This window comes from Eschrichtius robustus, chromosome 13 (assembly GCF_028021215.1).
Source record: "Eschrichtius robustus isolate mEscRob2 chromosome 13, mEscRob2.pri, whole genome shotgun sequence".
Classification (NCBI taxonomy): domain Eukaryota; kingdom Metazoa; phylum Chordata; class Mammalia; order Artiodactyla; family Eschrichtiidae; genus Eschrichtius; species Eschrichtius robustus.
The window spans coordinates 77,256,126-77,328,214 of record NC_090836.1 but is presented as its reverse complement, the minus strand read 5'-3'; the positions used below and the strand labels follow the sequence as shown (position 1 = coordinate 77,328,214).

Here is a 72,089-nt window from a genome sequence, read left to right as displayed (position 1 = left end):
GACTTCAGGAAAAACATCTGGAACACTGTGAGAGATACCAGGCCACCTACAACTCACAAAGCTTTTTCTGAGGTCTAGGAAATGATAAATAAAGCTTATGAGACCAGCTGTTCATGAATGCTGTTATTCTGATTAAGACCCTTTTCATAACATCTGGACTGATAGATGGATTTTTTCCTCTGGTATATCTTCCTAGCTTCAGCAACTCTCATTGATAAATATACTAGAAATCTATTTACCTAAGATGAGTGATGATAGAGTTCGTAGTTTCTGAAAGGGAAAGTTAGTGCAGAAAGCTCAGCTACTCATGAGTGGGCTGTAGAACACAGCTGGGATATAAAAGTTGCTGTCACATTCACAAAGCCTACATTTTCTCAGATATCTAGGGTCCACTTTAAACTCCTTTCTGAGAAAGAATGCCTTTGGCCCTAGTGGGCAAGAACTGGAAATCAGGTAATAATGTAAACACAGTCTTTTCATAGGTTGCTAGAACTCCTTGACCTTGGTCCTTTTTGACTCTGAGAATAGCAAATTGATTTGAAGTTGTTTTGGCTTATTTTTTCACATGGGCAAGCATGTATTTTTTCCCAGTTTTACTGAGATATAATTACAACTATTATTACAAATACTATAAATAATAACATTATCTTCAAGGTGTACAATTAACCCTTGAACAACACCAGTCTGAACTGTGCAGGTCCACTTATACACGTATTTTTTTCAATAAACACATGTAGTGATACGCAGTTAATGGAATCCATGGGTGCAGATCCACAGATACAGGGGACTGACTGGGACTTGAGCATCCATGGATTTTTGGCATCTGTGGGAAGTCCTGGAACCAATCTGCAATGGATACCGAGGGACGACTATACAACGTAATAATTTGGTGTTTACACACACATACTATACATATAGTGGTGAAACGATCACCACAATAAGTTTAGTTAACATCCTTCAGTTTATATCCTTTCACTGGGTTTTCTTTCAGTAGTAATAATAACAATAACAATAGCAATACTTTGCATTGATATGACAGCTTTTGGTTGACAAGTGTATTCACTGATAGAATCTCATTGCTGTTTTACGACCAACAGTGGAATTTGTTTATATTCTGAAAGAGACAAGGTATAAGTAATTTTAAAAGGCTTTGACAGAGAAATGAAATTAAACATAGGCCTAAATCCATTAGCTAGGGGACAAGGCGTGGCATTGCTAACAGACTGGGGAAGAAAAAGATCTTTTTTCCTGCTCCATATTCTTATTGGTATCTCCTCTACCTCTTCACTGGCTTACTCCCTCATTCCCTCTTTATCCATTCCCTCCCTGTTATGGCCTGAATGTCTGTGACATTCCAAAATTCACCTGCTGAAACCCTATCCCCCAATATGATGGTATTAGAAAGTGGGGCATTTTTCCCCAAGATCAGGAAAAAACAAAAAAGACTAATCTTACCACTTCTATTAAACATTGTACAGAAAGTGCTAGATAATGCAGTAGACAGGAAACATAAATGAAAAGAATGAAGATTAGAAGATGTAAAACCATCTTCGTTTGAAAATGACATGAATATAGCCATAAAAATACTAAGATAACAATAAAAGATACCTACTAAAATTAATGTCAGTTTAGCAAGATCACAGAATGCAAGGTTAATATACAAGAATCAGGTTTGTTTTAGCTTATCAGCAGCAAAAACCTGGAATTTTTAAAATTTTGTTTCTCTTAGAATTATAAAATGCATGTTTGAAAACTTATGAATAAATTTAACAGGAGACATGTAAGACATATACATAAAAAACTATAAAATATCCCTTATAGAAATCAAAGGATAGCTAGTGGGAAGCAGCCGCATAGCAGAGGGAGATCAGCTCGGTGCTTTGTGACCAGCTAGAGGGGTGGGATAGGGAGGGTGGGAGGGAGGGAGATGCAAGAGGGAAGAGATATGGGAACATATGTATATGTATAGCTGATTCACTTTGTTATAAAGCAGAAACTAACCCACCATTGTAAAGCAATTATACTCCAATAAAGATATTTTTTAAAAAAAGAAATCAAAGGAGACCTTAACAATGGAGACATATAGAGTGTTCATCATTTGACAATTCATTATTGTAAGATAATTGACCTATAGATTCATCACAATTTCAATCATAATTCTAATAAGACTTTATATCTAAATTGACAAGCTGATTCTAAAGTTTACATGAAAATGCAAACAACTGAGTAGATACAAAGCTCTTTTTCCAAGAAAAACATTTATCATTTACACTTTTAAAAAAGTTCTGTGAAGATAGTGTGGCACTAGCCAAGGGAGAGATATAAAAATCAATTGAACAAAAGAGAGGTGAGCCCAGAAATGAGCCCATACATATACAGTCAAGTGATTTTCAATGACAGTGACAAGGCAATTGAAACGGGACAGAAAGGCACTTTAACAAATGGTCCTGGAACAACTAGATATTGGTATGAAAAACAATTCAAATTGACCATTACCTTATACTCTACCTAAAAATTAAAATTAACTCAAAAGGGATCATAAATATAATGTAAAAATTAAAACTATAAAATTTCTAGAAGAAAACATAGGAGAAAGTCTTTGTGAACTTGAGGTAAGCAAAGATTTCCTAGATATGATACATAAAACATGAACCGTAATAAAAAAAAGTTTATAAGTTGGACTTTAATAAAATTAAAATTTTGTACTCTTCAAAAGACATTTTAAGAAAAATAAAGAATGCTACAGACTGAGAGATAACAATTCCAATACATATATTTAACAAAGAACTTTTATCCAGAGTGTGTGTGTGTGTGTGTATGTATACACACATAAACTTAACTTCGGTAAGACCAAACAACCTTCAAAAAATGGACAAACTTTTGAACAGACATTTCATGAAAGAAAATATGTAAATAACCCAAAAAATATATGGTAAGATCAACGATGTACAACATGTACAGACCACGTAGTCCTCAGGGAAATGCTGTTTAAAAGCTCATGATGACTATTGTTAATAATACTGTTTTGAATACTGGAAATTTGCTAAGAGAGTAGATTTCAGATGCTTTTACCACAAAGAAAAGAAAATGGTGACTCTAAGAAGATACATTAGTTAGCTTGACTGTAGTAATCATTTGACTATTTATATGTCTATCTAATCATCATGTTGTACACTTTTAATATATATATATATAATTTTTATTTAAAAAACAGAAAATAAAACAAACAAAACACAATAAGATGCTACCCTGTACCTATGACAATGGCTAAAAGTAAAAAGACTTCTAATACAGACTCTTCAGTGAGCAACTGGAATGGTCATATTTGGTTGGTGACAAGGTATAATTATCCTACCAAAAAAATACTGGTTCTTTGTCAGTCAGAGTAAGGAAACCAACACTACTATTTTTTTGGGGGCGGGTTGTTCTTATTAAGACATAATTGATATATAACATTGTTTACGTTTAAGGTGTAAAATGTATTGGTTTGGTAGTTCTTTAACTGAAGTATAGTTGACTTACAGTACATGTAGTTATCAGGTTACAACATAGTAATTTGATACTTTTACAGATTATACTCCACACAAAGTTATTATAAAATATTGGTTATATTCTCTGTGCTGTATATTACATCCTTGTGTCTTTTTTATTTTATAGCTCGTAGTTTGTACCTCTTAATCCCCTTCACCTATCTTGCCCTTCCCCCATTCCTCTTACTACTGGTAACCACTAGTTTGTTCACTGTATCTGTGAATCTGTTTCTTTTTTTTTTTAATATTCATTCATTTGTCTTACCTTTCAGGTTCCACATATAAGTGTTAACATACAGTGTTTGTCTTTCTCTGTTGGCCTTATTTCACTAAGCATAATATCCTCCAGGTCCATCCATGTTGTTGCAAGTGACAATTTTTAATTCTTTTTTTATGGCTGAGTAATATTCCATCACACACACACACACACACACACACACACACACACACATGTCTTCTTTATTTATTCATTTGTTGATAGACGCTTAGATTTCTTCCATATCTTAGCTATTGTAAATAATGGCACTATGAACACTGAGGTGCATAAATCTTTTCAAATTAGTGTTTTCATTTTCTTTGAATATATATACAAGAGTAGAATTGCTAGATCATATGGTAGTTCTATTTTTAATTTTTTGAGGACCCTCCATACTGTTTTCCATAGTCGCTATACCAATTTACTTCCCACCAACGGTGTACAAGTTTCCCATTTCTTCACATCCTTGCCAACACTTCTTATTTGTTATCTTTTTGATGATAGCCATTCTGATAGGTGTGAAGTGATATCTCATCGTGGTTTTGATTTGTATTTGCCTGATGATTAGTGATGCTGAGCATATTTTCATGTGTTTGATGGCCATCTGTATGTCTTTGGAAAAATGTCTTTTCAGATCCTTTGCTCATTTTTTAATTGGGCTGTGTTTTTTTTTATATGAGTGGTATGAGTTATTTATATATCTTGGATATTAACGCCTTATCAGACATATCATTTGCAAATATTTTTTCCCATTCCGTAGGTAACCTTTTAATTTTGTTGACAGTTTCCTTCACTGTGCAAAAGCTTTTAAGTGTGATCAGATCTCATTTCTTTATTTTTGCTCTTGTTTCCTTTGCCTGAGGAGACAGATCTAAAACAATATTGCTGAGACCATTGTCAAAGAGCCAACACTACTATTTATCTAGAGTCAATTTCTGAAAGAACAAGAGCTTTTATATTCTTTAATCTTATGCCTTAATTAATACTTTTTTGCACTAATTTTGGGATTGGAGTTTCAATAAGTTACATGCAAAATGGATAAAAATGGTATTCCATGTGCAACAGTGTAAGTTTGGAAATAGGCAATTCATTTTTGTAACATCTTATACAGGCTTTTTGTTTTTATGTTTCTTGGCAGAGCCACAGAAATGATGCACTTTTGGTTTTCTATGTTATTTTTGAAACTTTCCTCTTTTCATTGTATCTGGAAAGATAAGATGACCAGGTGATGGAACCAGGAATTTCCTCCTTAGCTCAGCAAATTCACAGTCTAAAAATCATTGTAAAAGACCAGAATGCTGCACACCACTTAGTTTCCTTGCTTAATATATAAAAGGATTATTTTTTAAAAGCCGAAAGAGAGAAAAAGACAAGAAGAAGAATCTGAAGTGTTTGTGGATGTGCAAAATGCCAGCCTGAGTAGAGATCACTCAAGGATGAGAAAACATTGTTAAAACAGCTAGAACTTTAGGAAAATATTCTGCAACATACAATAAAAAGGAGAACTGAACTGGCGTTGGGGGTGGGGAATCACTGCTTTGAAAATCATTTATCTAGAAAACAGAAATTTTGAAAAGTTCTAAATAAATATTGAAAAAGTAGCATTTATGAAATAAGAGATACTGAGATAGAGGGAAAGAGAGATCTGGGTGATAGGCAGAGTTTAAAGAAATGAAAATACATTATGAGAAAAAAAAGATCGTTTCAGAAACAGTAAAGAGGTAAATCAACACTGCAGAGAGAAGGCAAAGGAAAAAGACAAAGGTGTGAATAGTTCAATGTGATGACAAATAAAAACAGAAGGAGAAAACCGTCCCATGGGTAATTGTTGTTCTTTAAAACGAAACTAATTCAAACTGTGCAAAACAAATAATCAAAGGCAAAATTGGAGAAACATTCTGAGTTGAAGACTGGAATCTGGAGCTTACAAGGGGGCTCAAGAAGTATTAATGGAAAGAAAACAGTCTTAATGAAACCTGGTAATGTACTTGGATATCAAAAATGAACATAACACCAACCACAAAAACATCACACAGGTATAATGTGGGACAAACAATAAATAAAAGAGTCTATCCACAGGAGGAAAATAATTACACCTGCCTTGGACTTCTCTACAGCACTAAACTCCAGAAGAACATGGAGCAAACTTTTCAGTATTTTGACAGAAAGTTTTGTGACTATGTCCACGCACTCTTTTGTGTTATTTCCCTAAGACCTGGCTTGTAGTAAGCAATTAATAAATATTTGTTAATTGAATTCAGAAGCAATATCAGAAAAACAAACAACCCAATACAAAAATGGGCAGAAAACCTAAATAGACATCTCTCCAAAGAAGATATACAGATTACCAACAAACACATGAAAGAATGCTCAACATCATTAATTGTTAGAGAAACTCAAATCAAGACTACAATGAGATATCATCTCACACCGGTCAGAATGGCCAACATCAAAAAATCTACAAACAATAAATGCTGGAGAGGGTGTGGAGAAAAGGGAAACCTCTTGCACTGTTGGTGGGAATGTAAATTAATACAGCCACTATGGAGAACATTATGGAGGTTCCTTAAAACACTAATAATAGAACTACCATACGACCCAGCAATCCCACTACTGGGCATATACCCTGAGAAAACCATAATTCAAAAAAAGTCATGGGCTTCCCTGGTGGCACAGTGGTTGAGAATCTGCCTGCCAATGCAGGGGACACGGGTTCGAGCCCTGGTCTGGGTAGATCCCACATGCCGTGGAGCAACTAGGCCCGTGAGCCACAACTACTGAGCCTGCGCGTCTGGAGCCTGTGCTCCGCAACAAGAGAGGCCGCGATAGTAAGAGGCCCGTGCACCGTGATGAAGAGTGGCCCCCGCTTGCTGCAACTAGAGAAAGCCCTTGCACAGAATCGAAGACCCAACACAGCCAAAAATAAATAAATAAATAAATAAATTAAAAAAAAAAGAGTCATGTACCACAGTGTTCATTGCAGCTCTATTTACGATAGCCAGGACATGGAAGCAACCTAAGTGTCCATCAACAGATGAATGGATAAAGAAGATGTGCACATAAATACAATGGAGAATTATTCAGCCATAAAAAGAAATGAAATTGAGTTATTTGTAGTGAGGTGGATGGACCTAGAGTCTGTCATACAGAGTGAAGTAAGTCAGAAAGAGAAAAACAAATACTGTATGCTAACACATATATATGGAATCTAAAAAAAAAAAAAAATGGTCTTGAAGAACCTAAGGGCAAGGCGGAAATAAAGACGCAGACCTAGTAGAGAATGGACTTGAGGATATGGGGAGGGGGAAGGGTGAGGACAAAGAGAGAGAGTGGCATGGACATATATACACTACCAAATGTAAACTAGACAGCTAGTGGGAAGCAGCCACATAGCACAGGGAGATCAGCTCGGTACTTTGTGACCACCTAGAGGGGTGGGATAGGGAGGGTGGGAGGGAGGGAGATGCAAGAGGGAAGAGATATGGGAACATATGTATATGTATAGCTGATTCACTTTGTTATAAAGCAGAAACTAAGCCACCATTGTAAAGCAATTATACTCCAATAAAGATGTTAAAAAAAAAATCTATAAGTGTAAGTTTTAGAAAGCCAAAAAAAAAACAAAAAAAGAAACAAGGAATAGTAGAGAAAGCCTTTTCAAATCACTAGTGTACTGTAATAAACCCACTGAATTTTAAACAAGGAGTATGAGTTTTACTTATTAAGTAGTAATTAGTGCACCTGTTTTTCAACTAATCGTTATTAATATTCTTAGGTTTTTGTTGTCCAAAAGAATGCAATATGATTTTCATTCCCTTCTTGTTATTGAAATAAACAAACGTTTCTTGCCAGTATGCTACAGTCATTGATTAGTTCACCCAAAATCTGGGAAGTTTTTTGATAATCCATCAGTAAATACTACTAACATAACATCCAAAGTATATCCTCAATAAGTCCCCTTTTCATCAACTCTGCTATCAACCAATTCAACACCATCATCTCTCACCTGGGATGTAAATTATTCGGAGTGATTTTCCTGCTTCCACTCGCCCTCTCTCTCTACCCCACTCCTACACAACCCCACATCACAATCTATAAGGCTTTACACAAACACTTCCTTGTCCAAACCTCTGCACTTAACTCTCACCTGTAGCATGCTAATTTGGTCCTACCTCAGGACATTTATATTTGCTCTTTCCTCTGTCTGGAACACTTTGATCTGTGCTCAAATTCCATTTCCATGACCACCATTTATAAAACAGCATATATTCTCATCATTTTCCATCCTTTTACCTTATTTTATTTTTCATAGTACTTAAACTATTTTTGGACAGTGTCTTGTTTACTTATTATCTTTTCCCCAAAAAAACTCCTTGAGAGCAGGGACTTGTCCATCTTATCCACTGCTATCTGTCAAGAACAAAGGCTAATTCTAAACACACAGTTGGACATTCCATATATCTTGAGTGAATGAATGAAGGACTAAATGAATGAATGAATGTCGGAGCAAAGGAGACCATTTGGTTAGACTCTATACTCACACTCACAGCCAGCTACTCAGAAGGTTTGAAAGTATTATTCAAAACTGCAAACTAGCTGCTTTTATTTACCTTCTTTTTCTTAATTTTGAGTGTTCAGGGTGAAAGAGTTAATAGAGATATTTTATAACAGGGGTTCTGCCAGAAGAACCTGAGGGAGTAACTTGGATTCTAGAAGGCGGAGGCAGGGGATAGGTTCAAGGTGACACAAGATTAGCACATTTAGTAAAGTCTTCATTAGTCCTTGTATCTGCCTTATGAAACAGGTGTGTGCCGGTAGCATTTGTGATGCTGAAAATTCACTTCTTTTTAACAATGTTACTTCCATTTAGCCATAAGTTTCCAAAGAATAATTGACTGGAGAGAGAGAGAGAAGAAGGAGGAGGAGGAGAAGAGGGAGAATTAGTAGTAGTAGAAGGACAAGGAAGAGGAGGAGGAGAAGGAGAAGAAGAAGAAAGGAAAGGAAGGAAGGAAGGAAGGAAAGAAGGAAGGTGAGAAGAGAAGAGAAGAAGAAAAGAGAAAAGAAAAGTTCCATTTCAACAGCTGGATCAAATTAGAAAACCAAATGAAATTCTATGGGTTGGCCTCTGAAACCAGAAAACTGCAGTTGTGGTAAAACACCACATTATTTTCAGCAAGCAAAATGAGGGAAAATCACATCTGTTGTACTGGGTTCTATAAATGTTGGTGAGTTAGACCGATTCCTTAGGGGACAGTCCTCAGGAATTCTGATCGTTACTGATGAAACGGAAAATTAGAGTTAATGAAGTTTAAAAACAGTCACCTAAAAGATTCCTTTTTGCAAACTGAGCCAGGGTTTTTTTGAGGTTGGCTTGTGTTTACATGAAGCATAATGTCTGAAAAGCCTCCTTTGGTCATCAGACGGTACATTTATTTAAAACTATTTTTTTGGGGTGAGGCAATACTTTCTGAGTACCCAGAGTACTTTCTTCAAAACAAATATGGGCATAAAATGAGGGAAGATGTTCTTGACAAAATGTATCATAATATTTTTCACATTATTTATAATTAAAATGTGAATAAATTCATAACATATATAATTAAAATTTTTATTTTATCTTTTCTCAAATTTGAAATACAAAGTATAATTTCATTTCAGAAAACTATTATAATTGTCAAAGTATAAAAATTAAATGAAAAGTTTTCAAGCTTTTATCCAAAATGCCCACATACGTTTGAGAGTCAAACTCTTCACTTTATTTCTGGTTGGGGTAAGAATACATAAATAAGATCATAATTACAAAAAAAAAAAACCCATAAAATAATGAATTCTGTATCTGCATTTAGGAATTATTAATTATTAGGAATTGCTTCTTAGTAAGATGATTATTTTGATATTAAGTTGTGTAAAATTATGAGACTAGAGATAAAGATATCTTTAGTTCAAGGAGATAATTGTGTCAACGATTTCACTTTAATATTTCATTGTTAGGTATGCATGCTGATGCAAGAGCATACAGCTCTATATCAGTGCAAAGAGAGATTATGAAATTATATATTGCACTTTTACTGATTTATTTGAATAAAAATGTTTCCTCTTTATTACATAATATGGGTATAATTTTAGTAATGTATTATATTTCATTACATGAGTTTACCATATAATCACTTACACATGCTTTTTTCTCCTCTAATTTAGAATTTCGTCCAACTTTCTATTACTCTAAAATAATACATAATGTTGAAAAAATTATGTAAGGTTGAAAAACTTATTGTCCTGATTATAAATCACTTAATATTTTGATATTTAGATATGGGGATTACTGGATCAACGGCTTTGAACATTTCATTACATTTTGCCAATGAAAAAAATTTTCTTAATTAATATTATTTCATAGATCTAAAATGGTAACTGATTTTCTCTGCTTACTATTACTTTTGTTGTTGCTTTTTTACCTAGTTATACTTTACTAACTTCATTATAATGATAAAGATTGTAAAGTCCAAAGAAGTTAAAAAACTGCCCCGGGGAGAAAAAAACCAGCAAATTAGTGAAAGAACTAACCCTACCACCTGTACACAAGTTCTGTATTCTTTATCATTTACACGCAAACTTAGTGTTGATGGCATGTTTTAAATTGGCAATGAGAGACTGTTAAATCTGTGAGACTCATAGTATGAATATTTCTGAAGCACAAATTGGTTGAGAAGTGAAAGCTTAAAGACTCTACTGTGAGGCAAAAGGAACAAACTTAAATGCTTTCATGACACAGCCTAAGAAGTGTGGGGAGATTCGGATATCTCCCAGACTTTTAGAAGACCTCACATAATCCCGGAACTACCTCCATTATGGTTTAATTCTTAAAAGATATTCATCAGACTCCGAATCGAATTCAGAATCCTTTGGCATATACAATATTTTAGCTGTGAGTAGATTAAACCATGATCTTCATGTATTTGTTCATTCATTCAACAAATATTTAAACTCCTACTCTGTGCAGAACTTTGTGATAGATGCTGGAGATTTTACAGTGAAAACAACAACATAAAAAGCAAGTATGATCTCACTCCATTGAGGAATACACACATACACGCACAGAGTAAGCAGAAAAATAATAAAAGGCAAATTGTAATAGGTGCTATTGAAGCGGAGCAGGACCCTATGGTCCTTGTCTGCAGAAAAACTTTAATAAGTTTAATCAGAGAAGTGAGAAAATGCAGAACAGAAGCAAAGGAAAGCAGTCAAACAAGACCAAATATTAATAGTTTAGTCATTAAGCGTAGTCGAGGACTTTTAGTTCCTCCTCAAGGGCTATAGATAATATTCTGAGCCATGTCCTGTGAGCTGTCTTATAGATACTAAAACCCCCACCAGGAGGAAGAAGTTAACTACATGATGACCAGACTATAGCCATGACATAAGCTGCCACAATTCCGAGAGCTGGCCTCAAAAAATGGGAACAAATAGATCCTGGAACTGAAGATTAACTGTACTTAAAACAATCAAGATGACACTGATCTGAACACCGCATGACCAACTTCAAGATGACTGTCAGAGCTGACTGTGCCGTTTCTGCATGTAGACCTTCCCTCTGCCTACAAAAGCTCTTGCCTACTGATTGTCAGTGGGGGAGTTGGCCTTTGGACAGGAGTCCGCCCTCCCCCATGGTTGCTGGCCTCCAAAGTAAAGCAAATTTTCCTTTCCATCAACTTTGCCTCTTTATTGGCTTTAGAACAACGAGCAGCCAGATCCCACTTTCGATAACATTATGACAGAAACAAAAGAGTAACTGAGACAGACAGCCTGCTGAGAGAAAAGCCCTAGGGCTTACATGTACCATGTACAGTGGAAGAATCCGAATTGAGTTGGGGGTGGTCGTGAGGGGTGGTGAGAGAATGAGTATCCAAAAGGAAATGGAAAACATGAGACAGTATCTCCTCTTTCAGGGATGGTGGAGCTGAGAAGTCAAGGAATTTGGAGGCAGATGTCCTGTTTCTGAGGCCTGATTTTCTTCATCTTTAACACAGACTTAATAATTTGTATTTCACTGAGTTTTAACAGGGATCAGTTCAAATAATATACATGAAAGGGCTCTCTATATTGTAAATAACTAAAACGTTAATGATCTTTATTACCTTTGTCAAGAATGGTAAACGGTGAATTTCTCTAGATATCACTACCATGAAAGACTCTTTTAAGAAATAAGGAATTAAAATAAACTGCTCATGGAGCTCTGCATATACAACAAGATGTATTTAGAGAGACCTGATTAGATCTGGTGTTTTAGAGTGACTGTCTTCAAACACATAATAATGTCTTGGACATATTTCACCACTTCAATTGGAAAGATTCCTATATTAGTGGAAGAGGGAGACCTTGGAATTTCATTTAGGAAGAAAGTAACATTTGGAATTGAGGAAGGGAAGCAGAGGGCTCAGATTCAACCACATGTTAGCCCTATTTGAAAAATACTTACTTTGCCTTTCTTTTCTTTTTCTAAGGAATGCTCTCCAAATATATACTATAACAGTATTCCTTAAGAAGAATCATATATAAAAGCTAATTAAATTGAAGTAGTGAATCTAAAACTAATGGTACACTCCCTTCCTTTGTTTACTTTCTTGTTCTATTTAGTCTTCTTCTGTGTGGAAACCATAATAACTAAATGTATATACAGTAAGTCCCCTACATACCAATGAGTTCCATTCTGAGAACTCGTTTGTAAGTCCAATTTGTAAGTCCAACAAAGTTAGCCTAGGTACCCAACTAACACAATTGGCTATACAGTACTATACTGTAATATTATAATATTTTTCACACAAATAATACATAAAAAACAAACAAAAAATAAAGAAAACATTTTTAATATTACAGTACAGTACCTTGAAAAGTACAGTAGTACAGTACAACAGCTGGCATACAGGGGCATACAGGGACATCTTTGAAAGTTCACAACTTGAAGGTCCGTATGTAGGGGAATTACTGAACATGTTTTTATATATATATATACATTACATATATACATATATACATTTACTTTACATTATATATATTTATAAATGTAAAATAACATAATTATAAAATATGTAAATATATATTAATATATATTCACATTATGTATATATTTACATTATATATAAAACAATAGCAGGTGTTGCGTTTATCTCAAAGTGATCATAGGAGCAGTAAAGGGAAATGTAACTGGGAAGTAGGCAGGAAAATGGGGAAGGAGGGAGTCGGCGTTAGGAAGGATCCTGATAAAATTCATGGACAAAATGATATTAGAAAGTTGGTACTCATATTGGGATTAGTATTTTCAGTGGTTGTGATCCATGATCCAGAACAACCACATAGCTGTTTTTCTCTTAGATACTCATCTTTTTCTTTTTTTCCAAAGTGGCAAAGTGAGATATGACTCATTTAGGGATTCTACTCTGAGTCATGACCATGGTGATCACAGAAATAAATGGAGACTTGTGAGCACTCACACCCTCCTTTCTGAGACTGGTTGCCCAGACTAGTATACAACAACACTTCTGGGAAGAACAACCCACATGCCCACAAGGAAATGTCTCAGTGTACTTTTTAAGTTACTCCCAAGTCTGTTCCCAGAAAGGACATTAAGCAGAACAGGAATAAATTTATTATAATTTTATTTTCCCTTGATTCCAAGGGAATATTAAATACACAATTTGGCAATGTATAACAGCTGAATCACGCTACTAAAAGTCATATCTCAACTCACCTTTCTAGCTGGATAATAAAAGCTAAAAAATAAAAAGTCTAATGGTCTAATGTTAGAGTATAAATTAGGAGATACTATGTGATGTGGCTATAATTGATTTTTTTAAAATTATGATCAAACATATTAGAAGTCATAGATCTAAAGAGCACAACTTTCTTCTAATCAAACATCCTTGGAGATTTAATTTAAATGAACCCATAGTTCCCCAAAATGTTTTAGAAACTATTGTAGGCAAAATAGTGGCTTCTCAAAGATGTACACATCCTCATTCCCAGAAGTTGTGAACATATTACATTCCATGGCAATGAGGATTTAAGGTAGTTGACAGAAATAAGAACACTACTCATTTGACCTTAAAATAGAAGATTGCCCTTGTTTATCTGGGTGGGCCTCATGGAATCACAGGGTCCTTAAAAGTGGAAGAAGGAGTCAGAAAAGTTAATGTCAGAGTGATATAACATGATGTGACTGTGATGTGATGTGAGAAAGACACAACTGACCATTGCCGGCTTTGAAGATGGTGGACTTAAGAGACAAAAGAAAGTGATGTCTCTAGAAGCTGGAAAAGGCAAGGAAATGAATTCTCTCTTAGAGCCCCCCCAAAAAATGTAGTCCTGCTGACACCTTGATTTTAACCCAGTGAAACTCATTTTGGATTTCTGAGCTTCAGAACTGAAAGATAATATATTTGTGCTGTTTTAAGGCACAGAGTGTGTGATCATTTATTAGAGCAGCAACAGGAAAACTGATCCTGAAACTCATGTAAGTCTCTTCTTGACCTCCCTCACTCTACTCTGGCCTTGGTTCTATTACTGCAGTGATTGCAGACCACCACCCAAGCAGAGATTTATTTGGGAGTCATAGCCAAACATCAGGAAGTTACTCAAAGCCAGCCAGAGATGGTGAGAGATGAGCATCATAGAGGATTGATGGGTACACAATCCACCCCAGAGATAAGAGGCTACAAACTCAGGAGCCAAAATCTGCAGTGCAGGAGTTCATCAGTGAAGATACCAAGGAACAACAGAACCACCATACCAATCCTAGTAGCTGCTTCTTCCCTTCATCAGCCCCTGTCACCAGGAAGATATATTAAGTTCCACACCCAGATTCCATCCTGTAGAAGATAATGTTGAGGGAGTTAAACTCTGGAAGGCTAAAGGGACAATCTAAATTGAAAGAGACTATTTGAATAGATAGAGACTAACAAAATGTTAACTACTAAGCTCAGATTTCCTACCACCTAGTGTTGGTGTAAGGGAGATTAAACAAAAAATAAAATAAGTATTGTAATTTTCTTTGTCCATCTGAATACAGTGCATTAATTTTCAATCAACATAAAATGAATAAATATTCCACGACTAACTAGCTTCTAGATTTGCCAGAGCCCATGTCTGGACCAATAAAAATATTCCTGAAGACCCTGAGTCTTTTAACATCTTCTCTCCTCAAATTTGCATTATTAATAGACTGAATAGATAGTCATGAAGAAAGCTATGATGAAGTCTTCGCTTCCCCTATGGGTCTTTCTGATTAACTAATCCTGAATTTCCTCCATTGGAGTCACACGTTTTTCACTTAAAAAAAAAAAAAAAAGGCAGAGACACTCTCTCCATAAGACAACTGATAAGGCACAGGAATTACGAAGGGGCTGTTTAATTAGCACAGGGGACTATAAGAAATCAGGCTTTTGGAATCTAAGGTCCTGAGGAGAAGATCATTTCAATGGTACAAAGTACAAATAGTACAATCAGAATTTTTATAACTGTCTTACACTTATTGTACAATAGTACAAAATAGTACAAATGCCTGATATTAGCCTAAGGCCTCCAAACTTAGGGTGATGGTATCTTCCACTATACAGAGAAGCAAACATAGAGAAATGAGGAGAATCCAAACCTTGGATAGTCTACTACATAGAGAAGCAAAAATAGAGGAATGAATAGAACATAACTTACTTTCATCTGATTATCGTAATCACTTTCGGTGTTTGTTAAAAATGTAAATGTCATAGTCACACACATTCGATTGGGATCTCCAAGAGACATTTCTTGGGAATCTGTATTTTTTTTTAAAAACGTTCCTTGGATGATTTCAATCAACAATCAACTTTGGAAATCATTAATTTATTTCAAAATTTGAGTTATGGCCAAATCTAACTAGAGAAGCCAAAAAACATGATTTTTTTTTTTAATACAGAAATATTTAAATCAACAAATCATTGGCAAGATTACTGTAATGGATCTGCCCCATTTTCTTCTTGGAAACTTTAGAAAGACTTTTATTAACATGGTAATTTCATTGCTGTGCAAAGGAAGAAATTGGGCGTCAGTTGGAATATAATAGGTTTGGGTGAGTATCTAAAGATATATATTCTGCAGACGGGAAGCTTAGAAGTACACTAGAGTTTTCAATATTGAAGTAATTATCCTAAAAAACTTTGTGGTTTATGAATAAGTCAACTACAACTTATATTTTAAAACCCCAGAGCTATTTTCTAAAATTCTCTTCTGAATCTTAGGGGAAACCATATAGCCCTGGAAAATGTGTATCATCTGAAAGTCTATTAACTACTTAATCTTACAGGTCAACCATTTCCTTGCACATGTAATAGAGGAAGGATATTTGGAATGAAGGGTAGATATTAAATTTCAGGACCAAAGCTTTCAACACTAAAATAATGAGTACTTATACCATTTGCTGTTAGAAGTCAATTTGTTTTTGGTGGAACATGTTTTATAATGAGTCAATATTATGTCATTTTCAAAACATGACTTTGGCAGTAAAAATACACTTCAGGATTATTTAAGTTTTCAAAAACTTTGTAGTCATACAATATGCCTACTGGACTCCTAGGAAAGTGTTCATTTTTAAAAAGGTTAAGACAAAAATATTTTTAATCTTTTATGCTCTTTGTGCATAGTTAAACCCTTGTTTAATTTAGCTCCTTGGAAAACGATATGTTCTGAACCATCATAGAGTTAATCAGAAGAAAAAGGAATTTATTTTTAACTTTTAGTGTATATACAGACCTTTTATTCATGAATTCCATCATGGGAAAGCAGTGGATTCCCAAAAGTATAGGCTTCTTCCACCCTTTGTACCTTTTAAAAGCTTTCCCTCTGTCCGGAATTATGTGAACTATTCTCCCCTTGGCTAACCCCAGCTCACCCTTCACTGTAAAGGTTCATCTTGATTTTCACTTCCCAATGTAAAATCTTCTTCAGTCAATCAGGCTTGGTTCTGCTGCTACTCCTCTCTCTTATTCTTCCCTCTGTAGAAGCATTTGCCACACAGCATCATAACTGCATGCTTATTTGCATCTTTTCTACCTTGACTCTGTGCTTCGTGAGGACAGGGGGCTGGTCTCTAGTGCAATATGGTGCCTAAGTCTTTATAGGCATTTATGTGTGGACCAATAAATGAATAATTTGGTTTTCCCTCAAGAGGCAAATCAGAATTTTTCTAACTGTCTTACACTCATTGTATAGGTTTGCATTGATTTTAATTTGAATTGCATATTGAAGAGTAGCTCCATAAGATTTTTTTTCAGTGCTTACAGTCTTTAAAGTTCTTAATTAAGTTCCAGCTACAGACATTAGAAGGAAACATTTTTATGCAGTTAACTCATTCTTTGATTATACTGAAATTATATGTACTAAGTTCTATCCATTTCCATTGCCACCTCTGTAGTTCAAGTCACCATCTTCAATTCTTGTCTGGGCTAATGCTGCTGTGTCCAATTTGGCCTTTCGGCTTCCTCTTGTCATTCAATTACCTACAATTATTAGCATCCCAAAGCACTTGAATGAAAATCTAAAGTGTATAGTATGGACTGTGATGACCTACATAACCTGGTCATCATTACATGCCCAACTGCAATTTCCATGCCCCTAAACTACCCAGCTTTTATATTGACCTCTCATTAAGAAATTCTGAAATCTCTGCACTGAACACTCTTTGCTCCACTTCTTCACATTTTCCTACCCAATTTAAATATTTGTTTATCCAACAGGCAGGCTTTCTCTGCTTTCCAATGCTTGTAGTCTCTTTCATTACATCTTATTAGTTTACCTTATAATACTTTTGATAAGTTATATTTTTAATTTGTTTTTGCATGTTTAATGTAAATATTAGTATAAATATTAATAATTTGTCTATTTTTATATGTTTTAGCTTACCAAAATAAACCACTGTATGCTTACAATGTTCTAAGTAATGTATTAACTCATTTAATCCTTTTACCATCGCCCATGATGGTGGTAATTAATTCTATTCTACAAAAGGGGAAAAGGAGATTTAAAGGGTTTAAATACATAGAGTTTATATACATAGAGTTAGTTGCAAAGCAGACAACAGAAGAGACAGAAGCAAAGATTCCCATCTCAGGGAATTTGCTGCTCCTACACAATGCACTACCTTCCATGTCACTCCTTTCATACATGCTGGAAGTGGTGGACCTCCATAACAGTAATAATAGCTAACAATCATTGAGTGTTTACTGTCTGCAAGAAATTTTTCTAAAAGTTTTACATGCATAACTCATTTAAGGTCATGAGTAAAGCTTTGCAAAATAGGCACCATGACCTTTCCAATTTTAAAGATAAGCAAACTGAGGCGAAGTGAATTGCTCAAAATGAATCAGCAGATATGTTATAAAACACTCTTAAATGCTAGAACGTATTGGGGAAACACACACACAGAGATTAATAAGGGATAGAAGAAGGCAGAATGCCTGATGTCATCACTTTTTTATACTTAGTTGTCATAATCTTGATGTATTTTAAAAAATTTTTGTATTTGAAATGATTATTACACTTCTTCCTATTTCACTCCACTTAAATCCAATTAATATGTATAATCATGATACACATTATATTAGACATATATAAACCGTAACATCTGGCAGACATGCTTCACATACAGTGGCTTGTATCTGTCTTGTGAGCTTTAAAGGATATGTCAGAGAAATTTCTAGGTTGAAACTTTGAACTTAAAAAAAACTATAATGTCATGAGCACATTCCTTGTGCTTTACCTACTTTCATGAAAAATAAAGGGAAGTTAAATACTTGCTTATCATGTACAACAAAATCGAAATCCATATCAGCATTGTAAATGATAGTATTTTTGTATCTTCTGGGTTCGGTTGGTTCAGTAATAGAGACAAGATAATCTGGAGAAAACTAGACCTGAAAAAAAGATTAAAAATAAACTATTTAAAATTCTCCAGTGGTTAGAGTGGAATCATATTCCACCATGATTCTGTCATGGCATGGAGTTTTCAAAAGTTAATTAATTTACTGTACAGATTCAGTTAAAAGCTAGATATTCACAGTTACAAAAAACCACTTAGATAAATGCTAAGACAACCTATCCTTGGATGTCAAAATACAGTATTGTAAAGATGTCAACTTCTCCTCGGCTGAGTTATAAAAATCAGTGTGACCTCTTTCAAATCCAACACTATTGTTTTTGCTATAAAAATGTAAATGAGAATCCATCTGAAAAAATAGACAAGTTGAGAACAACAAGGAATATTCTTGAAAAGTATTTCATTCACTCAACAAACTTATATGGAGGATCTGGGCCAACCCTAAGGGACCAGTAAAGTCATCATTCTTGTGGAAATGATAGTTATAAAATACACTGCTAAAAAATCAACAAACAACCTAAGATAATTCCAGAGTGTGGTAAATGCAACAAATGATGATATGTTAAAACAATAGACAATAAGTGAAGGCAAGTCCCTGACCCCCTCAGTTTGGGTGGTAGAAAGCCTGTCTGAGGCAGCTGAGACCTAAGTGATGAGCAGCCCACAAGGAAAAGGTCTCAGGCAGTAGTTCTCAAAGTGTGGATCATGAACCTCAAGACTTGCAGAGAGTTCACAGTGTAAAAATTATTTTTATAATAACATTAAGATGTTGACAGTTACAGAAAGATAGACAAGATGAAAAGGCAGAGGGCTATGTACCAGATGAAGGAACAAGATAAAACCCCAGAAAAACAACTAAATGAAGTGGAGATAGGCAACCTTCCAGAAAAAGAATTCAGAATAATGATAGTGAAGATGATCCAGGACCTCGGAATAAGAATGGAGGCAAAGATTGAGAAGATGCAAGAAATGATTAACAAAGACCTAGAAGAATTAAAGAACAAACAAACAGAGATGACCAATACAATAACTGAAATGAAAACTACACTAGAAGGAATCAATAGCAGAATAACTGAGGCAGAAGAACGGATAAGTGACCTGGAAGACAGAATGGTGGAATTCACTGCTATGGAACAGACTAAAGAAAAAAGAATGAAAAGAAATGAAGACAGCCTAAGAGACCTCTGGGACAACATTAAACGCAACAACATTCACGTTATAGAGGTCCCAGAAGGAGAAGAGAGAGAGAAAGGACCAGAGAAAATATTTGAAGAGATTATAGTCAAAAACTTCCCTAACATGGGAAAGGAAATAGCCACCCAAGTCCAGGAAGCGCAGAGAGTCCCATACAGGATAAACCCAAGGAGAAACACACCGAGACACATAGTAATCAAACTGGCAAAAATTAAAGGCGAAGAAAAATTATTGAAAGCAGCAAGAGAAAAACAACAAATAACATACAAGGGAACTCCCATAAGGTTAACAGCTGATTTCCCAGCAGAAACTCTACAAGCCAGAAGGGAGTGGCATGATATACTTAAAGTGATGAAAGGGAAGAACCTACAACCAAGATTACTCTACCCGGCAAGGATCTCATTCAGATTCGATGGAGAAATCAAAAGCTTTACAGACAAGCAAAAGCTAAGAGAATTCAGCACCACCAAACCAGCTCTACAACAAATGCTAAAGGAACTTCTCTAAGTGGGAAACACAAGAGAAGAAAAGGACCTACAAAAACAAACCCAAAACAATTAAGAAAATGGTCATAGGAACATACATGTCGATAATTACCTTAAACGTGAATGGATTAAATGCTCCAACCAAAACACACAGGCTTGCTGAATGGATACAAAAACAAGACCCATCTATATGCTGTCTACAAGAGACCCACTTCAGACCTAGGGACACATACAGACTGAAAGTGAGGGGATGGAAAAAGATATTCCATGCAAATGGAAATCAAAAGAAAGCTGGAGTAGCTATACTCATATCAGATAAAATAGATTTTGAAATAAAGAATGTTACAAGAGACAAGGAAGGACACTATATAATGATCAAGGGATCAATCCAAGAAGAAGATATAACAATTATAAATATATATGCACCCAACATAGGAGCACCTCAATACATAAGGCAACTGCTAACAGCTATAAAAGAGGAAATTGACAGTAACAGAATAATAGTGGGGGACTTTAACACCTCACTTACACCAATGGACAGATCATCCAAAATGAAAATAAATAAGGAAACAAAAGCTTTAAATGACACAATAGACCAGATAGATTTAATTGATATTTATAGGACATTCCATCCAAAAACAGCAGATTACACGTTCTTCTCAAGTGCGCACGGAACATTCTCCAGGATAGATCACATCTTGGGTCACAAATCAAGCCTCAGTAAATTTAAGAAAATTGAAATCATATCAAGCATCTTTTCTGACCACAACACTCTGAGATTAGAAATGAATTAGACGGAAAAAAACATAAAAAACACAAACACATGGAGGCTAAACAATACGTTACTAAATAACCAAGAGATCACTGAAGAAATCAAAGAGGAAATCAAAAAATACCTAGAGACAAATGACAATGAAAACACGACAATCCAAAACCTACGGGATGCAGCGAAAGCAGTTCTAAGAGGGAATTTTATAGCTATAAAAGCCTACCTCAAGAAACAAGAAAAATCTCAATAAACAATCTCAACTTACACCTAAAGAAACTAGAGAAAGAAGAACAAACAAAACCCAAAGTTAGCAGAAGGAAAGAAATCATAAAGATCAGAGCAGAAATAAATGAAATAGAAACAAAGAAAACAATAGCAAAGATCAATAAAACTAAAAGCTGGTTCTTTGAGAAGATAAACAAATTGATAAACCATTAACCAGACTCATCAAGAAAAAGAAGGAGAGGACTCAAATCAATAAAATTAGAAATGAAAAAGGAGAAGTTACAACAGACACCGCAGAAATACAAAGCATCCTAGGAGATTACTACAAACAACTCTATGCCAATAAAATGGACAACCTGGAAAAAATGGACAAATTCTGAGAAAGGTATAACCTTCCAAGACTGAACCACGAAGAAATAGAAAATATGATCAGACCGATCACAAGTAATGAAATTGAAACTGTGATTAAAAATCTTCCAACAAACACAAGTCCAGGACCAAATGGCTTCACAGGTGAATTCTATCAGACATTTAGAGGAGGGCTAACAACTAGCCTTCTCAAACTCTTCCAAAGTACAGCAGAGGGAGGAACACTCCCAAACTTCATTCTATGAGGCCACCATCACCCTGATACCAAAACCAGACAGAGATGTCACAAAAAAAGAAAGTTACAGGCCAATATCACTGATGAACATAGATGCCAAAATCCTCAACAAAATACTAGCAAACAGAATCGAACAACACATTAAAAGGATCATACACCATGATCAAGTGGGATTTATCCCAGGGATGCAAGGATTCTTCAATATATGCAAATCAATCAATGTGATACACCATATTAACAAATTGAAGAATAAAAACCATATGATCATCTCAATAGATGCAGAAAAAGCTTTTGACAAAATTCAACACCCATTTATGATAAAAACTCTTGAGAATGTGGGCATAGAGGGAACCTACCTCAACATAATAAAGGCCATATACGACAAACCCACAGCAAACATCATTCTCAATGGTGAAAAACTGAAAACATTTCCTCTAAGATCAGGAACGAGACAAGGATGTCCACTCTCAGCACTATTATTCAACATAGTTTTAGAAGTCCTAGCCACGGCAATCAGAGAAGAAAAAGAAATAAAAGGAATACAAATTGGAAAAGAAGAAGTAAAACTGTCACTGTTTGCATGTGACATGATACTATACATAGAGAATCCTAAAGATGCCACCAGAAAACTACTAGAGCTAATCAATGAATTTGGTAAAGTTGCAGGATACAAAATTAATGCAAAGAAATCTCTTGCATTCCTATACACTAATGATGAAAAATCTGAAAGAGAAATTATGGAAACACTCCCGTTTACCATTGCAGCAAAAAGAATAAAATACCTAGGGATAAACCTACCTAGGGAGACAAAAGACTTGTATGCAGAAAACTATAAGACACTAATGAAAGAAATTAAAGATGATACCAACAGATGGAGAGATATACCATGTTCTTGGATTGGATGAATCAATATTGTGAAAATGACTATACTACCCAAAGCAATCTACGGATTCAATGCAATCCCTATCAAATTACCAATGGCATTTTTTACGGAACTAGAACAAATCATCTTAAAATTTGTATGGAGACACAATAGACCCCGAATAGCCAAAACCGTCTTGAGGGAAAAAAACGGAGCTGGAGGAATCAGACTCCCTGACTTCAGACTCTACTACAAAGCTACAGTAATCAAGAAAATATGGTACTGGCACAAAAACAGAAACATAGATCAATGGAACAAGATAGAAAGCTCAGAGATAAACCCACATACATATGGTCAACTAATCTATGACAAAGGAGGCAAAGATATACAATGGCGAAAAGACAGTCTCTTCAATAAGTGATGATGGGAAAACTGGACAGATACATGTAAAAAAATGAAATTAGAACACTCCCTAACACCATACACAAAAATAAACTCAACATGGATTTGACACCTAAATGTAAGAGTGGACACTATAAAACTCTTAGAGGAAAACATAGGAAGAACACTCTTTGACATAAATCACAGCAAGATCTTTTTCGATCCACCTCCTAGAGTAATGGAGATAAAAACAAAAATAAACAAATGGGACCTAATGAAACTTCAAAGCTTTTGCACAGCAAAGGAAACCATAAACAAGACAAAACGACAACCCTCAGAATGGGAGAAAATATTTGCAAATGAATCAATGGACAAAGGATTAATCTCCAAAATATATAAACAGTTCATGGAGCTCAATATTAAAGAAACAAACAACCCAATCCAAAAATGGGCAGAAGACCTAAATAGACATTTCTCCAAAGAAGACATACAGATGGCCAAGAAGCCCATGAAAAGCTGCTCAACATCACTAATTATTAGAGAAATGCAAATCAAAACTACAGTGAAGTATCACCTCACACCAGTTAGAATGGGCATCATCAGAAAATCTACAAACAACAAATGCTGGAGAGGGTGTGGAGAAAAGGGAACCCTCTTGCACTGTTGGTAGGAATGTAAATTGATACAGCCACTATGGAGAACAGTATGGAGGTTCCTTAAAAAACTAAATATAGAATTACCATATGACCCAGCAATCCCACTACTGGGCATATACCCAGAGAAAACCATAATTCAAAAAGACACATGCACCCCAATGTTCCTTGCAGCACTATTTACAGTAGCCAGGTCATGGAAGCAACCTAAATGCCCATCGACAGACAAATGGATAAAGAAGATGTGGTACATATATACAATGGAATATTACTCAGCCATAAAAAGGAACGAAATTGAGTCATTTGTTGGGACGTGGATGGATCTAGACACTGTCATACAGAGTGAAGTAAGTCAGAAAGAGAAAAACAAATATCGTATATTAACGCATGTATGTGGAACCTAGGAAAATGGTACAGATGAGCCGGTTTGCAGGGCAGAAGTTGAGACACAGATGTAGAGAACAAACCTATGGACACCAAGGGGGGAAAACCGCGGTGGGGTGGGGATGGTGGTGTGCTGAATTGGGAGATTGGGATTGACATGTATACACTGATGTGTATAAAATTGATGACTAATAAGAACCTGCAATATAAAAAAACAAACAAACAAACAAAAACAACTAATACTAAACTTTCTTTGGGTTATTTGTATGGAAATATGTTAATATAAATGTTTCAGACATTACATGATAAAAAATGTAAAAAGAAATACATATATATATATATATACATCCATATGTAAGGACTCTGCAGATGAAAGATAGTTCTATGGCTCATAAGAAATGCTAAAATTAAGAATGGTAAAAAGATTGATGTGAGGGGAGAAAATAAACTTCAAATCCACTCCTTTATTGTCTAATTTGAAAACATAAGCCACCTACTAAAATGGCATTTTCATTTAAAATGTGTCTATTGAGATAAGCAGAACAGACAGATTAGGTACAACCAATGTGAAGAATAAAATTCCATTGCACGTGACAGTGCTTTGCAAATTATAAGAGAAAGCAAGTGTTCGTTGTAATATTAAAAAATAACAACTACATTATGGTACCTCAATATAATAGAATTTAATGCAGTTAATTAAAATGACAGTAGAGAATAATATTTAATAATATATATAGAAAAGTATCCACAACTTACTGTTATGTGAAAAAGATTATAAAACTATAAGCGTAATGTTGTAATATTTTTGTGAAAACCGATGTCTGTTGGTTTGTGTGTGTACATAGTCACACCCTAAGAAAAGCACCAAAAGACAGTTATCTCTGGGCTAGAATATATATTTTTATTTTTCCCCTCTAAGTATTCTCCAAATGGCTAAAATTCTTATTTTCTTATTTTCCTCTGCATTTTCTAAATATGCCAAAACACACAACTTTTATGTCACATATAATAAGAAGAGAGCTGAGTTTGAAACCTCAATGTATAGAATGATAAAAACAGAACTTTCTCCTCTATTAGCAGGGAATTGTCATTATAGCTCATCCTATTCTATGCTCTGGGATGACTTCACTTTCATAGATGCACAGTTGTATCTCACTGCATACACAGAGCTCTGGGGAACATGGCATGCCATCCAACCACCACAAAGGGAAAACAATATTGCAGTTCATTTGGATGGAGCACTCTTACCACATTATCTTTAGCTCTTCACCTGAGAAAAAAAGACCAGCAGCAGAACTTGGGGAATTGGTTTCATAGAACCCATCATTAGATGATCTCTGAGATTCATCCCAAATCTGTGGTTCTATGACTCTATGAATAATAACTAATAATAGCTATAAAATATTATGCATTTAAATGTATTAATCACTTATTTTAAGCCAAGTCCCACACCAATGGCTTTATACATGTGTCCTTTGATGCTCATATGTTTTCCTACAGAAATCATCACAGCCATTTTAAAGACGAAGACACTAAAGCTATCAAGATTACATACTTTTTTCATTTTCACTCCTGATAGGTTGCTTGAGAAAGTTTCTAATCTATATCTATGTTTCCACAAAGTCTGGACTGTTTACTACTTTCCGACTACTACTTTTCTGTCCTACTTTTCAGAATGCTTATGACAGAGGGAACAGTCAAGTTGCAGTGAGCCTGGGGGCTTTGAGAAGTCCAAGGTTGGATTCAGAGCCAGGTGGGTGAAACAGTCATAATGTTCCTCATCATCCTTGCTGGTCTCAAGTAACAGAGGGAATCCAGTTGATGGGCTGAGGGGGCAGCTTAATCATTTTAACATGGATTCTGATGAAATCTCCAACATCCATTACCGCAAAGGACCTGATTTCCATTCACCAGGATGGAAAGCTCCAACCTCACCCAGAAGCTCTAACCTGTGCACATGGGCATGTTTGGGGATGTGAGCATGTGGTACACAAAGAAAGAAATGATTGCTTAGCTAACTTTTTTGCCATTTAAAAACTATTGCCTGGTTAATATTTAAGCCTTTTCTAAATGGCTAATAATATTGCCTAGAAAATATTTTAAACTGATTAACTACCTTGTCTCAGCTCCGTCCCGTCCACCCTCTTCCCAGTGGGTGAAGACGCTCATGACTTTGTTCTTCCATTTAGTTGTTAGGTGACTTTTAGTAAATTATTTAGACTTTCTGAGTCTCCATTTTTACTTCTTTGAAAATGTGAAAATAATACTCATATGGATTTTAAAGCGTGAAATTTAAACAGAAATATGTGAAAATTCTGAGAATAAAGCATAGACTAAAATAGATACACCATAAATATTAATTTCATTTCTTTCTAGTGGGCCCAAGCAATATGCTTTAAAATGTGCAACATTATCCAATTATTGGTCTCACAGAACTAATTTTATAGAAAAAGGTATATGTGGACAATATCAGTTTCACAATGAGTTAAATCCAACTTAATGCATTTAAACTTTATTACAGATACCACAACACATTTATTGCTCATAAAGAAAAATCCTTGGAATATATAGCTGGAATTTTTCACACAAAATCTCAGATTATAGAATTTGACACACAAGGTTAATGCTTAGAATTGTTTTAGCTGTCTCTTACAATGAGCCACTAATTATATGTGTTTGGTCTATTTGTCTTTTTTTTTCTTGATTTCTTCTAAGTTTATTCATGTCCTCTATTGTAAAACTGAGGCATTTCTAAAATTTTCTTAAAGTGTTATGCTATGAATCACCTTACCATTCTATGAATTACTTTCAATAAGATTATCTTTTGTTTTTTTAACAGTTCTCTGACAAAAATGAGACATTTACACTAATATTAATTTTTCGGGCAAATGCATCAGTGGCCATGGAGATTAAATAACTTTCAACAGGTCTCATAGCTAAAAAGTGACATATTTAAGTTATTTTAAAATGGAAAAATCTTACAATGTGGCAACTTAAAGTATCTGATTCTAAGAGTCCTTATAAACATGAGGAAATGAAAATTTTGGAGAGAAAAAATCATATAAATAAAGCTGATACAATCACAAAATGAAATAGACAAGATATTGAGTAGCTCTCTCATTTTCTAGAAGCATGCATCCGGAAATGATAAGGAAAGATATACCAAACCAGGCCTTTAGGAGATTACAACTTAGCATAATTTTTAGTTTTGAAAAAATATTGCTAGCATGCAAAGACAGAGTGAAAAATAATTACTTTGTGATATTTTTAGGATACATTTATTTCTTTCATGTTCTTTTATGTTTTTTGGCAATAAGCCATAGAATACTCTCCCCAAGTAAGGTTTTGGATGAATTCCTAAATTAAATCCACAAAATAAGAAACAGGCAGAATATTACTGATTGATTCCAGACCTGAAGAGCATAAAACGAGTCTGTTTAACATAAGTTAACTGGAAATGTTGTTGCTTATCACTTGTATCAGAGTATAAATGAAGCATTTAAATATTTTAGAAACTAATGTAAGCTTCCCCCTTGGCTAAAAATTAAGTTAGTCCAAGTAAATCAGTATAGATTTCACGAGTAATGAGCAAAAAGGATTCAACTCTTCTGAGTCTGCTCATTTGCATTTTCCTGAAATGGTTTACTCTGTTGATTTATGAGACCTTTAGATGAACATGATAGTTAGCTGAGAGAATTGCATTTAATTGTTGTCACAGCTATAGAAGTAAAGGGCTTTGTCAGAGAAATGTTCTCACTGGAGATGCCTCATTTGCAGCAGTACTCAATTTGGGATTGAAAGCTATGGTATTGGGGCTGGTGCAGCATGTATCTCTCTCTTATTCCATAGGGAGTGAGCTGGGCTGTCCTTGCTCCCCAAGTCCACCTGCACCTCGTTAGAGAACAGAATGTCTGCATGCCACACCACAAGATCCCCACAATGACATAACTCCATTCAGAGACTGGCGTGACTGGGCTGGGTTTCCCCCACTCAGCTCTTGTATCACTAAGAATCTGGCAGCCAGTTCCGTCCTGACAGAGTTTACAGCATATATTGGTGGATTCTTGTCCACCAAGCAGAGCATCTGCTTTAAGAATTAACGAAAGCAGTGTCGAGACAGTAAGGTAAGTGCTGTTTTAACTATAGCACTGGGGATGCTGACTGTTTGGGACGGTGTTTATTGTTAACAGGAACAGAAAAAATTCCAGAGCAACTTTGCCAATTGCTATTCAACAGCAAATCCACAGTTTTGAGCATTTACTTTCACATTTTGCTTAATATACTTTCCATGATTTATGGATTTGAGATACATTTTATACAGTCTATAATGCCTTACTTAGCTAAGGAAGTTATAAAAAGTTTCAAGGTTGGAATGAGAAAATTAGACACAGTGAAAAAGTATGGCATTTAAAATGTTTGCTATTTCATGCTAATTAGTTAAATATGTTAGTATTGTTAGAACCTAATTTTGGAGCAAAGAAGGGCCATTTCAATCAGTCATCAAAATATTTTGCAACAAGTATGTTGTTATAATTTGTTATAATTTGCCATAAACATTTTATGCTGTTATAAAATGTGAGCTAAAGGATTATTTATTTCTATTTTGTTAACTTTAAAGATTTGGATTGTGGATGTATGTCTTAAGAAACAGGAACGTGTTTTAAAGAAATTCTGGTAAATATGATTTACTTTTTGAAAAAAAAGCATTTTCTTCATAGCCACAGGTATTTGAAAAAACTGGGGGACAGTAAAGCATGGTTTTGCTTCATAATGGAGTCATTATACGGTTACAGATTCTCTTTGAATTCAGAGCCCTTGTTTTGACTCTGCCAAAAAATATGGAAGCATTTTCCATTACTATTTGCACTATAGTTCCCATGTCTAGTTTAGTGTATACTGAATTAAACTAAGGTGGAAGCTTATTAATGAAGTAAGAAAAATCTTTACAACATTAACATAACTGTAACTCGTAAAGAATCCTATAATTACATTAGCACTATGTAATAGATCTCATGGCCAAGTCCTGTCAACTAAATTAAATGACTCCATCATAATCTTAGAGAATAATTTACAAAGAATCTGGCTACATTATGTCAGTTATAAGAGTGATTCTAACAACGTTTTTGAGTGTTTCATCTGCTAAAATAAAGTGCTTTATAATTCCAAGTTACAGCAAAGCAAAGATGTTTAAAATTCCTGATAGTAGAAAATCCTGCTTATCCCAAACTACCTAGATCCAAAAGCTTGTACCATGTTTCTCACAGGAAGAGATTTTATTTTATGGTATCCACTGGAATGTGGATACTGCTTCACATTAACAATTTCCCTCCCAGAGTTACCAATTGCTCAGCTATAACTCCTCATTCTACAAAAGCCCAACTCTTATATCCTATTTCCCTTTACCTAAATTGCTGACCCGGTGCTTCCCCAAGCGATTGAAATGTACTTCTTTGAACCTCACCTTAGAAAGAGGTTCATATGAGAAGATCACTGTTACAAATTGTTTTTAATTTATATTCTCAAATTTATCCTTTCCTACATGGCTCTTAATGCCACTGTTTAATACAGACTTTCCTCAGTTCCACATCTCTCCCACTTCCATTCAGTGAGAGCACTAAAATCCAGATAAGCAAACCCTGCCTTCTTAAATTTTGACATGAAGAATGTAGACAAATTGTGAGTGACTGAGAGAAAGAAAAACATTCATTCAAATCTTTGAAAAGAATATCATTCTCTACCAGTTAGACCTCTTTCTAGGTTTAAAAAAATGTTTAGAGTTTGTGACATTTCCTTGATTAATGAACATTAATTTTACTAAAACTAATATACTAAATATTAATTTTCAAACACAGTTTTGTAATGTGCTTAGAAACATAGAATGTTAAACAATAGGTGAAATAATATGCACACACCCCCACCAAGACTTCTGTTCCCCTTCCTCAGAATCAACAACCATAAAGACATTTTTAAAGGAACGTGCCACGACTGCCACCACGCCCCCTCCACACACACAGAAGAACAGCTTTCCTCCAGACAACATCACAGATTGCCCACGTTCTCAGTAAGGATCTACTTAATGAGACATTTCAATGATGTTGAATGGTGGGGTAGAGGGTACAATTTACAATTGTCTTCTCGTTTTCGTTTCTTCTGGTTTTGAAGGTATTCTGAAGCAGTGTTCTAACATGGTGGTTAATGGGCACCTCCCAGAAACCTCTTGCAGGAAGATATTTAATTAAGGAAGGACCTAGAGAGGTTGACTGGGACAGTTACGCCTGGCTCGCCCAGAAGGGGGCGCACGTGAATGCAATCTGCCCTGGAATCTGTTCACTTCCCCACCCATTGTAAACGTATATCCTTAACCTACTCCTCAAATGCAAATTAACAAGGCATCATTAGTGCAGTAAAAAAAAAAAAAGCACTATAAAATAATAAAATTCACATTTGCTAATGCATTTTCTTTCTTCTTAGTATACTTTTCCTGAAAGGATACTATTTTATAATAATACATGTTTCCACTTTATTTAGGATTCAAAGCATTTGCCAAAATGAATCTAGGTATGTTTCCTCTCCTCTTGGCATTAATTGGCTGTGCCAGCGGCAGCTACTATGAGGATTATGATTTCCCCCTATCGATTTATGGGAGATCATCACCAAACTGTGCACCAGAATGTAACTGCCCCGAAAGCTACCCAACGGCCATGTACTGCGATGAGCTGAAATTGAAAAGTGTGCCAATGGTGCCTCTTGGAATCAAGTACCTTTACCTTAGGAATAACCAGATTGACCATATTGATGATAAGGCCTTTGAAAACGTAACTGATCTGCAGTGGCTCATTCTAGATCATAACCTTCTAGAAAATTCCAAGATAAAAGGAAAAGTTTTCTCTAAACTGAAACAACTGAAGAAGCTGCATATAAATTACAACAATCTGACAGAATCTGTGGGTCCACTTCCCAAATCTCTGGTGGACCTGCAGCTCACTAACAACAAGATCTCGAAGCTTGGCTCCTTTGACGGACTGGTTAACCTGACATTTATCCACCTTCAACACAATCAGCTGAAAGAAGATGCTGTTTCAGCTGCTTTTAAAGGTCTTAAGTCACTTGAATACCTTGACTTGAGCTTCAATCAGATGACCAAAATGCCTTCTGGTCTCCCAGTATCTCTTCTAACTCTCTACTTAGACAACAATAAGATCAGCAACATCCCTGATGAGTATTTCAAGCGTTTTAATGGATTGCAGTATCTGCGTTTGTCTCATAATGAACTTGCTGATAGTGGAATACCTGGAAATTCTTTTAATGTATCATCCTTGCTGGAACTGGACCTCTCCTATAATAAACTTAAAAACATACCGACTGTCAATGAAAACCTTGAAAACTATTACCTGGAGGTCAATGAACTTGAAAGTAAGTAGAAAACTGTGCCTATGATTGATTGATGTTTCCTCGAGGTTTTAAATGCCTAAGTTGTGCGACACAAATACTGCATCTGGCTCCAGTTTAAAAAAATGAAAATGCCAACAAAATATTTCTCTAGAATATAGAATTCTAGCTGAGTTATTTATCCAATATCTGGCTTTGCTTTGGAGTGTCCAGATAAGAAACCATTAAGGTCATAGAATTTAAGCACTCATTTCTTCAAATTTAATACTCTGGGCTAATTAATCCTGCTGTGTTATCTCTTGATTTTTATCTGTTTATTATTTGCCTCCTTCATGACTTCGATTTGTGTCTACATTTATTTCTTGACAAGATGTAGCTGAGGGAGAAATCAACAAGTCCACAACCAGCAGAGGCTTTTACATCTCTCTCCTGCTTGTCCCCAGAGCAGCCCGTGTACACTCATGGCCTCCTCTGACATCTTTACTTGAGACTCAACATATTACTCTGCTATCATGACCATCATCTATCTCTGTTATCCCTGTTACAGTTGGTGTGTATGGTCTTCATGGTGTTCTTATGAAGACTGTGAGAAAGTTTAAGGAGGAATATGAAAAGGGTTTGGAATATTTTTTACTAGAATTACAAAGCCCCTTTTCTTATACACAACCCTTCACCTCATTTGATTTTCCCACAGTTTCTCCTTCCTTTCTCTTACTTCCATAGTTTATTTTTCATTTATCTGCTGGGTGGGAGTTTGACCTATTCCACTTGAGCTGCTTATGTACTCTTCTGGTCTCCTGGGACATTTTTCAATTTAAGCTATAAAGATTCAGATGGGAAACTGACATTCACCAATCCCTACCTCATTCTTTAATTGAAGTTGGAAGAAGAAAAAACCTATAATTCACAGATGAAGTTTTTAAAATGAAAACTCAGGTGGGAAACATTGATTCACATAGTAAATGATTTTATGTGCAAAATAATCTATTGAAATTGAACATCTTTATATTATAAAAGTTGGTTCCCTTGTCATACTGGGTAAGGATATTGACACTCTTATCAGAAAAAAAATTTTCAGTGTGCCTTATTAATATAGTTCTGCAATAGTAATTCTGTAATTCTGCAATAGTTTCATGTAACTCCTAGTAGGGTTGGGGTGTTCTCATGAAGGAGACCATGACTGCCGACTCTGCAATGCCATGTGTTCTTTCTTGTGTCTGCAAAGCTTGTTTGTCTCATAATACACAGTCAAGCTATCAGAGCTAAACCCTTACAGCTGTTTCCAGGGGAAAATTCACTATGTGGCAATAGATGGTCCCACATTATAAACATTTGTGGTCAGGAGGAAGGATACTCAGACAGGCCAAAATGCTAACGGGATTTAAGACGTTTGAGGGCTGAGGAAATCCATTAGATTTGGTGGGTGGAGGTTAGCTGCAGGAGCAAGACTACCTCCTACTCTGAGACAAGAAAGGGGAGAGGTACAGATGCAGGGGCATTTGAAGGTGGAAAAAACAGTTTTCATTGTGTGAGTAAAAAAGGAAGAGCCAATGCAGGAGATGGGACAGATGGACTATGGGAGAAATGCCAGCAGCTGCTCAGTGCCTAGCTGAGACTGAAATCCCAATGCCCAGCACATATAGTCATTGGAAAGTGAGTATTTACCTTTCTCCCTTCCTTATCCTTGACATTTAGGTTTACATATTTCAGGAATTCTTGCCGTGTGACTTTGCATGTGTGTCTTCAACTTAGTTTATCTTTCCGCATAATAATTATGCATACCAATTGCCCACTTTCTCTTAAGATAAAAAGAGTCTCTTAATGTTTTTCTGATATTAGGAAATACCCAGCCAAAACCAATTTGTCATATTTCAAACTTGCAACTTTAAGCATTAAGCTAGTCACAGATCTTCCTAGTGTAAAGCAATTTAGAAAACAGAAAAAATTAAAAGGACACTAATAATTATTTAGTACATAATATGTGCTAGCACTGTGTGAAGTGCTTTACATACCTTAATTAATGTAATCTTCATGGCACACAGTGTGATAGATATATCTAAAAAGAAGATCTGATAAATGTCTCAGATGGTAAACGACAGAGGTAAAAAACTAATATAGACCGAAACCCATGTTTTTTCCATTGTTCCATACTTCAGAGGCAGATACCATAACCAAGAACCCTGGAATTTGACAGATGAGTTATTTAAGACAACATCTTAGAGGAAAGGACTGCAGTGTGTTTGGGCTTCCACTGAAGTCTTTGTTAGCTAGAGTTGAAGAATGAAAGAAAATAATACGATACAGGACCAGATAACGTTAATCTGAAATAGACTTGGGCAACCATAGGCAGTTTCTATATACATACACAGACCATGCTATCCAGTAAACTTCTTAGTGTCCATTAAAAATTAAATCAGTTGTTCATTTGTGGCAGCTTTTTGACCACAGAAGAAAAGGGCATGAGCTGAGATGGTGGACATTCCATGATTTGGTTTTTGCTTTGGAGTTTTGAATCTCTGTCATGAAGTGCGGTTGTTGGAAAACTGTTTAGAGTTCATCTATTTAACCCCTTTTATTTTAAGAGGCAAAAACCCAGAATACTTACACTGGTGAGATTGCTCATATAACAGCACCAATCTTAGGTTTCCTCAAGCTAGACTTAATATTTCAAACTAAAGCTTAGACAATATGACACACTCACTGAGTGTCCTTCTATAAGCAAGTATTTCTAAATCAAGAACTTAAATAAGTTCTCTTCCTTGAAACATTTCATTAAATCTTCTGACCTACCATAAGTATTCTTTACTAAATATTGCTGGGCTATTTGGTAGTCTGAAATATTCCTTTAGTAGTTCCAAATTCAAAGATACATCAAATAAGTGGGAAAAAGTTTTATTGGATATTATTATAGGTTTGAAAGTTTTTAAAAATGATGGTTTCAAGCCCATGTACTAAAAAAAAAAAAAAAAGATTGAAGTGTTTCATTCTTTAATTTTCCAGAGTTTGAAGTAAAGAGCTTCTGTAAGATCCTGGGACCATTATCCTACTCCAAGATCAAACATTTGCGTTTGGATGGCAATCGCATCACCCAAACCAGTCTGCCACCTGATATGTATGAATGTCTACGTGTAGCAAATGAGATCACCGTTAATTGATATCTACTAATTCCAATTATACTGAAATATATCCTGGAACAGCAGTTTATGGTTATGTTTATTTGTGTGTCAGTTTTTATAGTATTCATTTTTTGTTGCTGTTTATTACTTCCATAAATTTCAAATTCTGAGGGAAAATGTTTTGTAAACATTTTACTACTTTTTTAAAAGAAAAGATGAAAGGCAGGCCTGTTTCATCACAAGTACAGACACACACACACACACACACACACACACACATAGACAATAAAATTAATGCTTTATTTGTAAATTTAGTGTTTTTTTTCCTATCTCCTGTCAAATGATGTGAAAAGCTTTTTACTGGTTTCGTGGAAGTCAGCCAAGTTTTATAATTTCTAAACCTTAACTTAATGTGCCAAAAAGCATGGATTACATGCATATGGATGTTTACTGTCTTGAAGCAAATTATCTCAATGTTCAAATTTCAGTGTTCAAATTTGTTTAGCTGAAAAATAGATGGTAAATTTTGAGACAAATGATCTTGCAAATTAGACAAAATTCATGAAACCACATACAATTAAAGCAGTATTTTTAGTGTTAGGAATATATACTTACCTAATGAAACTTTTCTTTTCTAGAATTATTTTTCACTCTAAGTCATATGTATGTTTCTTTTTGATTATTTGCATGTTATGTTTAACAAGCTAATAGCAAAATAAAACATAGCAAATGGGGTCACTGTGTTTGACTTCTTGTGAAATTCATATCTCTCCTATAAAAAATAGATAAAATAATAGATTAGAATTTTAAAAAAATCTCTAGCCTGAAATATTTTACTTATGTTAAATAGAATTTTTCATTAACTAAATTATCTGCTTCTAGCATCCACCTGTAAAGAGTTTTAAAACACATCTTACAACATGTACTTAAAAGTGTGCAGATCCCAATTGTGTCCTACAGTTCAACTCAGTTCTGACGGTATGTGCCTGGAGATAGTGTCAGATTGTACAGGTTAAGGGTTCAGTCCTACAAGACTGCCCTCCCTCCCCACTTCAGATGCCAGTTGAAAGCCCAGATTGTTACCTCCACTTCTGACCAACAAGCTATACATCAGAGGTTCCCAAGACCCTGTCCTGGACTTGAGGAATTTGCTGGAGCAGCTCACAGAACAGGAAAACTCTTTACTCACTAGATTATTCATTTATTATAAAATGCTACAACTCAGGGGGGACTTCCTTGGTGGTCCCGTGGTGAAGAATCCACCTTGCAATGCAGGGGACACGGGTTTGATCCCTGGTCGGGGAACTAAGATTCCCACATGCGGCTGTGCAACTAAGCCCGCGCGCCACAACTGCTGAGCCCACGCGCCTCAACTAGAGAGCCTGCGTGCCGCAAACTACAGAGCCCACGTGCCCTGGAGCCTGTGTGCCACAGCTAGAGAAGAGAAGAAATACCTGCACGCCACAACTAGAGAGAAGCCCATGTGTCACAATGAAAGATCCCGCTTGCCGCAACTAAGTCTCAACGCAACACTCCCAAAAAAATAAATAAATGAAATAAAATGATACAACTCAGGAACAGCCAGATAGAAGAGATGCAAGGCAAGGTATCGGGAAAGGGTGCTGAGCTTCCATGCCCTCTCCAAGCACGCCACCCTCCCCAAATCTCCACGGGTTCACCAATCAGAAAGCCCTCTGAATCTTGTCCTTTGGGTTTTTATGGAGGCTTCATTTCATAGCCATGACTGATTAAACAGTCATTGGCCATTGGCAATTGAAGTCAATCTCCAGCACCTCTGCCCTCCCAGGAGGTGAGGGGGAGCAACTGAAAGTTCAGACACTGTAATCACGGGTTGGATCTCTTGGCAACAAGCCCCCCCAATCCTTAGGTTACCTAAGAGCTTCCCAAAATCACCTCATTAACATAACAAAAGACACCTTATTGCTCTTATTCAGGAAGTTTCAAAGGCTTTAGGAGTTGTGAGTGAGAAACCTTAGACAAAGACCAAATATATATATAAGAAGTATATTTTGATCATCTGAATGACCAAATATATATTTCTTATAAATCACAATATTACAGTATTTAAATCTCACAACTTCCTTGGATATTTGTCATTATTTCCATTCCTGTTGGTTTTACAGATTTATACGCAATGATATTATATCAAATAAAAAGCAGCTGTAAGATCTCAGCAGTCACTAGTTGGTTGTAAGCAAAAATGGCAGATAACTCCCAGGACAGAAAATGTTGAATGTATATAAAAGTTTCAGAAAATGAGATTTAAAATATCACTTTATATTGAAGCCACTATATTTGTAACATAACGTTAGAATTTATAATACAGAAAAAGTATATCCAGGAGTCTATACAATGGAAAATAGTAAGGCATAAAATTTATAACTTCTACCTACCTAGTTAACAATAAAACATATGTTTGGAGCCAAATGTTGTTCAGTCAACTATACTCATCCCTGTATGAGCATATATATAGTCTCAAATGTGTCTAAAAGAAAGACATCATCTCTCTCAAGTATAATATGTTTTAACAGAACATTTTTAGTGAACTCTATCTTGTGGTAAAATGGCCTATCATCAAAGGACCATTATCAGTTAAGACAGCACTGACTGGCTGTTGTGTGACATGTATATTATGTAATTCTGAAAACAGCAATTTCCCTTGTAGTTAATGTTTGGTTGACAAGGACCAAATTAAGCACAAAGTCGCACTTCTTGCAGAAGCATCTGAGGAAGACACTAGTTAGATACTGTCTGGGGACAGTTCCTCTTTCTAGCGGCCAGACCCCATGTCTCCAGGGCAGAGCTGGAGAAGAGAAGATACTGTTTGCTCTTTCACTCACTGTGACAGCCTTAGGGAGGATAGGATATTGAAGATTCCTTATCTGCTCTTCTCTCATCCCTCCCACTCCCACCCCAGTTATGGTAATGTTTTCCAACATTTCAAGTGTATAATCAGCATGTTGAAATGATTTTGTAAATGCAGATTACCAAACACAGTGCCCCAGATATACAGACCCGATACGTTATGCAACATAGGATTCCACATTTTTAAAGAATGTAAGAATAAGTGATTCTTATACTGGTGGTCAGCAATACACATTTTTAAAAACTCCAACTTAGTGTGATCCAGCCATTGAAATCCCAAACAGTTAAAAAGCAGAAACGTCCTTTTCTTTAGGGAAGCAGAATAGAAAAAAGAAGCATGTCATTTGCAGTACATATACATAAGAAAAAATATTATTTTTCCTGTATTCTAATTTATTTAAGCTAACTTCATGAAGATAACATGTACCACTTCTGCCACCCAACTAACTCAAGAGTTGCTTCACAGATACTTCTTGCCTGTCTATGCTCTTTTCTCTCCAAGAAAAGGTACTCCATCAAGGGAGACGGCTTAGGATTTACTTTGATTAAATGTTCAAGAAGGTACCTAGGGGAAATGGTCAAAACAGGGTGAATTTAAAGCAAGAACTTCTCTTGGCTATCTCACTAACAATGATTCTGATTTTGTCTCCTTCTGGATAAACAACCCCATGAATGGATTAAAGCAATGATGCATGTGGATTATTAGTTTTTACTAAGATGGATTCACTGGAGACTTAACTATCGACCCTGATTTGGCGCAGGGAGGTGGGGAGCAGGGGGAATGGAAAATGAGAAAGTCCTTCAACATCTCCATTTGAAAATCAAGGCTAAGTTATGCTTTTATGGTGAAGGAGAACTATGATGTCCTTGGGTTTTGAGGTTTGTGAGGAATTATCATGCCCTAATAAGTACAAAACTACAGATGGAAGACAGACCACTAAATGAGCCAGAGGAATGTTGATTTCTTAGTTAAAAGTTCTCCAACCGGTAATAGCTGTTTTCAGAAATACTGGAGAATTTAAAAGGTTGGTTTTACAAAGGACTGTGAATTTTTTTCCTTGTGATTTTTTAAGTTCTGGGTTCTGGTTTTTTCTATAGCAGTAATTTTATCATAACGATGACCTTAGATTTTTCTTTGGTTGGATTTTGCAACTTGTTTAACATTTTACTCTCAAGTAAAAGAAAATGCTCATTTGAGTTAAAGTGAACTCTAAAGCAACTTTACTACCAGGAACTAAAGGTGTATATAAAATAACAATGTTATAAAATTTAAAGTAGACATGCTATAAGTATATGAAATAAACAGAAATGAATTTTTAAAATATCTAGCTAGGTATTTTTATTCATTCACTCATGCATTCAGTAGATTTTGTTCCCTAATAAGATATAAAAAATTGAACTACAACACATTTAGGGAAAAGTAGAAATTTAGGCAACATAAGAAGAGTGAGGTCTCATGCATTTTTAGCTCACTTTGTTAACCCCTGGTTTGCACTTCTACTGTGTAGTAACTCCTCTTTCACGTTTTGATTGACCTAAAGAGTATCACCTATATGTTTGTCTTGTCCCCTTAAAGTGTAACTGCTGTTCTATAAAAGAGAATACATTCTATGTTTTAAAAATATTCAAGAGCTTTAGCCACCTTATCTATGAATTATGTCTCAAATAAACCTCTCTCTATTCCCACTACCACTGCTTTATTTTATAATTTGCTCAATTTTCATCTAGATTTCTAAAGATTCTCATGTTTTGCTTAACTTCATCATCCACAATGTTACCAGAGTGAGTTTTTCTAATATATAAACCGGGTCCTTCATTATTTCCTTGCTTAAAATGACTCAATGATGCACCATCATTTTCAGGATGAGACTCAGGCTCCACAAGACAGCATACTAGTCACCTGGGATATCAAATGTCCTGTTTGATCTGGTCCTTGGTTACCTTTACAGCCTCATCTCTTACCAGGCTTGCCAGGTCCCACTGGCACCATGTTAAATCACTTGGTGCTGCAACCATATTTACCATTTTGCAGCTGGTTTTGCTCTGGTGTCTATGAAAACTCTGTCTTTTCTTCCTGGGATCTCTTTATGCTCCTTCTACTTGGAAACACTGACACAAACTCTTTCAAACTCACCTTAAGCTACTCTGTCCTTTTGCCATAAATCCCTCTTAACCTCCTCAGAATTAATATCCTTTATCATAATAGGAAAATCCTGTATCATAAAAATAAAAATTCTTTATCAAAGTTCTGAGCTAGAATTAACAGCTCCCTCTATTGTGCCTCTATCTGTAACTTTTCCGTTAATTCATTCAATAAATATTTATTGAGCTTCCACTATACTCCAGGAATGGCGTCAGTGTCAGGAATTCAGTAGTGAACAAGACCAAAAAATTACTCCCCTAACAAGGTTGACGTTCATAAGGAATTCAAACAATAAAGAAAATAAATTCATACTCTGTGACTTGACGTTAGGTAGTGATACATGCTATGAAGAAATAAACTACCTGAAGGGATAAGAGGGAGGGGAGGAAGTGGTGATTTTTGATTGGGTGATAAGGAAAGCCTTTCTGCGGAAGAGACTTAATTGTAATAATAATATTTATTTAAATTTTGTTATGTATTAGATACCTTAGGGAATGCTTTTTATATATTATTTTAGCTCAAATAATACCTATATGGTACATTTCTACTTAACAGGGGAGAAAAGCCAAGATGTAAGGTCAGACCTATTTTAAGTGCTGTAAACCTCATTGGAGACCAGATTTCTACTGTCAGAGTACATGTTCTGACTTGGTACATGCCCATGGAATTAAAAGGAGCTTAGATATGTTTATATGTGTGTCTGTAAATTCCCTCTTCCCACCCTGACAAAACACAGTGCCTGGTGGTAAGTTCTGAAGATATGATTGTTGGATAGAGTTACTGGAATCACACTGCAGTGACAAGGGGATAAGTCATGGAGGTCAGTCTTGACCCAGCCCTTTTCTGGCAAGCTCCAGTACAATTGCTTCTATTTTGGTCTCTTTAACTTTATGCAAAATATTTCAGTTTATTTTAATTCATGGAGTTCATCCAGTTCTCTCTATAAAGTCTATTTTTAACAGAACATTCTCTATCTCAAAACTTGGGATAATGGATATAGTAATATCAATCTATTTCTTCATAGTGAATTTGTCAACGTAATTTCTGGCTTGATCTTCAAAATATATCACAAATCTGACTGTTTGCCAAGACTGGTCCAGTCCACTGTCATCTCTCTTTTGAACTAAGGCAATAACCTCCTAATGCATGTCAAAGTGTACTCAAGAGTGGAATCTTACAGTTTACTCTCAAACCAGTCAGGATGAGTCTTGAAAAAATATTAATCAGATTATGTTCTACCCCAGCTTAGATAGCTGAAATATTTTCTCATCACACTTAAAATCTGAAGCCCTTATCATGACCTTCAAGGTCTGGTTGCCTTATCACTCTTCTTGCTCACTCCTCTCCAAACACACTGGTCACCCTGTTCATTGAACATGCCGAATTTATTCTTAGTCCAGGTTTCTTGCATTTGTCTCTATCTGTGATACAGCTATAGACACAGTTTATTTCCTTACTTAGCTCTGATCTCTGTCAAAAAAGACATCTGCTTAGAGTGGCCTTTACTAATCACCATATATGAAAGTTTTGTATGGACTCCTCAAGGGACCCAACTCATGAAAGCAATTTTGAAGGGGAACAAAGTTTTAGGCCTCACACTCCCTGATTTTAAAATATACTACAAAGCAACAGTAATTAAAACTATATGGTACTGCCATAAAAATAGATATACAGCCCAATGGAATAGAATAGAGAGCCCAGAAATAAACCCTTGTACAAGTGGCTAAATAGTTTTTGACAAGGGTGCCCAAGATGGCACAATAGGGCAAAAAACAGTCTCTTCAACAAAACGTGCTGAAAAAAACTGAATATCCACATGCTAAATAATGAAGTTGTACTCTTATCTTACACCACATATAAGATTTAACTGAAAATGGATTAAAGATTAAATATAAAATCTAAAACTGTTAAACTCCTGGAAAAATCATAGGGAAAAAACTTCAAGGCAATTAGATTTGGCAATGATTTTTGATTGTGAAAAAAAAGCAGGTAACAAGATTTAAAAATAGACAATGGGACTACATCTAATTAAAAGCTTTTGCATGTCTAAAGAAACAGTCAACAGAGTGAAAAGGCAATCTATGGAATGGAAGAAAATAATTGCAAATCATATATCTGATAAGGGGTTAATACACAGAATACAAAAGGAACTTCTACAACTCAACAATAATGACAACAAAACTCCAAATAACCTGATTAAAAATGGTCAGAAGAATAGACATTTCTCCAATGAAGACACACAAATAACCAATAAGCACATTAAAAGATGCTCAACATCACTAATCATTAGAGAAATAGAAAACCAAAACCATAATGATATACTACTTTATATCCATCAGGATGGTCACTTTCAAAAGAAGAGAAAAAAAAAAGTCATTGAAGATGCTGCGAAGTTGGAACCCTTGTGCAACGTCCATGGAAATGTAAACTGGTGCAGCCACTATGGAAAAAAGGATGGAGGCTCCTCATACAATTGAAGATAAGATTACCATGTGATCCAGTAATCCTACCTCGGGGTATATATCCAGAAGAACTCAAAGCAGGATTTTGAAGAGATATTTGCACACCCACATTCATTGCAGCACTGTTCACAATAGCCAAAAGGTGGAAGCAACCCAAATGTTCATCAATAGATGAATAGTTTACGAAAATGTGGTGTATACATACAATGGATTATTTTGCAGCCTTAAAAAGGAAGATTATTCTGTCACATGCTACAACATGGATGAACCTTGAGGATATTATGCTAAGTAAAATAAGTCAGACACAAAAGGGTATATGCAGTACTCATAGGAAATATCTAATGTAGTCAAAATCATAGAAACAGAAAGTAGAAACATGCATTTTAGAAATGCAATATATAATCATTGGGAAAAAAAGGATTTTTAGCAATAAAAGATATACTCGATAAAAACAGATTCCATGAATAAAGAACAGATTGAATACAGTTAGAGAGAGAATTAATGACCTTTAAGATATATAAGTGGAAAAGTTTATAGAATGCTGCAAAAGGAGATAAAGAGAAAACAAACAATGTGAGTTTTAGAATTAAGGAAGCTAGAATAATTATTTTTAATATAGGTCTAAAAGAAGACCTGTAAAGAAAGAATTGAGAAAATGCAGAGAGAAAATATTTTAAAAGATAATACAGGGAATTTTTCAGAGCTAACAAAAAATATAAATCCATTTACCTAGAAAGGAAAAACTACTTACAAAGGAACATCAGTTAGAATTATAGCAGATTTCTCCACAAAAAAGAGAAAAATGGAAGCCAGAAGATAATGGCATAATATATTCAAGCAGTTACAGTAAATAACTGATAACATATATTTGTGAAAATTGTTCATATCAGACAAAATACACTTGAAGACAAAATGTGTCATTAGCAATGAAGGTTCACAACGTCACAACCTAAAGTTTAATGTAATATAAAAATATATAATAATTTAAAATATATTTGCAACTAATGAATAGTATCAAAATAAACATAGAAAATTAATATAACTAAAGAAGGGTAGAGAAAAACTTTAATAGCACTGTGGTAGATTTGAACACTCCTTTAATTATTAACATTCAAGAAAATTTAAAAATCAGCAAGGATATAGAAGATTAGAACTTCCAACCTTGATTTAATGGACATATATGACATTCTATAACCAACAATTAGAGAATTAATACCTTTTTCAAGTTCAAATAGAGCATTTATAAAAATTGATTTCATATTTGGCCACAAAGCCAAATTTGTTTTAACAAGTTTCAAAGAATAGGTAGACTACAGGTCCCATTCTCAATTCACAAAATATATCAGAAGTTGACCATGAAGAAGATAATTCACATTTACTTGGAAACTAAGAAAACAATTCTAAAGCACTTATGGGTCAAAAAGAAGAAATCTGAATAAAGACCTAAAAATATAATACAAATAATAGTGAAAATATTGTATATCAGAATGAGTTTGAATCTGTGATATTAGTAATTTAAGAATAATTTATAGCCTTTAATCATGTTACTGAATTGAAAATTAATGTAATAAATATTCAATTTGAATAAGGATGATTTACTTTAAAATACGGGATAAAGAAAAGATATTCACTATCACTACTTCTATTCAACAGTTTTCTTGGCAGAACTTGCCAGCATAATAGAAAAAGAATGGAATGCATTAAGAATTGGAAGATTATAAAACTCTAAATTTTAGCAGATTATATGACTGCTTAGAAAACATGAAAGAGTCTATGGATACATTAGAAATAGTAAGAGAAAGTACGATTTATTTGCTTATTGAATGTCAGATCCAGTGCCATTTCTTTATATTCTGTAATGCTGGATATGGGACTCTGCAAACTAGTTCCTAGATGGCTCTGCCTGTAGAGGTTTGTCAGGGGAGACACTAGAGGAAAATTGATAGATGGAAGAAGAAAATGGACTTCCAGTGTAGTTTTGTGTGTGTGTGTGAACTTCACAACTGATTCTAAAATTTATGTGGGAAAGCAATGAATCAAGAATAGGCAAGGAAGGACCTTCAAGATGTCAGACGAGTGAGAAGTGGAGACCACCATCCTCCCCACAAATACATCAACATATGGAACAACTCCTACAGAACACTTACTGAACACTGGCAGAAGACCTCAGACTTCCCAAAAGCCGTGTGGCTGACACGGTCATGGTGCTGCGGCCAGCTGTCAGGCCTGAGCCTCTGAGGTAGAAGAGCCTAGTTCAGGACATTGGACCACCAGAGACCTCCGTGCCCCATGTAATATCAATCAGTGAGAGCTCTCCCAGAGATCTCCGTCTCAGTGCTAAGACCGAGCTCCACTCAATGACCAGCAAGCTACAGTACTGGACATGCCATACCAAACAACTAACAAGACAGGAACACAACAACATCCATTAGCAGAGAGGCTGATTAAAATCATAATAAGTTCACAGACACCCCAAAACACACCACTGGACATGGTCCTGCCCACCAGAAAGACAAGATCCAGCCTCATCCACCAGAACACAAGCACCAGTCCCCTCCACCAGGAAGCCTAGACAACCCACTGAACCAACCTCACTCACTGGGGGCAGACACCAAAAACAATGGGAAATACGAACCTGCAGCCTGTGAAAAGGAGACCCCAAACACAGAAAGTTAGGCAAAATGAGAAGACAGAGAAATATGCAGCAGATGAAGGAGCAAGGTAAAAACCCACCAGACCAAACAATTGAAGAGGAAATAGACAGTCTACCTGAAAAAGAATTCAGAGTAATGATAGTAAAGATGATCCAAAATCTTAGAAATAGAATGGAGAAAATACAGGAAACGTTTAATAAGGATGTAGAAGAACAAAAGAGCAGACAATGATGGACAACACAATAAATGAAATTTAAAATTCTCTAGGAGGAATCAATAGCAAAATAACTGAGGCAGAAGAATGGATAAGTGACCTGGAAGATAAAATAGTGGAAATAACTACCGCAGAGCAGAATAAAGAAAAAGTGAAAAGAATTGAGGACAGTCTCAGAGACCTCTGGGACAACACTAAACTCACCAACATTCGAATTATAGGGGCCCCAGAAGAAAAAGAGAAAAAGAAGGGGACTGAGAAACTATTTGAAGAGATTATAGTTGAAAAATTACCTAATATGGGAAAGGAAATAGTCAATCAAGTCCAGGACGCACAGAGTGTCCCATACAGGATAAATCCAAGGAGAAACACTCCAGGACACATATTAATCAAACTACCAAAAATTAAATACAAAGAAAAAATATTGAAAGTAGCAAGGGAAAAGCAACAAATAACATACAAGGGAATCCTCATAAGGTTAACAGCTGATCTTTCTGCAGAAAATCTGCAAGCCAGAAGGGAGTGGCAGGACATATTTAAAGTGATGAAAAGGAGAAACCTACAACCAAGATTACTCTATCCAGCAAGGATCTAATTCAGATGTGATGGAGAAATTAAAACCTTAACAGACAAGCAAAAGCTAAGAGAATTCAGCACCACCAAACCAGCTTTACAACAAATGCTAAAGGAACTTCTCTAGGCAGGAAACACAAGAGGAAAAGACCTACAAAAACAAACCCAAAACAGTTAAGTAAATGGTAATAGGAACATACATATCGACAATTACCTTAAATGTAAATGGATTAAATGCTCCAACCAAAAGACATAGAGTGGCTGAATGGATACAAAAACAATACCCATATATATGCTGTCTTTATAAAGAGACCCACATCACACCTAGGGACACATACAGACTGAAAGTGAGGGGATGCAAAAGGATATTCCATGCAAATGGAAATCAAAAGAAAGCTGGAGAGCAATTCTCATATCAGACAAAATAGACTTTAAAATAAAGACTATTACAAGAGACAAAGAAGGACGCTACATAATGATCAAGGGATCAATCCAAGAAGAAGATATAACAATTGTAAATACTTATGCACCCAACATAATAGCAGCTCAATACAAAAGGCAAATGCTAACAGCCATAAAAGGGGAAATCAACAGTAACACAATCATAGTAGGGGACTTTAACACCCCACTTTCACCAATGGACAGATCATCCAAAATGAAAATAAATAAGGAAACACAAGCTTTAAATGATACATTAAACAAGATGGACTTAAATGATATTTATAGGACATTCAATCCAAAAACAACAGAAGACACTTTCTTCTCAAGTGCTCACAGAACATTCTCCAGGATAGATCATATCTTGGGCCACAAATCAAGTAAATTTGTGAAAATTGGTAAATTTAAGAAAATTGAAATCATATCAGGTATCTTCTCTGACCACAAAGTTATGAGACTAAATACAAATTACAGGGAAAAAACTGTAAAAAATACAAACACATGGAGGCTAAACAAAATGCTACTAAGTAACCAAGAGATCATTAAAGAAATCAAAAAGGAAATCAAAAAATATCTGGAAACAAATGACAATGAAAACACGATGACCCCAAACCTATCATATGCAGCAAAAGCAGTTCTAAGAGGGAAGTTTATAGCAATACAATCCTACCTCAAGAAACAAGAAAAATCTCAAATAAGCCATCTAACCTTACACCTAAAGTGATTAGAGAAAGAAGAATAAAGAAACCCCAAAGTTAGCAGAAGGAAAGAAATCATAAAGATCAGATCAGAAATAAATGAAAAAGAAATAAAGGAAACAATAGCAAAGATCAATAAACCTAAAGCTGGTTCTTTGAGAAGCTAAACAAAATTGATAAACCATTAGCGAGACTCATCAAGAAAAAAAGGGAGAAGACTCAAATCAATAGAATTAGAAATGAAAAAGAAGTAACAACTGACACTGCAGAAATACAAAGGATCCTGAGAGATTACTACAAGCAATTATATGTCAATAAAATGGACAACCTGGAAGAAATGGACAAATTCTTAGAGAAGTAGAACCTTCCAAGAGTGAACCAGGAAGAAATGGAAAATACAGACAGACCAATCACAAGCACCGAAATTGAAACAGTGATTAAAAATGTTCCAACCAACAAAAGCCCAGGACCACATGGCTTCACAGGCGAATTCTATCAAACATTCACAGAAGATCTAACACCTATCCTTCTCAAACTCTTCCAAAATATAGCAGAGGAAGGAACACCCCCAAACTCATTCTACGAGGCCACCATCACCCTGATACCAAAACCAGACAAAGATGTCACAAAAAAGGAAAACTACAGGCCAATATCACTGACGAACACAGATGCAAAAATCCTCAACAAAATACTAGCAAACAGAATCCAATAGCACATTAAAAGGATCATACACCATGATCAAGTGGGGTTTATCCCAGGAATGCAAGAATTCTTCATTATACATAAATCAATCAATGTGATACACCATATTAACAAATTGAAGAATAAAACCATATGATCACCTCAATAAATGCAGAAAAAGCTTTTGACAAAATTCAACATCCACTTATGACAAAAAGTCTCCAGAAAGTAGGTATAGAGGGAACGTACCTCAACATAATACAGGCCATAAATGACAAACCCACAACCAACATCGTTTTCAATGGTGAAAAACTGAAACTATTTCCACTATGATCAGGAACACGACAAGGTTTCCCACTCTCACCACTATTATTCAGCATAGTTTTGGAATTTTTAGCCACAGCAGTCAGAGAAGAAAAAGAAATAAATGGAATCCAAATTGGAAAAGAAGAAGTAAAATTGTCACTGTTTGCAGATGACATTATACTATACATAGAGAATCCTAAAGATGCTACCAGAAAACTACTAGAGCTAATCAATGAATTTGGTGAAGTAGCAGGATACAAAATTAATGCACAGAAATCTCTTGCATTCCTATACACGAATAATGAAAAATCTGAAAGAGAAATTAAGGAAACACTCCCATTTACCACTGCAACAAAAAGAATAAAATACCTAGGAATAAACCTACCTAAGGAGAGATAAAAGACATGTATGCAGAAAACTATAAGACACTGATGAAAGAAATTAAAGATGATACAAACAGGTGGAGAGATATACCATGTTCTTGGATTGGAAGAATCAACATTGTGAAAATGACTATACTACCCAAAGCAATCTACAGATTCAATGCAATCCCCATCAAGCTACCAATGGCATTTTTCACAGAACTAGAACAAAAAATTTCACAATTTGTATGGAAACACAGAAGACCCCAAATAGCCAAAGCAATCTTGAGAAAGAAAAATGGAGCTGGAAGAATCAGGCTCCCTAACTTCAGACTATACTACAAAACTACAGTAATCAAGACAGTATGGTACTGACACAAAAACAGAAATATAGATCAATGGAACAGGTTAGAAAGCCCAGAGATAAACCCACACACATATGGTCACCTTATGTTTCAAAAAGGAGGCAAGAATATACAGTGGAGAAAAGACAGCCTCTTCAATAAGTGGTGCTGGGAAAACTGGACAGCTACATGTAAAAGAATGAAATTAGAACACTCCCTAACATCATACACAAAAATAAACTCAAAATGGATTAAAGATCTAAATGTAAGGCCAGACACTATAAAACTCTTAGAGGAAAACAGAGGCAGAACACTCTATGACATAAATCACAGCAAGATCCTAAAGACCCACCTCCTAGAGAAGTGGAAATAAAAACAAAAATAAACAAATGGGACTTAATGAAACGTAAAAGCTTTTGCACAGCAAAGGAAACCATAAACAAGATGAAAAGACAACCCTTAGAATGGGAGAAAATATTTGCAAATGAAGCAACGGACAAAGGATTAATCTCCAAAATATATAAGCAGCTCATGCAGCTCAATACCAAAAAAAACAACCAACCCAATCCAAAAATGGGTGGAAGACCTAAATGGACATTTGTACAAAGAAGATATACAGATTGCCAACCAACACATGAAAGGATGCTCAACATCACTAATCATAAGAGAAATGCAAATCAAAACCACAATGAGGTATCACATCACACTGGTCAAAATGGCCATCATCAAAAAATCTACAAACAAGGGCTTCCCTGGTGGCACAGTGGCTGAGAATCTGCCTGCCAATGCAGGGGACAAGTGTTCGAGCCCTGGTCTGGGAGGATCCCACATCCCGCGGAGCAACTGGGCCCATGAGCCACGACTACTGAGCCTGCGCAGCTGGAGCCTGTGCCCCGTAACAAGAGAGGCCGCGACAGTGAAAGGCCCGCACACCGCGATGAAGAGTGGCCCCCACTTGCCGCAACTAGAGAAAGCACTTGCACAGAAACGAAGACCCAACACAGCCAAAAATAAATTAAAAAAAAAAAAATCTACAAACAATAAAACCTGGAGAGGGTGTGGAGAAAAGGGAACCCTCCTGCACTGTTGGTGGGAATGTAAATTGATGCAGCCACTATGGAGAACTGTATGGAGGTTCCTTAAAAAACTAAAAATAGAACTACCATATGGCCCAGCAATCCCACTACTGGTCATATACCCCGAGAAAACCATAATTCAAAAAGAGTCATGTACCACAATGTTCATTGCAGCACTATTTACAATAGCCAGGACATGGAAGCAACCTAAGTGTCCATCGACAGATAAATGGATAAAGAAGATGGGGCACATATATACAATGGAATATTACTCAGCCATAAAAAAACAAGATTGAGTTATTTGTAGTGAGGTGGATGGACCTAGAGTCTGTCATACAGAGTGAAGTAAGCCAGAAAGAGACAAACAAATACCGTATGCTAACACATATATATGGAATCTAGAAAAAAAAAAATGGTTCTGATGAACCTAGGGTCAGGACAGGAATAAAGACACAGACATAGAGAATGGACTTAAGGACACGGGGAGGGGGAAGGGTAAGCTGGGATGAAGTGAGAGAGTGGCAATGACATATATACACTACCAAATGTAAAATAGATAGCTTGTGGGAAGCAGCCGTATAGCACAGGGATATCATCTCGGTGCTTTGTGACCACCTAGAGGGGTGGGATAGGGAGGGTGGAAGGGAGATGCAAGAGGGAGGGGATATGGGGATATAAGTATACGTATAGCTTATTCACTTTGTTATACAGCAAAAGTTAGCACAACAATGTAAAGCAATTATACTCCAATAAAGATGTTAAAAAAAAAAGAATAGGCAAGACACACCTGAAAATAAATGATGGAAGACTTGTCCAACTACAAGACTATATAAAGTTATAACTAAGATAGTATTGTGTTGGCAAAGCACAGAAAAATTGACCAATAGGATAGACTACAAAATGTATAACCATATTCCCATTTGTATGGAAATTTGATATATGAGAGACAATGTTGCATATCACTAGGGAGAGTAGGAACAAGTCAACAAAAATAACTGGAAAAATCGGTAATCCACAAGGAAAAATGATGAACTTGGATTCTTCATCTCACACTCAAAAATCAGTTCCAAATAGATTAAAAACTTAAATGTCAAGCACAAACTTTAAAATGCTTAGAAGAAAAGATAGATGAATATATTTCTGATGTGAAGTCAGGAGTGATTTCTTAAGACAAATCATTAAGGAAGAGATTTATGAATTGGATTATGTTATTATTAAGACTTTCTGTTTATCAAGAAATACTGTAAAAGGGAGTGAATGAAAAGACAGAAACTAAGAGAAGATAATTGCAACATATATAACCTGTAGAGGATTAATAACAATAATATGTAAAGAACCTCACTAAATCAATGAGAAAAAGGCAGACATTCTTATTTTAAAATGGGAAAAATCCTGAATAGAGATTTGACAGAAAACACTGACCCTTTAGTTTCCCCACCTCCAAAAAAGAAAGGATGTTCAACTCATTAGAAATTAGGGAAATGTAAATTAAAACCACAAAAAGACATAATTTTTGCCTCTTCGATTGTCAAAAATTAAGTATGACAATTTAAAGCATTGGAGGGGACATAACTTTTCTTATTTATTAATGATGTGAATGTAAATTGGTACAACTACTTAGGCAAACAATTTGGCATCATCTTGTAAAGTTGAAAATTCATTTATCCTGTAACCCAGCAATTCCTTTTCTACAGTGTTTCTCAAACCTCAATGTGCATATACATACAATAGAGATCTTGGTAAATTGCAAATTTTCAAGAATGTGCCAAGATTCCATGTTTTTAGCAAGGTCCCAGGTGATGCCCGCACTGCCAGTCAGCTCACACTTTGAGTAGCAAGACAAACCCAACACAAACTTTGCATATGTGCAAAGAGAGATGTGTATAGAATATCCATAATGGTCCTTTAAAAAATAGCAAAAGAGTAGCAAAACCCAAATGTGCATCAATAAAAAAATTAATGTAGTATCAAATGGAATATTATACAGTGGTAAAAATAATCAACTATGGCTAAACACAATAACATGAATGAATCTTGGTAATAGAACATTGAGTGAAAAGCAAATCTGAGAAGACTGTAATATATTTTTTATAAAGTTCAATATTAAGTAAAATAAGACAATATATTATTTATGTATAAATATATATGAAACAATTATAATTATGAAAGCAAAACCAAAAAATGATAAACACAAAATTCAGGACAATGGTTTTCATGGTGGGAGTGGCCATTAGAAGGGTAGCATAGGCACGAAGGTAATAGGCTCACGGAAGTGACAGGTAACACTCTACTTCTTGGACTGGATGCTTTACCCATGGGTATCATTATGTTATTAAAAAATGAATTTCAAAAATACATCAAAATCAAGAGAAAATAATATCTAATAGTATGTATTTCAGTACTTCATAAGTATTTTATATCTTAGAATTTATCCTCTCAACATTCCTATGCATTTGATATATCATAAAATCACAATGAAGAAACTGAGGAAAAGAGAGGTAAGGTAACTTTCCAGGATAATAAATGATATCCAGAGATTTCTCAAGACAGCAAACTAGAGAGCATCCTTGCTTCTTCTCTTACTCTTGTACCTCACATCCAGTTTATCAGCAATTCCTAATGAATAGGCCACCAAAATGTACATCAAATTTATCCATTTCTCCCCATCTCCACTTCTACCATCCTAGTGCAAGCTTCAGTTGATCTGCCCTGAACAACTGCAATGTTTCTAACTAATCTTTCTGCTCCCTCTCTTACTTCCTGTTATGGGTTGAATTTAAGCCCCCCAAATATTCATATGTTGAAGTACTAACCCCCAGTACCTCAGAATAACCATATCTGGAGGTCTCTATAAAGACAGGGGCCAAAGCCTGTATTTTTAACCACTTCAAACACTGTTCCTGTCAGGTTTCCAGAGTTAAGTTGCTTTGCTTCAAGGGCCCATACATCACTGAAAGATTTGGGCTAGGTAATACCCAAAGAAACTTTCATTCTAAAGTGCCTCATAGACTAGTAGATTTCCTTGGCTCGAAATAACCTATTCAGAGATTGTCTGGTATTCTATTCTCCCTTAGGTGTTATGTAGATTCCCATTCTACATCAATTCAGTTTTAAATATTGCTGTTAAAAGATGAGGGAGAGGACTGGAGAGATCATTTGTTCTGCTAATTACACTTGGCCAGTTAACACTGGCCAAGGATTGACATTCCTTTGAGTATTTCTATTCCCCAGACAAATATATAGTCTAAAAATCGGGGCCATTTTTATGGGACCTGAGCATTTTGTTGATAGGAGCATGGCTTTTCTTCTCTTTAGTTAGAAAGACTAAAGCTTTCCAAGATTTTGCAATCACTTTTCCGATTTGTCAACTCACTGGCAAAAAAAAAAAAAAAAAAATTCCATCTGCCTTCTCATTTCTATTCCTTGGCATTTTCCCAGAAAAATTCTGGAAGGAAGGTTCCATTTCAATTTTTTTTAATGGCCTTTAGTCCTGAGTACAATCATCTTAATTCTAGGTTTATTATTAAAATTTTATTGTTCTAAGAAAACAATAACCTTTATTTGTCTAAGATGGAAATTACAAGTACTATGACTTCATGGCTATTAGGATGTATAAAGAGGTGTTCAAATGTCTTAGCCTTGAAAATGGCTTTGTCCAAATTCTTAACAAAGACTTGCTTATTAAAGGATTATTTTAAAATTAAAAGAATGCGAAATCTAATGCCATTTGCTAAACTTTTTAATCATGACTTAGATATCACAATTTAGATCATTTCAATAAGAGACATTGCCTGGTAAATAGACATCCAGATTTTATCAGGAAACACTGCCAACAATGCAAATAAATCACCACACTCTCAGAAGTTGATGTACCCACTTAAGTTATTTTCCAGATATGTATTTTGAAAAGCCCTTGGGGGAGAGTTTCTTGACTATTATAATCTTGAGAACTACTTCTAACTCCCAGTTCACCACCATTTTCATTGCTGTTTAGGCTATTGCTAAGGTTGGAGTTTCCTCGACTACTGCTAGCATAGTTTTAGCTATTCCAGGGTTGTACTTTCCTTCTATTTACCTCATTCCACTATTTTAGCAACAGCTGAAAAGGTAATACTGTAAAAAAAAAAAAAAAAAAAAAAGAAGGTAAGCCTAATGAATGCCAGAAAGTAACTCTAGAGCAATTTTAGCTTATCTTTTTGCAATAGGTATATTTTTAAATATTCTCAATTTCAAACAGGGCAACCATTCTAAGTTTGCCTTATCTCTAGCCTTTCTTTATCCTTCCTCAGACAAGAAACAAGTGGAATTAGATTTCACTTAGACCTTGAAAAAAGTAACTGGAGACACACTTCAGGGCTATTTGTAACCATGATAGATGTCACCACACTCAGTACTAGAGAAGCCTTTCATTTATGTACTTTTTTTTCTAAAGTGTTATCTAATTCTCACTTCAGAGATGAAGTATCAGGCAGCAGTCAGCCAGGTTCCAAATAATTCTTTTACTGTAGAAGTAAAATGCTTCCTTTGTTTCTCAAGTAAACCCATCTAGCACCTGCTGAGCTGAAGTATTAGATACACAAATTCCAGTAGCATGAGTCCAAGATCTCCCTCCTTGAGAAGATGAGAATATTTAGCTTATGATAAAAGAATTCTCTCTCACTTGTACCTTTTCCATGTCGAGTTTAGCGTGAGGACAAAACTGGAAGGTTTGATTATTCACTTGGAATATAAGCTGTTATGCTGTCTCCTCTCCCTCTTCCTCCTCCTCTTCTTCTTTCTTCTTTTTCTTCTCCTTCTTCTTCCTCTCCTTTCTCCTTCCTCCCCCTCCCCCTTCTCCATCCCTTCCCCCTCTTTCTCCTCTCTCCTCCCCCTCCCCCTCCTCCTTCTTCTTCTCCACCAAAGACAATATAATGTAAGTATGTAAGCTGTGGCAACAAACAAACAACACTGATAAACGATTCAGTTTGTACAAACAACCCAAATAGGCTATTTTTAAAAATCATTAACAGTTTTATTCAAAACCCTAATATAATTATCTCCTTTAAAAATCAAAAGAGTTCCATGAGGTAAATCTTGCCCTTATTTTACACAGCAGGAATTTGAGGCTCAGGGAATTTATATTAACTAGCCAAATTTCATACTGATGGTGAGATTTGCAGCTGAGGTTTAAACCCAGATCTGTCTCATCCTAAAGACTATGAACTATTCTGTAGGCATTCACACCCATTTTTGAAAAGAAGAAAATGAAGCAAAGTTTCCTGGCCAAGTAGGTGGTTTTATAGAGCAGAAAGAACACTCAGTGGGAATAGAGAGGCCTGGGTTATAGTCATGGTTATGCCACTCAGTATCTGGCTGAGTGATTACTTCTTTGATCTTTGTTATCTTCATACATAAATCAAGAAGGCTGGAATAAATGAGCCCACAGTCTTCTGAGCTGTAGGAGTCTATGAGTTTTAACTGATTCTAGGTCACAGAGCAAGACTTTGGGATCACCATGTGTCTTGACTATCTCAGTATTCTTCCTATTGGTCCCCTTGATGACACAGGTTACCCAGGCAATTGCAGGGAGCAGGGCTAGACATGTGCCATCCTACAAAGGAGGTGAAGCTGGGCTTTGGCTCGTCCTGGGTTGTTGCCTCTTTTGCTGTCTCTCCACAGCTTTTGGTTTCCAGACTGTCCACTCAATCTCCAGTAGCCTTATCCGACCTGGAGGCTGCTCAGAGACACTAAGAAGGACACCCCAGGCAGAAAATAACCCATGGGCTCTTCTCGATTCTTATACTCTTAAGAAGAAACAGGTTACTCAGTTTTGTAGGTAGATACAAATTTGTTCCTCTCTTTCATTAATTCAAAGGCCTACTCCATACTACTTACCCTTTTCCATGACCTCACCTCTGCAGAACTTTCCCACCCCTGTAATAAGCTTCCTCTGCCTTCTATGGTCATTCTGCTTTTACTACAAGCTGAGATGAGTCAGTAATGTTCTTTCCCTTAAGAATATAAAAACTCCAAAGGAGACACAGAAAAGAATGTGGTCATCGCAAGGTAGCTAAAGATGAAATCCATCAACTCCTGGGGCAGGAGCCTGTGGGTAGCTCTTTGTCAGTTTCCTTCTAAAACTATAAAGTATTTATTTGTTTGCTTTGTTTTTTGTTTCTTTGTTTGTTACATATTTGCTTATTTGTTTTCTCTTCCTTACTTATGCAAGTAACCCTGGTATCTTTCTAATGAATCTGCCTCTATGTTTAAACTAGCCAGAGTTGCTTTTGGTAGTAACTCAAAGAACCTAAATTGATTCAGAATGGTTTGCTTCCTTCAGATCCTTATAAAACGTCACCTTGCTCAAATTCCCTTAACTAATTTTTGAAATCTCTTCACACATCCTATCCCATTCCTCCACACTTGTCACCACCTAATATGTATATTTTATTTATTTACATTCTCTTATTAATTGTTTTACCCCTAATAGAATATAAGTTCCATGGAGGCAGATATTTTAGTCTTTTACTTCCAATGCTCTCTCTCCAGGGCCTACTGGAGCATGAGCTCCTGGCACATATAAGTCACTTAGTAAATATTTGTTGAATGCATAGACATTTATGGGACTCAAGTGTTGGGGTATCGTTTATCTCTCTCACTCAGGGCATTGAGTCTCCTAATAATAAACTCTTCTCCCTTCTCTTCTCTTCCCTTCTCTCCTTTCTCTCTCTCTTTCTTTCTCTGTCTTTTTTCCACAAGGCCAAATTGCTTGTTAGTTTGCCTGTTTGCTAGTTGACAGATTTGTAGGATGACACAGTATAAAATTTTCCCTACCAGACTTATACATACGGCTCACCATTCTCACCTATCTAATAATATAGAATAGAAAAATAAGATTTAGTTGTGGGCTTGGGGTCTCCAGTGTCGTTGGCCTCTGACGTCTGACCCTCATCTAGAAAAAGAGTGTTTTCCATTTGGGCCAACAGTGTTACGGAGTAACATTGGGAGTAAAAAATCACGTCGAAGAAATTTGCATCTGTATGGCCTTGACTTCTGTGCATTTATTCTCCAGATGCCTGGGGTGGAGAAGAAGAGTGGAATGCAGGACAGGATGGAGACATGATGAGTCCTTGGTCTTGGCCATCATTCAACATCTTTTTCTCCTTGGATACGGGAAATTGAAAAGTTAAAAGAAAAGACAAATGCTCAGAAAATACAATAAACAGAAGCAACTTGATGAAGACCAGATTCCTTATTCCACATGTAATCCATCAGGTTTTCTCACATTATTTTTAAAAAAGTGCTAGGACATTCCATTCAAAGAAATAAATAAGTTCATTTTTAGTATAAAATAAATATGCACAAATTCTAGAAGATGACGCAAAACTTTTTTCCTTTGTTTTGGGAGATCCTCTGTAATGCTTTTTTTCCTTTCCGACAGGAAACACAATAGGATCAGCAAATTGTGACATTTAAATCAATTTTACTGATTACAGGAGAAAAATGGAACACCTGCAAAATCTCTTTTAAAAACCTTCTTTTTCAGAGATTAACCGGCCTTGCTCTTTATGTTTTCGATAGAGAGTAAAGAAAAATTTGTGATCTAGTGTCTTGATTAGGTAAAAGAAATATGAGAAATACATTCAGGTGTTACCAAGGGCCCATAGTTTCTTACAAGTTCTTTCTTATCTAAAGCGCATTTCTTTTTATTAGTTTACTCCTTCTGAACTGAAATCTTTGATTTCTTTGCACCACCTCTCCGTTCTCTCCCCCAGCTCTCCCCCTAGTCTCTGAGGAACGAATCCTTGCAGAATCCTCCTAGAGGGGATAAAATATCACTTAAAGAAATCTGATAGAAATAAAAGTATATGAAATCATCTACTTAAGTTGTAAAACGTGATGCAGGTCTAGTTGTTCTCAGATATTGTGAAGATTACGCATTTTTAATAAAAATCAACATTATTGACAAGGATGAACTTTGAGCATAATCTCATGAAAAAACCTACCACGGCTAAGAAGTTTAAGTCCTTATCATCACGTACTCGAAATGTTAAAGGAGAAAGAGAAGTTCTCAGGTGCTCAATGCAAACTGTTTTCATTCTCTCTAGCTCCCTCCAACCCATATTTCATGCCCTAGAGAACATCCCTGGCTAAATACTGATTGACTGAATGTAGTATCTGGGGAGGTGTCATCAGCAATAATTCTAACACTCCTTTAAAGACCTAGCCTGACCACTCAATACTCCTAATACATCATACTTTCCCACCTCCATGTCCAAACACTTTAGGGGGGATTTAAATGCCACTTTTTCTCTAAAGTCATTATTGCCTCCCATCATGAAATCAAATCACAGTCTCTTTCCCTGAACTTCCTCCCTGTCTGTCCCTCTCCCCACACCTCTATTTCTTTCTTTCTTTCTTTCTTTTCTTCAGGTGAGCTCTATGACAGTCCCCACTGTCTCATGCCACGTACCCTTTTATACCTTGTGTTAAGCTTGTTTACACACCTCTTCTCCACCTGTCTGGAAGATGAGTTCTATGGAAGAGGTGTTTATCTCCATTTATTCAAATGATTACTAGGGTAACACTTTCACCAAAAAGTGTTCTTGGCTTGGGGGACAGACACAAGGTGGCTTCCCACCTGTAATTGATGTCTGCTAAATGCTCCAAAGCATCTCTTGTGCTGGACCAGTGGGAAAAGAGGAAAGTTTCCTTTCTCTACAGCCAGGGAATAAGCTCATGATAACAAAGAAGCCAGCAAAATGAATTAATGCTAAAGACTAATTAATATCTTTTGCAAAGATGTTTATAAGTTTCCCAAGAGATAGATTCAGTGCCTAGAAATAGGGATCTTGTCAGTGCTAGAGCTGACAGTTTGTCTACAGCACACTCTTCCCAGCCTGAGCGGCTTTTAAAATGGATTGTTATGATAGATTCCATCTGGTGAAAATGGAAAGAAAACCAGGCAGGTTTTTCATTACAGTCCCCACATTGGCATAATGGCCAACTGGCAGAGTGTGCTTTCAAGGTTTCTCTATTTTTCTCTCCCTTCTCATAAGCTATGGAAAGTTCTAAATTTTAAAGAACAACAAGACTATATTTCAGAAGTGCCAGAGTGAAATTCTATGCTGTTCTCTCTACCTCAAGCTTAAGTAACGCTTTAATAACCGATTATAATGTAGCTAAAGAAAATTCCCCAGCTTTGAATACTTCTGCTGTAGGACCTGGTCTTCCAGGAAGCACAAGGGAAAAGAAAATGGTTGAGATCAGTAATCACAATTTAATAAAAAATAGACAGCAAAAATTTTCAGAGTGTTTTGTTTGAACAATCTGAATCAGTATCACCATGAAATCATGATAAAAGTACAGATTCCTGGGCTCCATCTCAAATCTACTAAGTCAGAGACTCTGATACTAAAGCTTTGGAACGTCAAAATTGGACAAGCTCCCTGGATGATTCTAAATTTTAAGAATCCCTTAGGTAAGGGTATGGAAAGAATATTGAAAGTTTCTAGAAGGAATCTTCATTTAAAAATGTGCTTCTTTTTATCTATTTGGATAATTTATAGAAGACATGATTATTTTTTTTGAATTTTATTTATTTTTTATATAGCAGGTTATCTGTTCTATACATATCAGTGTATATATGTCAATCCCAATCTCCCAGTTCATCCCACCACCACCACACACCCACACCCCAACTCCCCGCTTTCCCCTCTTGGTGTCCATATGTTTGTTCTCTACATCCATGTCTCCACCCCTGGAAGGCATTATTTTTAATATCTGAATTTAGATCATTGTTCTTCTAAGAATTTAGAGAAGGGTAAGATGTGTATTTAAAATTACTTTGAGGTACTGTCCCTAATATTCATAGATTGAATAAGTTAAAAGCAATGCAATTAGGTGGCCATTAAAGGACTTAAAAAGCCAAAAAAAAAAAAAAAATCACATATTCTTGTATAAAGTTTATGGATTTGAGATAAAATCCTAGAAATGATTATAGGGAGTGAGTTGTCAATTTATGAAGCCAACAGCTTGGAGGCTTTTTGAGCAATTGAAAATGAATTTAACAGTGAAAATATTTATTGTCCTTTGGCTGAAAATGTTATTTGAAATGAATATGTTTGGCTTGGGAGAAATTTGTGAATGTATAGTGGATTATGGGGCCAGTTCTTTTTAGATTTATAATATTTCAAATACAATCTGCAATATTTTACCTGAGGGGAAAAATGCTTAGTGGCAAGTACTCCCAGCCAAGTCACTTTAGGTTCCAATAACTTTGCTTTGCTTTACAAGAATTCTTTTCTATAAAATGTGTATGCTTGTTCAATTTTCCCCTTGGATTTTTCTTTTTCTCTAACAATTCTCTTTAGCTAAATTCCAAGCAGATGTAAGAATAACTTTGATTATAATGGAAAATATACAAATGTGAGAATAATAACAATCGTGTCATTTTGGGTACAGATCTCTTTTTAAAAAAAGTATTAAAGTATGGTTGATTTATAATGTGTAAATTTTTACTTTTTTGAAAATTTATTTTATTGGATACATATCTCTTTATAAACAAAATGCTTAAGCTCACTACGAACTTTCAGGTAAATGTGGAGAAACTATTTTGTAGTTTGAGGAGGCAAGGAAAAGGATATTTTGAAAATCCAATGTCTATCGGTCCTCTTGCTGAGGTGTTAAGTCTGATTTATGTGTGCAGACCGTGCAAAGACAATTCCAAAGGGCTTCAGACAGTCATTTGACCCTGTGATAGCTCAGGTGGCCCAGCTGATCATGTTTCCCCAGGCAGAATTAGAAAGTGTAAGTTTTTATAAAATTTTAATTTGATATTGGTCTTTCCTTACTGGTTTGATAAGGTAAACCCATCTTTACTAACAGCAATCTCACACATACACTCTCTCTCACATGCACAGAGAGACTGAAATATTAAGGATTCTAGAAATAAGGTCTTCAGAATCAATAGACACAGTTAAAATGATATGGTAGGTAGCAGTCCCTAGAATCTTCATAGTAGAAAAGCCAAATATGAGGAAACACAGCTATTTGAATTGGATTTGCAGAAAAGTTCTGATTGTGTGACATTTCCGTTATAAAACGTAAGAACTGTCTCAGAAAGGATTTATTCCAGGCTCCTCTAATACCCTAGCACACATTTTGTACTTATTGCATATGATTATTTCATAATATCCTTAAACACAAATTATGGCATAGAGACTTTGAGTGGGTTTGTTATAACAAATTAGTCTTTGGGAGACTGAATAACTGGTAAATGGATGGGGAAGTAGTTTGACATCTCAGTTCTTATGAACTGTGGGGTAGACTATCTCTTCTATATTGTTTGCAACTTTTATAGCATTTAGCAAGGTAAATGATTGTAAATTTGATTTGATATGATCTAAATCTGAAATATTGTGACATTTCTTGGCTTAAAAACTTGATCCAGTAGCCACATAATCAAAAACTTTCCCCAATTTTAACTTTCTATTTATATCTTTCACATTGTTTTTCTTTACACACAAAAAACAGCTCATGTTATGGCCATCAGTTACTGCCATCAAATTCTAAATTAATTACAAGCAAAGTAAGTGACCAAAGACAATGACCATTTCAAAATCTTTATCCTCCTTGAACTTTCTGAAGCACTGAACACTGATAGGTAATTGGTAATAAAATTTAAATAAATGAAAATTCTTTTTGTTATTGACCTTGAATCACACAGCTTCTTTTTCCTGTTTTCTCTTTTGTTCATTCAAATGCTACTTTGTTTGTATTTTCACCAGGAAAAAAATGAAATTACACTGGATACAAAATTGTAAAAAATAGTATGGTCCTGAGAGGTACAAAATTAGTGATGAGATTTTTTAATGCAAAAATAGTTAATGAGTTAATAAATTTTCCTTCAGACTACTAGAAGGTATCTTTAAAAAAAATTGGACAAAGAACAAAAGGCATTTGTTTGGGGCTTTCACAGCACAACTGCAATCACTTTATTTCTGCTTCCCTAACTTAGCAGATAGAGAGTGAAGAAAGGTTGGCTGTATTACCACCAGTGCAGTTTATTTCTTCAGATTCGATAAATGAAATTCACAGTGGTTTCTGGAATTTCCATTACTGTACACTGGCACGAAGCATAGAATAACAAAGACATTTTATTTGGTTTTATTCAAGAAAAGTAGGTTTGTATTACACTTCTTCAGTACTTTAGCTACGGTAGTCAAACAATAGCACCAAACATTTTTTTCTTTAGAGTTTCTTAATTTTTTTTTATGCCTCAATTAGGAATGTCATCCTTTTAGTAAAAAAAGAAGGCATCTTATCCAAAATTATGAATATGAAATATGGCTGTGGTTTCTAGCCAGGAACATGAATAATTATTCCAACAAGAACACGAAAAGAACATTGTTATACAACATCCTAGCTGTTTTGAAAAGATCTGCTAAAGAAAAAGTCAGGCTTTCAGTTACAGGTCGTGGACAAGATGTACACATTGTAAGGTTGAATCATAAAAAGAACTCGCTGGTTTAAAAAAGTAAGAAACAGTGAGATATAAGCAATAACATTTATATAAATTAAAAATATGTTAATATAAAGGTACATATTTTAAAGGAACAAATACAAACCAAAAGGTGTATATTAGATTAAAAGTATTGTTCATAAGGACGGGCACAAGAAAAGCAAATGGTAAAAACTGCAAAATATTAACAAAACACAAGAGAGGCCTATATGGACAATTAAAGCCACACTTGAAGTCTGGCTAAATAAACAAACAGAATGCCAGTTTCCTGATTCATTAAGATGTGTTTGAGGCACATTTCTTTCTTTAAAAAAAGACACTTCTTTTTCTTTTTTTACACTTATTTATTTGGCTGCGCCAGGTCTTAGTTGCCACCTGCAGGATCTTTAGTTGCGGCATGCAAGCTCTTAGTTGCGGCATGCGAACTCTTAGTTGCAGCATGCACGCCGGATCTAGCTCCCCGACCAGGGATCGAACCTGGGCCCCCTGCATTGGGAGCGTGGAGTCTTACCCACTGGACCACCAGGGAAGTGCCCCGAGAGACATTTCTTGAACCAGCTTTTCACTACAATTCCAGTTAGACCTTTCCCTTTAGCGTTCTGACGCTCTTATTCCTTAAAATAGCAGTGACGTTAACAGCTAAACTTTGATGATTGCCAATGTTCTGTTTTATATATTGATTTATACCTAATTTTCAAAACAGCCAAGGAGGTAATGCCATCATTGCCTCTATTTTACTAATGGAAAGGGCTGAGTGAGTGACCCAAAGTCACAGCTAGCTAGGTTCCTGACTCTGGAGACTTTCTTAACCATTATAATCCAGTTCTCACTGAATTCTTGTGTATAGTTGAAGTCAGTGTTTAGCGTTTAATTACATACTATCTTTAGCTATCCTTTAAAAAAATAATTTACCTTCCAGTGAGGAAACTACTACAGCAATGTTTTTATTTAAACCTATTTTTCTCTAACATATTTTAAAATTTGAGGAAAATACAAAAAGTCCATATTCATAGGTGATTTTTGCCCTAAAAGTTTTACTAAATGCCTAAAGTATTTAGTAAAAAGAAAGGAAAAAAAGGAAAAACCTATCCATAGGGAAGAAATTAATTGGAATATTCAATCCCAGAGAGTAGTTACAATCAGTAGAACTGAAAATTCCTATTGAGATAAATGATAAATATGCTAATTATTAATAATATTAAATATTTTATAACCAAGTCTCACAATGGAGGGAAGAGTTAAGAATTAAATGCTTAAAATTCAAGGGGACAGGTAGCTTAAAATTATTTTGTTAGGGAGTTAAAATTGGACTAAAAGTGCTAAAAGTGGACTAAATTTGGAACTATTGACCAAATTTAATTTATCTTCCTCATCATAAAAGCATCCGTTGAGCCCCTATGATATACCAGCACAATGCTGTTAGTCAATAGGGGGAAAAAGGCAGAAAAAGAATTGCCTGCCCTTCTCCCTGTCACCTCTCCACTCCTTCTTCCTGCTGCCTCCAACCTGTGGCTCCAGGAAAATCAAGTGTATCTGAGCTCAACTGTCCAGGGCCATGGGGAAAGCATATGAAAGTAATCCTTCTCGGAATTACAGCTGGAGGCTGCTTGACATATGCCGGCCTCACAGCATACGGGAGACGCTGGGTTAAGCTGTAACAACAGCGCTGCACGCCACCAGGCAGTAAATGCATTTCAGTTCCGCTTTAATTTCTAATGAACGGCCATGACTACGCCACACCCATCAGCAGGAGGAGACTATTCTGCCGCATTGACAGCCTTGCTTAATGGCTGCCTTCCTGCTTATCACACCTCAGCCTGATTAAATTGTTATATAAAGAGAAATGTTTTTGCAATAAATATCTGTCGGGAATTTCAATCGGGTTCCAAGGCCCAAAAAACAAACAAACAAAAAAGAATTGCCTGTCATCAAGAAACTTGTAGCCTAGAAGACAGAGAAACAATCACAAATTGTTAGCTGGAATTGAGTCTACGTTGGGTAAGTAGGTTCTAACAGGAGCATGTACTTATTTCTAAAGGAGAGTAGTATTGAATGCCCTCGATGAGGAAGTGATGCTGTGTTTGAGTGTTGTGTTCTACAGACGGATGGGTGGTAAGGGGATTTTTGTTGAGCAAGCATCATGAGCAAGGCTTGGAGTGAAGGTGTAACAGTAAATTCAGAAAACTGCAAAAATCTGGGTAAGGCTACAGCAGAGGGCTTGTGGATGCAGGGTGGGGGAACCCATCAAGACAGAGTCCTGGAGTAAGCAAGGGACAATCATGAAGGCTTCTGTGCTGAAAAGTGTCCAGTTCATGCTTTTAATCAGGCAATTACATATTCCTGAGTAAAGGTCTGTCACTTTTTCATCTGTCCCAGCTCCAGACCTTTTTCTTATATGTAGAAAACTGCCCTTGACTGTAATCTTAGTGGGGCTCAGTAGCCCCTCAGTATCTCTTTTCTTCCCAGCCTCATAAAGCCAGGATGGAGCTTATGTCAGGCTTAGCCAAGGAGAGGCGTGTTCTTGGCTTAGAATTCATCTGCGGTGGCCCCCAGTGAAGGCTGTTGGTAAGACCCTCTGGTTCCAGTGATAATCAGCAGTAATGGCAGTGCTTCCTGGCCAGATGATTTCTATCTAGTTTTTAAAAGCTTCCTTATCTTCTGCCTGTTTTCCAAGTTCACTCTTCCAGCCTCTTCTCATTTATGTGAGTCCACCTGTCACTTTCAAAGAAACCCTCTTTTTGTTGAAACACCCGGAATTATTCTCTGGTATTTATAGCCAAGGAGTCTAGTAGAAAAAGATATCAATACTAGAAATCCATTATTGACATCAGATTGTTGGGAAATATGGGGGAATTCACATTGGTTATCTGCATAGCTTAGGTAAAAGGCAGTCAGAACCCTGAAATTATTCAGAGGTAAGAGTCTGGATGACAGTGACCCACAAAATGGGACATGGCCCCTGTATAGTTACCAGAAATGACACATTTCCTGAGGGTAAGGCTTTGAAAAACCATACAGTAAGTCCCCTACGTACAAACGAGTTCCCTTCCAAGAGCACATTAGTAAGTCCAATTTGTTCATAAGTCCAACAAAGTTAGCCACTGATCTGGAAACAGAGGGCCACCCAAGAATTGGCATAGGGATTAGACAATAAGATACAGATGAGAAGGAGTGGTCACGATTCCCAGCCCCACCGAACCTCCTTTGTTTGCTGAAAGAGCCCCACACTCCTTGATTTGTAAAGAAATTCCTTCCTTTTTGGAGATACAACTAGTTCCTCAACTCAAGGCATTAACTTTAGGAGGGAATTTATTCTTTTCATGGCCCATTCCCCTTAACCTTCAATGATTCCCACCTATAATAAGAAGGAGCAACAGGGTATCAATGAGAAAGTAAAATCTAGAGATGGAAATACTGTTATAAATGAACTACAGGAATTGCCTAACTTATATTGGCTAAATATTAGAAAAGATGGATGGAGTCTGAGGGTACTCAACCAAGGAGAGAGAATGATAACATTAGATCAAGCTGAATTAGTTATATGAATGTACTTTCAGAGACTGTGGATCCATTGACATAGTTTAAGGAGCTGGGAGTCTGTTAGTTTGCTGAAATACCGCAAAATGGAACTCAATGGAAGCATACATTAAATGAAGTTGATTCCTCGGCATAGTATAGAAGCACAAAATAAAAATTTTCACAAAATGGAATTCTTATACTATATGATAAAATGGGTTTTTATCATGTATAAGCCACCCAACCATCTTCACCAATTGAGACATATATTGGAGATGGGAATTCCAGTATCTTTAAAAAGACTTTAGTGATGTCCATGAATTGTTGGTGGAAGGCATAGTAATGAAAATTGATTCCCTGATTTCAGTGAGGAAGGGCAAATCTGGAGTGGAAGAGATAATGTAGTGTCATTTAACTACCAATGAGTAAAACAGATATATTTTCCATTAATAGATATTAGTATCAGTACAAAGTCAGAATAGTCTGATCCAAAAAGAACTTAACAGCCAGTTGAGAATTAGATTTCTGGGAATGAAAGAGGTGTGAAGTCCTCTGTAGAGCTATTTGATTTGTGAAATTAATAACCCTCCAGAACTGCTCATCAGAGCCTTGGGTGTGTCATTATGACATAAGATATGGAATTTCTGCCCTTCACTGAATTTTTAAAACTTAGGTAAATCATGGACCTCGAGCCACCAGAATGAAAGAGAGGACATCTTGTCTTAAATAAGTACTTTGCAATGATATCTCAAGTGTGTGCTACTATTTTTTTTTTTTTTTTTTTTACCTAGTCTTTGCCTAAAAGAACAAGAGTTCGTTACCAAATTAACTGTGCCCTGTGAAAGAAAACATGGTTTTGAAACACAACTAATTCCCGGGGACACAGGACACTTCTGCAGTCCACTAGTGAGGGTATTTTGATGTTAAAATGACCAGTGGAGACGCTACCTTTATCCTTCCCATATTTATTACCCAAGTTCTTGTACAGCTGGAATACATGACTTCAAAATATGATGGATTCTTACATCAGCTCTGTAACCCATGAAAAAGGAACATTTTGATTGGAAATACGAAGTTGAAAATTGCAGAGCTTTCTACTCCTACAAAAATATTAAATTAATAGCAATAATGCTTCAATAAAAATCAGAAATATTAGTGCCATCTTTAGTGACTTAAAAGTGCAGTGCTAATGATCCTCAGCGGATTCTCATTTGTGTTTAGTAGTGGAAGGATAGTTTGAGAAGATAAAAATGGATTTTCCAAAGTTTAATTAGATGGCAACTTCTGTTGCAACTGCTGTTCCATATGGGGTCCAAATCATTATAGCTCTTAGTACTTTGTATAAAGCACCTGATCTGAATAATGTCTTTCTCCTCTATTCCAATAAACAAAATTACTAGAAGCAGTCTGTTTTATTTCACCAGGCAGGAACACTAATATAATTTTGCCATACTGTTTCTGGATTGTGTTAACTCCTTGGCTTTGCACCACATTATAGTCTGCAGAAATACCATCTCACAGAACATCATGTGATACAACCTAGAGGGTAAACTTTATTAGCTAGATACATTAATTAGACACTTGAATGCCAGCACGTTGGAGCCAAATACAATGGAAGACTATAGGGCTGTCAAGTTACTGATTTATTTTAAAGGTTAAGAGGTCTAAGGAAAGTTGGGCTAGCTCTCTAAAGTGAAGACAGTTTGCTGAACCATGTCTCTATGACCACTAGGAACATGAATAGTCTCTTTGAATTTTGGAGGCCACATATTACTGCATGTGAGTCTGGTGCTGAGAAGCTGTAAGATTTGAGTTTGTCCCATGGACAGAGAAGGCTCTCCAGACAGCTGAGGTCACAGTGATCCTGCTACTTATCACTCATCAGATTAAATGATGTTTAAAGGGTTCAGAGTAGGTCAGGTTGCTCTATGTAGTGTGTGGTAAGCCTTAGTAAGAGAATTAAAACCCTAGCTTTCCAAAGCAAGGGTATGCTTATATTTAGCAAATAACTACTATCCTTTTAAGAAACTGGACCCAAGGGGAAGCTAAACAACAATTTGACGTTAACTATTCATAAACCTAGTATTACCTGATCTATCTGGCCTAATCTCAATTGCTCGGCAGTGCTGATTCATCAAGTACACGGGGGCTCGTGGGGGCTTTCTCTATGACCAGCTGACTAAGAAGAGTATGAATACAATTATAATTATATAAATTATAATCAAAATTATACGATATATCGGAACAAACTGAGAGTGAAATGCTGCAACAGTATAGGATGGATTGGGATGCCCTGGAAGGCAGTTTGATAAGAAGCCAAGGAGAACAAGAATACTTATTTGACTCAATGGATCTCTTCAACATACTGGAGACATTATGAGTCTAATTCTCACTATTCTGATGAAATGCCTTCTTGTAAGAGACCTCTTCTGAAGTGCTTTGGAGGTGAGCTTTAAACTAATTGGCTTTCAAGTTGCTCACTTCCTGTTATCTTAGTATCCTCTGAAAGCCAGTAGTGCTAAGGTGGAACATTGTAGAAATGGAGAGAGCTTGAGAAGCTGGAGGAGAACAATCCTAGAGAATATTGGTTCTGGGTAGTTGGTAACACAGCTCACCCAAGAATCACAGAGATATTTTTATTTTTATTTTTTGATTAGGTATTGAAAGTCTTCTTGTAGAGTCTTGGAGGAACCGGCACCAGAGAGAGTCATAAATATCAAAGTTGAATCAAAACATAAATAGCTTATAAGTGACAGGGTGTGCTACTAGTTTCAGATACATTTTGGACAGCATAGCCTCAGGACGCTTCATATACAAAGGCTAAACTATGCATGGAAGGTTATTTGCTACTTAGTCACAACCAAAAAAATTCATGTTAGCAGTTTTAATTAAAAAATCGAAGTTATAAAAAGTACACTAAGAAGAATAAGTGTTGACTTTTTCCATTTATTCCCAATATGTGTGTGTATGTGTGTAATATATATAAAAAAGAGAGACAGAATACCTGATCCTTAGCTGACAAGTGCTATTGATTCTCATAGATCTTCTAATAAGATTACTAGCGCTTCTTCTTAAGTATCAAAATTCAGCAAAGCACCATCAGCTATGTGAGGAATGTTTCCAATGTGAAATACCTCTATAGGTCAAATCAAGCCAAGAAAAAGAAAAGATATCAAGGGAAATAAAATTCTTGCAGGGAGCAGAAAAAAACTCACAATACTATCGAAACCTTGTAGTTTTTAGTCTTGTTTTGAAGAGATTAAAAGAGAAGGTAGTAATTACATAAAAGAAAAGAATGCTTTAGGAAGGGAACAACCAGAGAATGTTTCCAAAGTAAATACATGAAGTATGATATAGAAATTTTAAAGAAGACAAAATTAAGGAAATCTGTTGGAAAGCATAAAAATCTTTTGATAATGGAAATAGAAAAGAAGAGATCAAAGATTTAGTGTAACAAGGAGGTGCACCATCTAAGACTTTCAAAAAGAGAAAATAGAAAAAAATGGATGGACCATATGGACGTGAATTTCCAGATTAAAAGGACTCCCTGGGTACTCAGTGAGTGAGTGAAATACACCCTCTCAAGTCATATTGTTGTAATAGTTCAGAAACTGAAGATGAAAGGAAAATCTCAAAAGTTTAATGAGAGCAAAAAAGGTCACATTCTAAAAACTGAAAATTATAATTTTATTAACCTTTTCTATTTCAACTCAAGAAGCAACAAGACAATCACTTTCTTGAGTATCTTCAAAATTTGGAAGGACCATTATTTCAAATTAGAATTGTATCTAGTCGAAATATCAGTTAAGCGTATGGGCTGAGTAAACACATTTTTATAAACGTGACTTCACACACACACAAAAAAAGAGAAGTAACTCATGTGCACAGGAAGTGATCAGAAGCTGTGTTCCCCCAATGCTGTGGAGTTAACCAAGAAAGAACAGAACACAAGATTCAGAAAGTAACAAGGGATCTAACCCAGGAGATGGGTGAAGGAAGTCTAGGACCACAACAATCTCACCGGACCAGAGACCAAGGATTCTATTATTCATAAATGTACTTTAAAAGACAGTACTTTGTCAGAGACAGCTGATTTTTGTTGTTTGGTTTTTTTTCTTTGACATATCGTTGATTTACTATGTTGTGTTAGTTTCAGAGGTACAGCGAAGTGATTCAGTTATACATACATATATCTATTCTTTTCCATTATAGGTTATTATAAGATATTGAATTTGCATTAGTTTTGACACCTTAGGTAAGCTTAGTTAACATTTGAAGAAATCTTATAATGGAGACTCACTTCATGAATTTTTTAAATATTTGGTGCAAAATAAAGGCCTGTTATGTAACATACAGTTGAACTTATTTTCATCAAACTTAACACCTCTTTGTAGGTTGTAGGGGAAGATTCCTATAGCCCTCATTAATTATGAGTCAACTGAAGTGTACCATAAAGAACTTAAAAATTGTCATTTACCAAATTTGCTTAGGTTGGTTTACAACAGCAAGCAAACTAGATTGAAGTAGGAGGATATGGAATTCCAGAAGAAATATCTCCCAGGAGAAAAAAGTGAACTTAATATTTCTGTTTGTTTGTTTTTTTTATGAACACTTTTACCATGTTCTAGGTGCTTTAAAAATACTAACCCATTTAATTTTCATAACAATCCTATGAGGGGGTATTATTACTATGATTATTTATATTATTATTATCCTTAATTTACAGATGAGAAGACTAAGGCAAGGATAAATAATTGTTCAATTTTTCACAGCTAGTAAATAAGAGAGATTTATTCAAGCCCAAGCAGATCTGACTTTTAACCAGCACACTATGTTACCCTACCCCCTGGGTGCAAAATATTTCCAAAATGGTTTTATAATTCTGTTTGAGGAATTATTCTGTTTTGGAAAATATTAGTGACATAGATATATATGTATAGAGAACTTCACATATATATGTATGTGTGTATATATATATATATGGCAAATAAGTGCAATACAATGAAGGAATTAAAATAATTTTGCACTGTTTTCTTCAGCAGTAAACAATATTTATATTATGTAATAACATGCAGTAAATATTTAATCAAAGTTTGTGGTATACATACATTAGGAGTTATTGAAAGGAATAATGGTTGCAGGTGGGGTAAGAGTGGGAATGAACAAATGTGCTAAATCTTTATCTAATGGGGGAGGTGGAAGGGAGGTCCAAGAGGGAGGAGATATATGTATACATATAACTGATGCACTTCATTGTACAGCGGAAACTAGCACAACATTGTAAAGCAATTATACTCCAATAAGAAAATAAAAATAAAAAAATAAAAGAAAATAGTTGATGTTTAAAATTGATAAGTTAAACAAAAAGTACAAGCAAGGACATTGAAGTAAATATTAAAAGAAATCCATAACAGAGTTGAAAACAATGGCCTCTTGGGAGTGGGACTTACACCGAAGTGTGGGGTGGGGGATAGCTTGGTTCATTATCAGTTTTGTAGTAATTTTGACCTTTTAGATGTGGCATTGCTATATTTTAAATGTATTATTTTGAAAAAATTTAAATGCACATGTATATGCATGTGTGTCAGCTATATATTTTAGTGGATTCCTTTTATATTTTTAAATATTTTGACAGAATTTAGTTAAACAGGCTAAAATTGATCTATGAAGAGAAAATTATTTCTCTTAGTAAACGTATAGTCAGTTGGACATAAACATATGTCCTGGGAGCACCTAACAGCCCAACTATTGCTAACATAGAATCATCAGATACATATGCCAACAAATTTGAAATCCTACTAGAGTTTCGTGTCTTTTATACCTTTATGCATCGCCTTCTTTTTTTAAATGTCAACGATCTTTAGGAATGCAACAAGACAAATTCCCCAGTCTAAGACAGTTTAGCAAAGCATCCTCCCTTTTACTAAGAAGTAGAAGCAAGATAAGCAAATAGGAAACATCAAAACGTGCTAACAGAAGGAAAAGAGGTTAAGCCAACAAGACTTTAACTCCATCTCAAGTTTCTAGGACTTCTCTCAGGGAGGCCAAGATACCAACTATCACATTCTCTGCTGAAAGAAATTTCTGGGCCTTCTGACATGTTCACCTTCATTATCTTCTTTGATTTTCAAACAACCCTTCATAGTAGTCAGAACAGGTGAATTATGGGTAGACTTAGGCTTATGATGGTTAAATAACCTGTGCCCGCACAAACAGCTAGTAAGATGCAACAGGAAAACTCTAACACATTTATTTTACCATATTTTGAAGGTTCTTCACTATATTCCTATTCACATAGTAGTTATGCTGATCAAAAAAATCATAATTATCAAAATGATACATGTGCCTTATGTGTTTATTTGTTCATTTGCTCATTTGGTAAATAGTTATTGGATACCTACCATGTCCAAAGCCCCAGGGACTTCTAAAATATTAGTCTGTCATTAGAAGGACAATTTCAAAGCCACATCGTTACACATTAGGCTTC

General features: G+C 35.6%; 2 protein-coding genes across 3 annotated transcripts in view; both read left to right on the top strand.

Annotated features, from left to right (window-relative positions):
• Positions 1-28,211: 28,211 nt before the first annotated feature.
• LUM (lumican) lies at positions 28,212-34,830 on the top strand. Of its 2 annotated transcripts, XM_068561306.1 has the most exons (4): positions 28,212-28,366; positions 30,186-30,303; positions 30,771-31,655; positions 34,632-34,830. In XM_068561306.1, the coding sequence occupies exons 3-4, from the start codon at positions 30,791-30,793 to the stop codon at positions 34,784-34,786; spliced, it is 1,020 nt and encodes a 339-aa protein (XP_068417407.1). In that variant the 5' UTR covers positions 28,212-28,366; positions 30,186-30,303; positions 30,771-30,790; the 3' UTR covers positions 34,787-34,830. The 2 variants fall into 2 exon arrangements, with proteins under 2 accessions (XP_068417407.1, XP_068417406.1); XM_068561305.1 differs by lacking the exon at positions 30,186-30,303 and having other exon boundaries at positions 28,215-28,366.
• Positions 34,831-63,839: 29,009 nt separating this feature from the next.
• The window catches only part of KERA (keratocan), an 18,495-nt gene continuing 10,245 nt past the window's right edge, over positions 63,840-72,089 (top strand). Inside the window, exon 1 of the mRNA XM_068561719.1 lies at positions 63,840-64,084. The gene's annotated coding sequence lies outside the window, so the exon portion shown is untranslated. The remainder of the gene's footprint in view (positions 64,085-72,089) is intronic.

What these genes read in the sequence shown, in the direction of transcription:
- LUM (XM_068561306.1), top strand. Translation starts at nt 30,791, where the DNA reads ATGAATCTAGGTATGTTTCCTCTCCTCTTGGCATTAATTGGCTGTGCC. An exon ending in GGAGGTCAATGAACTTGAAA is followed by an intron (nt 31,656 to 34,631) that starts GTAAGTAGAAAA and finishes TTAATTTTCCAG; the next exon opens with AGTTTGAAGTAAAGAGCTTC.